The sequence below is a fragment of the Stigmatopora argus genome, chromosome 16 (assembly GCF_051989625.1).
Source record: "Stigmatopora argus isolate UIUO_Sarg chromosome 16, RoL_Sarg_1.0, whole genome shotgun sequence".
NCBI classification, from domain to species: domain Eukaryota; kingdom Metazoa; phylum Chordata; class Actinopteri; order Syngnathiformes; family Syngnathidae; genus Stigmatopora; species Stigmatopora argus.
In genome coordinates this window covers 3,055,001-3,109,160 of record NC_135402.1, presented here as the reverse complement: position 1 = coordinate 3,109,160, position 54,160 = coordinate 3,055,001, and the positions used below count along the sequence as shown (strand labels likewise).

General features: G+C 45.5%; 6 protein-coding genes across 22 annotated transcripts; 4 read left to right on the top strand and 2 right to left on the bottom strand.

Moving 5' to 3' along the window:
• Nucleotides 1–1,171: 1,171 nt before the first annotated feature.
• On the top strand, nucleotides 1,172–5,167 carry dck (deoxycytidine kinase). Its single transcript, XM_077623086.1, has 7 exons — nucleotides 1,172–1,789; nucleotides 2,064–2,179; nucleotides 3,294–3,487; nucleotides 3,561–3,708; nucleotides 3,808–3,923; nucleotides 4,690–4,789; nucleotides 4,999–5,167. Exons 1-7 carry the CDS (start codon nucleotides 1,492–1,494, stop codon nucleotides 5,023–5,025), a joined length of 999 nt encoding a protein of 332 aa, XP_077479212.1. The 5' UTR covers nucleotides 1,172–1,491; the 3' UTR covers nucleotides 5,026–5,167.
• Nucleotides 5,168–5,324: 157 nt separating this feature from the next.
• On the top strand, nucleotides 5,325–24,593 carry LOC144091058 (electrogenic sodium bicarbonate cotransporter 1-like). 3 transcript variants are annotated; one of them, XM_077623077.1, is made up of 26 exons: nucleotides 5,325–5,947; nucleotides 7,939–8,012; nucleotides 8,198–8,374; nucleotides 10,787–10,919; nucleotides 11,781–11,941; nucleotides 12,025–12,204; nucleotides 13,381–13,457; nucleotides 13,865–14,022; nucleotides 14,340–14,427; nucleotides 14,964–15,118; nucleotides 15,206–15,322; nucleotides 15,391–15,565; nucleotides 17,169–17,302; nucleotides 17,712–17,974; nucleotides 18,617–18,669; nucleotides 18,753–18,938; nucleotides 19,470–19,583; nucleotides 19,669–19,830; nucleotides 19,892–20,070; nucleotides 20,177–20,249; nucleotides 20,987–21,055; nucleotides 21,153–21,326; nucleotides 21,786–21,950; nucleotides 22,074–22,167; nucleotides 23,207–23,280; nucleotides 23,351–24,593. In XM_077623077.1, the coding sequence occupies exons 1-25, from the start codon at nucleotides 5,931–5,933 to the stop codon at nucleotides 23,248–23,250; spliced, it is 3,222 nt and encodes a 1,073-aa protein (XP_077479203.1). In that variant the 5' UTR covers nucleotides 5,325–5,930; the 3' UTR covers nucleotides 23,251–23,280; nucleotides 23,351–24,593. The 3 variants fall into 3 exon arrangements, with proteins under 3 accessions (XP_077479203.1, XP_077479200.1, XP_077479201.1); XM_077623074.1 differs by lacking the exon at nucleotides 22,074–22,167 and adding an exon at nucleotides 12,350–12,448 and having other exon boundaries at nucleotides 18,602–18,669; XM_077623075.1 differs by lacking the exon at nucleotides 22,074–22,167 and having other exon boundaries at nucleotides 18,602–18,669.
• Nucleotides 24,594–24,712: 119 nt separating this feature from the next.
• On the top strand, nucleotides 24,713–34,467 carry LOC144091059 (neuropeptide FF receptor 2-like). Of its 8 annotated transcripts, none has more exons than XM_077623082.1 (13): nucleotides 24,713–24,893; nucleotides 25,151–25,459; nucleotides 25,865–25,964; nucleotides 26,040–26,834; nucleotides 26,906–26,994; nucleotides 28,104–28,991; nucleotides 29,396–29,534; nucleotides 31,798–32,277; nucleotides 32,604–32,699; nucleotides 32,888–33,142; nucleotides 33,447–33,629; nucleotides 33,735–33,815; nucleotides 34,381–34,467. In XM_077623082.1, exons 2-4 carry the CDS (start codon nucleotides 25,162–25,164, stop codon nucleotides 26,815–26,817), a joined length of 1,176 nt encoding a protein of 391 aa, XP_077479208.1. In that variant the 5' UTR covers nucleotides 24,713–24,893; nucleotides 25,151–25,161; the 3' UTR covers nucleotides 26,818–26,834; nucleotides 26,906–26,994; nucleotides 28,104–28,991; nucleotides 29,396–29,534; nucleotides 31,798–32,277; nucleotides 32,604–32,699; nucleotides 32,888–33,142; nucleotides 33,447–33,629; nucleotides 33,735–33,815; nucleotides 34,381–34,467. The 8 variants fall into 8 exon arrangements, with proteins under 8 accessions (XP_077479208.1, XP_077479209.1, XP_077479210.1 ...); XM_077623083.1 differs by having other exon boundaries at nucleotides 26,906–26,998; XM_077623084.1 differs by having other exon boundaries at nucleotides 26,906–28,991; nucleotides 31,798–32,046; nucleotides 32,102–32,277.
• LOC144091062 (protein polybromo-1) lies at nucleotides 27,477–30,276 on the bottom strand. Of its 7 annotated transcripts, XM_077623091.1 has the most exons (6): nucleotides 29,734–30,082; nucleotides 28,748–28,986; nucleotides 28,578–28,683; nucleotides 28,416–28,517; nucleotides 28,174–28,306; nucleotides 27,477–28,105 (listed from the first exon to the last, which is right to left on the bottom strand). In XM_077623091.1, exons 1-6 carry the CDS (start codon nucleotides 29,830–29,832, stop codon nucleotides 28,008–28,010), a joined length of 777 nt encoding a protein of 258 aa, XP_077479217.1. In that variant the 5' UTR covers nucleotides 29,833–30,082; the 3' UTR covers nucleotides 27,477–28,007. The 7 variants fall into 7 exon arrangements, 6 of the variants coding, with proteins under 6 accessions (XP_077479217.1, XP_077479214.1, XP_077479216.1 ...); XR_013305601.1 differs by having other exon boundaries at nucleotides 28,366–28,683; nucleotides 29,734–30,268; XM_077623088.1 differs by having other exon boundaries at nucleotides 28,174–28,517; nucleotides 29,734–30,092.
• LOC144091288 (KN motif and ankyrin repeat domain-containing protein 1-like) lies at nucleotides 31,384–37,606 on the bottom strand. Its single transcript, XM_077623507.1, has 10 exons — nucleotides 37,593–37,606; nucleotides 34,477–36,572; nucleotides 34,112–34,231; nucleotides 33,687–33,795; nucleotides 33,402–33,569; nucleotides 33,209–33,296; nucleotides 32,916–33,135; nucleotides 32,107–32,249; nucleotides 31,824–32,024; nucleotides 31,384–31,470 (listed from the first exon to the last, which is right to left on the bottom strand). Exons 1-10 carry the CDS (start codon nucleotides 37,604–37,606, stop codon nucleotides 31,384–31,386), a joined length of 3,246 nt encoding a protein of 1,081 aa, XP_077479633.1.
• On the top strand, nucleotides 37,382–39,982 carry mzt2b (mitotic spindle organizing protein 2B). 2 transcript variants are annotated; one of them, XM_077623692.1, is made up of 5 exons: nucleotides 37,382–37,514; nucleotides 37,697–37,896; nucleotides 38,149–38,300; nucleotides 38,486–38,608; nucleotides 39,462–39,982. In XM_077623692.1, exons 2-5 carry the CDS (start codon nucleotides 37,730–37,732, stop codon nucleotides 39,611–39,613), a joined length of 594 nt encoding a protein of 197 aa, XP_077479818.1. In that variant the 5' UTR covers nucleotides 37,382–37,514; nucleotides 37,697–37,729; the 3' UTR covers nucleotides 39,614–39,982. The 2 variants fall into 2 exon arrangements, with proteins under 2 accessions (XP_077479818.1, XP_077479819.1); XM_077623693.1 differs by having other exon boundaries at nucleotides 37,458–37,544.
• The last annotated feature ends 14,178 nt before the right edge of the window (nucleotides 39,983–54,160 follow it).

Sequence of the window (54,160 nt, the reverse complement as noted above, 5' to 3'; positions counted from 1 at the left end):
AGTGTACGTATTATTGAGTCATTTTTATTACCTTTAATGGATTTTGATCATTTATAATAGCTTCCAAAATTTCATCTTTCATCTCATTTTCCGCTTATCCGAAGTCGGGTCACGTTGGGCAGCAACCCAAACTTCCCTCTCCCCAGCCACTTCATCCAGCTCTTCCGGGAGGACCACAAGGCGGTCCTGGGCGTGTCGGAGGTCAGCCCCGCAGCCTCTTCCCTAGGGAGGCGTCCAGGGGGCATCCTGATCAGATCCCTGAGCCAACTCATCTGGCTCCTCTCGATCCGGAGGAGGTGAGGGTGGAAAACGTAGATCAACCGGTAAATTGAGAGTCTTGTCTTTTGGGTGAGCTCCTTCTTCACCACGACAGAACGATGCACAGTCCGCATCACTGCAGACGCCGCACCGATCCGCCTGTCGATCTACCGCTCCATTCCTCCCTCATTCGTTAACAAGACCCCAAGATACTTCAACTCCTCCACCTGGGGAAGGACCTGGTCTCCGACCCAGAGAAGGCACGCCACCTTTCTCCTACTGAGGACCATGGTCTCAGATTTAGAGGTGCTGATTCTCACCAGCTGGAGATCACGGTCTGATGACGCCAACAAAACCACATCATCTGCAAAAAGCAGGGATCCTGAGCCCACCAAACCGGACCCCCTCAGCGCCACGGCTGCGCCTAGATATTCTGTTCATAAAAGTTATGAACAGAATCGGTGACATAAGGCAGCCCTGGCGGAGTCCTACCCCCCACTGGACGGATCAGACTAACTGCTGGCTACATGGACTACGTGGGCTGCAAGACACCGGTCATATAGAGACCGGACCCCGGGTATCAGGGGTTCTGGAACCCCATACTCCCAGAGTACCCCCCCACAAGACTCCCCGGGGGACATGGTCTATTCCAAGTCCACAAAGCACATGTAGACTGCTTGGTCGAACCCCCATGCCAAGTAACCCAGCCAAATTGGATTGGACGTTTATCACCGTCCATGGCAGTGATATTGAACATTCTGTCAACGGCAGTGAATGAATCAAGGGTTACAAGCAACAAAATAATCCAGATGTATGTGGATATTTCAAAAATAAAAAATAGAATTATTGAGAAGAAGCTGTTGATAAAATTTTATTTTTCAACATCCATCCCCTCGCCGGAAGTGATGACAATCAGTGGTTGCTGGAAGAAACATGTGCTACTTTTTGTGTCGTGTCTGACTGAGAATGACAACAATTTTCGGCATAGGAAAGTGTATATTTCTATTATGTACCATTTTATGATTTGAAATGTTGCCGTTTAGTGAATTTAGTCTCTGTTACAGTATTTTGCTATTGTTGGACAATAGCAGCATAGAAAATCAGTCTTTTCCGGCTCTAAGAAAAGTTGCGCTGCGTTTTTCCGTAAATTCATGACAATTCCAACTTTATATATGTGAATATTTACTAGTTGCGGCACAACGGTCGTCAAATATTACATTGCTATAAACTACAATGTTCTCATTAAAAACAACTTCCGCTCTTTTTACTTTATGTTCAAATTCTACCCGGAAGTTGTCTATGTTGTGCCGCCATTTCCGGCTTTGTGGTAATGTCAATTGTGCCCGCCAAGCTTTGACAGACGACCGCTGCTCGGTCTTTTCGTTCCCCTCTTTGCGGTTACCACGAAGGACTTTGGGGTCACCAAACAATAAAAAAATCATGTCTTCAACCCCGAAGAGGCCGCGCTCTGACCCTATCAACGACTCCACCGAGACGAGAATTAAGAGAATTTCCATTGAAGGGAACATTGGTGAGTAGGGTTAAATTCTGTGCTGTGTGAACATTTTAACAAACGGCCGCGGTATAAATGATATTCTCCTTAATACGTACTTATAGTTAGCTATATTGACAAATTGTTTGTGTCTGTAAATATAAACTGCGCCATTCTTGGCTATGCTAAGATAGAGAAAAAGACACCGTTAACGTGTTTATTTATATGAATGGCGCATTGTCCTCGTTAAATTGTGCGGCATGTCTTTGAAGTTTTTTTTTTTAATTTGGTGGCGGGGTCGGGCTCTTTACAGCGGCGGGAAAATCAACGTTCGTCCGCCTGCTGGAGCAGGAGTCTTCTGACTGGGAGGTAGTACCCGAACCCATCGCCAGGTGGTGCAACGTGAAAACCAACGGCGGCGACTTTGAGGTGAAATCAGTGTCCAAATGCCTATTCGCTGTTTTCCTGATTTATTGACGTTTATTTGACTCCACCATTCCTCATTTACACACTTATTATCCCTCATGGCATCTATGTTGAGTTCAGAACCTTCCGAGTTTCAAGTGCTAATGTAAGAAGCATAAACTCTGCAATGCACGGTGACTAACGTTGCAGTGTTCACTGATTAAATAAAAGAAAAACTTGCCTGTCATTAATGTGTTACTGGAAAAGCACAGCGATTCCACATTGTAACTAAAATAACATTTATTTTTAGCATCAATGATTTTACGTACAACAGGAAAATCTTGCTTCAAGTTAGTCATTAGTTGTGTGTAAACTAGATAATATTTGTGACGGTTAAAGACAAATGGTGCGTTTTACGCTTACTTTTAGCAAAATTGGACCAAATATACTTTCTCAAAAGAAGTTGTTCCGTAGTTACGTGGACAGAAAAATTCTTTGGGGGATTAGATGACGTGGACAAGGATACATCATGAGTGGGAGCATCTTTCTCTGAATTTAGAATGCAGCTGCTGTAGACTGTCCATATGTCTACTGTACATCAATGCTCGCTCTTTAATGACTCCGTTCAAATGCGCCATTCAACATTCCAACAGAGAAATGAGCCCCACTTACAGCAGGACACATTTGTGCATGGAATCATACAATGTAATTTTTTTTATTTAAGCATAGGCTACGTGGTCTAAAAATAAAATCACCCAAATTTCAATCGAATCTAATGCAAAAGATCAAGAAAGAGTTCTTTTTAAATGCTGAAGAAATGTAACTACCATTTCTATCATAGAATTAAAGTGCTTAACTTCTGTCGTGTATCAAATTATTTATATCACCCTCTTTGGCCAAAATGCAAAGGAAGAAATGGTAATTAATTTTTGGAGTGATTCATTCCTATTTTCTCCTGTGCATTCAAGAAAGTCCTATTTTGTCTCTTGTTTTCTACTTTTAAATTAATGTAAAAAAATTAAACTATCTCAAAAATGGTTCCTAGATCAACAATTTCTTTAAATATGTTCATTAAAATACTTCTTAATTACTGGTGCGACTTGTACGGCCATATTAACATTGTTTTTCCGCCCATCAGGAGCTGACGACGTCACAGCACAGCGGTGGAAACGTGCTGAAAATGATGTACGACAAGCCCGACCGTTGGGCGTACACCTTCCAGAGTTACGCTTGCATCAGTCGCGTACGCGCCCAGATACGCTCGGCCAACGGGAAGTTGCGAGAGGCCGAGAACCCTGTTCAGTTCTTCGAGCGGTCCATCTACAGCGACCGGTACCACGGGATAATGATCGCACGCAGATATATAAAAGCAGGGCTAATTTGAACTCTAAATAACGTCCCTTAGGTACATCTTCGCCGCCAACCTCTACGAGAACGAGTGCATGAACGACACCGAGTGGGCCCTCTACCAGGACTGGCACAGCTGGCTGCACGGTCAGTTCGGCCGCCACATCGAGCTGGATGGGATCATCTATTTAAGGGTCCCGCCGGAGGTAGGTAGATATCGTGTTGAATCTAGGGATGTCCGATCACGTTTTTTTTTGCATGTCAGTTTTATGATGGGGAGCTATTTTTTGTTTCTATTTATGTAGAAGTGCATGGAGAGGCTGCACGTGCGAGGCCGAGCGGAAGAGCAGGAAATCCCTTTGGAGTATCTGGAGAAGCTCCATGTCAAACATGAGAGCTGGTTGCAACACAAGTCCTTGACGTGAGAACACCCTCCTAATGGCCTAATATTGTAAATGGTAATATTGTAACAATAACAATTCATATAAATCAGGTGCTGAGAAAAAAATATATACAAAGCGATAAACCCTGGGTGTCATAAACATTTTTACATGTTCTATAGAGACAAACATTTAAAAAAAGAGAAGAAAAAACAGCCCATTAAGGCTCAGGGCCTAGAGCACGTGTCAAAGTGGTGGCCCGGGGGCCAAACCTGGCCCACCGCATCATTTTGTGTGGCCCGGGAAAGTAAATCATGAGTGCTGACTTTCTGTTTTAGGATCAAATTAAAATGAAGAGTATAGATGTAAATTAAATTTTCTGATTTTCCCCCTTTAAATCAATAATTGTAATTTTTTAATCATTTTTTTCTGTTTTTAGTTCAAAAATCATTTTGTAGAATCTAAACATATATTTAAAAAAAAAAAGCTAAAATAAACATTGTCTTAGATCTATAAAAAACTGAATATTCAGGGCTTTTGATCCAGTTCTTTTAATCCATTTACAAAAAAAATATCTAAATATTATATCTAAAATGGTCCGGCCCACGTGAAATCAAGTTGACGTTAAAGCGGCCCGCGAACCAACCCGAGTCTGACACCCTTGGCCTAGAGGGTTAACGTTTACCGTATATTTTACATCATAAAACAAAAAGTATATTAGAAAGTAAGTAGGAATACAATCAGTGTTTGTATATTTCTCTTGGCGAACATGTTTTCAAGTTGACTTAAAGCTCTATGATGCCACAGTACAGAATTTGAGTACCTGGCAGACGTGCCGGTGCTGACGTTGGACGCCACAGAAGACTTTAAAAGTAGCCAGGACAAGTGCGGCGACATGATGGAGAAGGTGAGGAAGGCGCCGAAAGGCCTCACAAAGCATCCATTTACAAGTCATGTTGCTCAGTGTCCACACTTTTGATACATTTTCCTGCTTCACTCGTAGAGAATGCATTGAAACTTCAAAATTGTTGTCGCCCGCTATGCGTACACGTGCAAATTTTGCCAAAAAGTATCCAACTTGGTGCTTGAACCCAAAGTGTAATCTGTGTATTCCAGGTGAAAGAATTCCTGAGTGCTTTATGAGGGATCGCAGATAAGGCAAGGTTGCAACAAGCTTTTATTTTTGTTACTTTTTTGTTGTTTGTTTGTTTTTAACAATGAGATTCATGTATTTATTTTTTTAATGTGTGGCTTGCAGACTGTAATAAACTTGTGTGGACTAAAATCTTCCATTGTTTTTCAACACGAGGCTCCTCACAATAATTCTTGCTGAGGAGTGGGATTTATTTTGATATTATTTATGTAGGTAGAAGTTCATCTTTTTAAGCTGGTAAGTAAAAAAAAAAAATCTTCAAAAATGTATAAAAATAAAAGCACACTGGTTATGTCTTGTTTAGCACACTAAAGTTTATTTTTTCTCTAAAGTATTTAAGTCATTGCCTAACAATAGATGTCCAATTCATTCAAACTGGCAGCACTCGCTGCATGCTCATCTTCGAATGCCATTGACGTCACAAGACGTCCAATTTATTTGGACTGATTTTTGTCTCTTCGTCCGCCTCCTCACAGTCAAAACGAATTGGACATCTATCGCCGTCTCGGCAACCATTTTTTTGTTAAAAGAAAGCACCATCTGGAGTACCTATGTTTAGTTGACAGAGGTGTGTTTGTGTGCGTGTCTAGGTGGGGGAGTGACTTGGGCGCCGCCCACTTCTCGTGACGTCACCCAGGAGGGAGGGATGACACTTGAATGCGCAAAGGAGACACCAGCAGCGCCTAGAACACGCGGACGAAACTTTTCCGTCCCACATTGTCCTCCGCCGAGCGCGATGACAGCCGGACGCCACCTGTGAGACCCCGATCCAGCACCCCCGCCAAGCAAACCGGCTCGGACGCGCTCCTCCAGCCGCCCCGCAGGCAGTCACTGCCGCTCGGCTACACATCTGCTTGTCGTCCGCCCCCCACCGAAACCCGAGCAAGACGCGAGCATGAGTTCAGAGAAGAAGTAAGTCAAACTTGAGAAAAGTTTCATTAACTACAACTTTTTTTCCCCGCATTGTTTTTCCAAAGCGATATACTTGTTCATATTGTTGACATGGATTTAAAGGAGCCGCTAATCGGGTTTGCGATGAGCTGTCCGCGTCCATTAAGTCGCGCGCGCGCGTATGCGCGTGTGTGTGTTGGGGTTTGCGTACACGATGTCCGGGGCGTCCCCCCTTTCCCGGAAGAAAATCGGGGTCGTTTCGGGAGGGGCTTTTGTCACTTTCAACCACGTGTCGCTCTTGACAAACTGATTCCTGAGTGTTGTATTAAAAACAAAACACTAATATTACTACTACTACTACAGTACTACTAGTGATAAATGTCGATTTTTTTACTAGTACACGTTAAACCCATCAGTAGTTAGAATTGGGTAATAACATTTATGTAGTTACTTTCTGAAGAAAAATGTAGTCCCAAAAGTAATCTATTACCACACTACTCGCGTACTTTGCTGCGCTTCATTTAAAAAAAATGTATTAGTACTTTTCCTCTCTATTCTACATTAGATTGATTTTAGATCCAATCAGCTACAAAAGTAATCTATTACCACACTACTCGCGTACTTTGCTACGCTTCATTTAAAAAAAATGTATTAGTACTTACGTTTCCTCTCTCTTCTACATTAGATTGATTTTAGATCCAATCAGCTATATGTGTCAAGTGAAATGAAAATAGAGGTTAAGCCTGAATTCGAAAAAAAGCCCCAACATTAAAGGCACGTACACTAAGACGCTAAATGCTGACACCACGTTGGAGGAGAAAGGTTGGACAAGGGTGTGAAGGGACACTTCCATACTCCCGAGGAATCAAACACAAAGATGTGAATCATACGTGTACGCTACGTTTATTTTATTTTTTTCCCACAGATGGCCAGTGGCTCTACCAGTTTAACCAACACAACTTGGTAACAATAATTGAACGACAGCTTTTTGCCAATCAGCTGCCAAACCATAGACTATTTGAATTGGACATCTTTCACAGTCAATGAGACATTTTCCAAACCCAAACTGTTTTCCCCTTTTGACTCTTTCAGATCCAAGCAACTTTTCTACTTGTTACCACTGGTCGCTACAAAAAATGCTACTATGCGTGCGACTAGTTGCGCCGGTTGTCTGTGTTATGCCATCTCTCATCCATGAGACGATGATGATGATTTGACGAGGAAGAAGAGGTCACCCAGAATTAAGATAAGATCAAAGGGAGATTTGCGCACTCTCGTTGGATCTTATCAGTGTTGTGCTTGTCAAATGCAAGAGTTGCTTTGTGAGAGAAGTCTCTTTGCGTACGTTCCTTTCTGTTTCCTTGTGTGTGTATTTTTCCGTTTGCGGGTTCTTCCACGTGTGCATGTTTGCAGGTCCCACAGCGGAACTTTGCGCTTTCCTTAAAGTCTGCAACCTGAGCCTCACACGGGCCCCGATGGTCCTGTAGTTTTCGCAAGAACCGATGGAGGCCGTATGGGTGGCACTAAGTGTCTCCTTCCTGAGTTTGTTTATAAGCCTTTAAAAGTCTTAACAGGCCCACTTGACGACTGTGAAGCTCATCACAGTCATGGACTTGGTCATCATTTTAATATTATTATTTTAACAGTATTTGTAGGCGATGAGGGTGAAACCAAAATCTGATTATCAAGTTCCTGCTTGCCTGTCATTTTCTATTTTGATACATTCCTTTAATATTATATTATTTATGTATATCCACTTGTATTTTGTATCAGTTCATTTTTTAATATTAAAACAAAAAACGTTAAATTGTGAAAATATTTGTATTTTTCTAAGGATTCAATGTTCATTATTGTTATGATCTACAATGTATACTGCTTAAAACCCTTTAAATGTTTTAAACTTCATTTACAATGTTTTTTAGAAAATTAGGAGAATATTAGTTTTTTAGCCTGGAAAGCACACGGGTTTGATTTTGCAACACCATGTTTTATTTCATTGTTTTTGTTTTCAGAGTGGAGGACGAGGCCGTTCTCGACCGAGGGGCGTCTTCCGTCAAGCACGTGTGCGACGAAGAGGAAGTGGAAGGTGAGCGCTTCCCGTAAAAAAACCAAACCAAAAAAAAAACAAGCTTCAAATCCACTAGACCAGTCCAAATCTCTCCTTTAAGCTTCTTGCGCGGGCCATTTTCATCATTTTCCGCGAGCCAATAAAAACTGGGCAGCGGGTCATTGTTTATTTATTGTTCTTTAACTGGCCGTCCGATTTGGCAGGTCACCACACGGTATACATCGGCGTCCACGTCCCCAAAAGCTTCCACCGGCGTAGACGCCACCGCCGCAAGTCCAGCCACAAAGAGAGACGAGAACGCCCCGAGCACGGCGCCGAGGGTTACAAGTCGGATGGCGAAAATGTGGACGACACCAACAGCGGTCTCCTCAAACCACTCAGTGAGTCCTTTACAATTCTCTCTCCGGCCTTCCATATTACAGATTGCGATTCAGAGCAAATCCACTCTTAACACACCTCAGACAGGAAGATAATCTTCCGGTGTAATCTTGTAAGACATAAAATGATGTAGCGTTTGACGTCCACTGTGTGGAAAGGGAATAATCGAGGAGGGGGGGGGGGGGGGGGAGAACCGTATTGGCTTTATGTAACCATTGGCAAAAGACAAGTCCGTCTAAAAATGTTTCAATTTGCCTCTATCTGCTCCACCTTGGAAAAACTGACCAATAATATCACAATAAGAAGTGCGTCAGAGCGTGCCAGATGGGGTCCGTCTTTGTAAAGATTAGTGCAATGACACTGGTGTTAATCTGAGATTGACAAAATACTCGTTTTTTTTTTCTTGTGTACTTTTTAAAGCACCTTTTTAAATGCAAAATGACGTAGTGAGGGTTTGGGGATGAGAAATAATCTGCTTGTTGATGTCATGTCTTGATAGCATCACCTAAAGCAGGAAATTAGAAAAAAAATATACAGGAAGTGTTTTAAAAAAAATATTGTATGTCAATATTCGGGAGTTTTTACAACACTGTAATTTCAGATTATGACTTCGGAATGTCTGCTATCTCTTTTTGCACCACTTAGTTTCCTGGGGTCACGTCCTTAATGATTGCACCTATTTATTTGAGGACGTGACCTCGTTTTTTTCTGGTCTCGGCTGTTGGACCGGCTACAAGAGATTGGGATATGCTCAACAAGAAAACTCTGTGGTGAATGTTTGTTTTACCTTCATCTAAAACCTTTAGATAGTATCTTGTTTCCATCTTGGGCCTTTCAAAGATTTTATTTTTTGGTTCCTGTATCTCATAGGGACCTACATGTGACCATTTATTGTTATTCGTTGGGAGCTCATACCGAGACGGACACATTTTGAAGGGCTTGTTTCTGTCAGAATTTCCATAAACTTTGTGGTGACCTGCAAATGTATTGCATTTATTGGGATATCCTTTACGGTCAGCGAGTCCCTATTTTGGCGAGTCAGGTCTCAATCGTGAGCGCTACACTGTACTTCGAGTCACATAAAAGACTCCCTGTACCTTTTTATTTGGGACTTCAGTTCTACCTTGTAGTCTCACGCTGCTAAATTAAACCCAGGTATCCTGAGTTGGGATTAAAAGATCAGTTTGGAGCCTCTTGCGACTTCGCTGTTGCGCAACTTTCCAGGAAGACTTGCTCCTCGGGCTAATACTCGTGGTGCTGCGTCAGTGAACAAGTTTGCGGATGACGGCTAATCAATCGCGAGGACAAAAAAAACGGCACGTGACGGAGGCTGTTAGTCAACCGTCACTTTGACAGGCGACATGCCCTCGTTTGCGTCAGAACATTATTTCTTCTTAGATCAAAGTAAACATCGGAAGTTCCCCAGCATTATGTTTGACACTGACTGTCTCTGTCAATAAAGCTTTTGGAATGATTTAAATGGGATCTGACTCAACGATTTACATAGTCAGCACATGTCAACCGTTTGGATTGGCTGAAAATAGTCTCTGTACGTGTGAAATAAAGTTGGGGGCAATCTTTTTTTTCTTTTCTCGTTGTACTGTGTCAAAATAAATGACCGTATTTGGGAATTCTACTCTTCTCAAGCAAACCCGAATGACAGTATATTTGGATTCAATCCGGAGGAAATGAAACCAGGAAATATGGCAGAATGTGATGGGCTATTGCAGGGGTAGGGAACCTATGGCTCGGGAGCCATATGTGGCTCTTTCCATGGGTGCATATGGCTTTCCATTAACCTGTGAGGTAAAATATGGAAATCAGTGGTGAGAGAGCTGAGTCCCGAACATACTAATAAGAGAATCACTGTGGCGTTGACACTACCTCTACCACCACTTTAATCATAATTTAGTTTTTTCTCTTTTGGATGCATAGTATCATTGATACTGGTTTATTAGAAACAGCATAACAATGTTGTCAAAATAATTCATTGACTTTTGGTACTTTAAAAGTGGTAAAATTACAAAAAAAAAATCACACTTTCATGTGTTTTTACTTTTCAATTCTGAGAATGGCTCTCAAGAAATAACTTTAGAAAATATGAATTGTTTATGGCTCGCTCTGTCAAAAAGGTTCCCGACCCCTGGGCTATTGGAACGGGGGAAAAAAATGATCGACCAAATCCTGCATAGTGTTGTCTGTCTTTACCCCCAGGTCCTACCTTATCGGTTACTTGTCCTTCTCAAGACACCCCTGACAAAAAATCTCATGACCATAAATATGAATCACAGTGACTGTGTAACTGTACAGCTGCTTGGAAATCTCGTGCGGAACCCCTGCACATTCCCCCGACGCTCCATCTCATGATGGCGCCGTAGATAGAAAATCTCAATGTGTTTTCCCCTTGTCTCCAGTTTCCCCGGCGGAGAGGATCCGCTTCATCCTGGGCGAGGAGGACGACGGACCCCCTCCCCCTCAGCTCTTCACCGAGCTGGACGAGCTGCTGGCGGTGGACGGGCAGGAGATGGAGTGGAAGGAGACGGCCAGGTATCGCGTATCCCGGATGCCCTCGCCGCTGAAGCGTGAGGTTTCGGTTCGCGTTTTGGCATAAAGCGCCGCCGCCGGGGCGGTTTCGCCAGCCTTAATAAATTATAATTGCAGGAGGGTGGACTACCGCTCTGTTCTTATCAGATCAATCCCAATGGAACCTGCTCCGTGGGAGCAGGAAGGGACAGAAACTCCCAGCAGTGCTGAAAGTCCTCACACTGTAAAAAAAAGCTGTTAAAAGTGGACCTGCTCATTCATTTGACTAAGAACATTGTTACTTTAAATCACCATGACTTGACCAAGTCAAAGGAAATGTAGTTACCCAAAAACCTCAATCAAGTACTAGTCATAAAGTATCTACTGTGAAAACTACTCAAGTAGCTGCTTATCATTTCTGATTTATTTTCTAAACAGTGCTGTTTTTTTTCCTCAACTCCAAATGAGCGGTTTTTATGCTACTATAACCTATTACATGGCCATATTAGGTCAAGGGAAAAAATGGAAAAACCCTCGAATTCCCACTGGAAAAATACATTGTCAAGAATCAAGCAAGATAGAGCAAAAGTTTCACGCCACAACCCACGTTCCTCATAAGACGGCACGCGGTGGCCAGCGAAATCCGACGCCCTCTGGGAAATCCCATCCCACTCGGAGTCTGGGGAGAATGGCGCTATTGTGGCGTTGATATCTGAGGCAGGACTATCATAGACAATCTTTGTTGTCCGTGTGAGCAAAAACATGAAGGCGTCTTTCACGTTTAATTATTTTTTTCCCAACAATTACGTTTTTTTTTAAACTACGCTGTCATTTATATCAAGGACGACAAGTGCTATGCTAACATCACCATGTACACCCCCACAGGTGGATCAAATTTGAGGAGAAGGTGGAAAAGGGCGGTGAGCGCTGGAGCAAACCCCACGTCGCCACGCTGTCGCTACACAGCTTGATGGAGCTGAAGACGTGCATCGAGAAGGGCACCATCATGTTGGATCTGGAGGCTTCCACGCTGCCGCAAGTCGTCGGTAATCCGCGTGACACCGAGCGGTCCCCGTCGGCGCGAGCCGAGCTCGTTTAAACCGCCTCGCTTTGGTTTGTCTTCCCGCAGAAATGGTGACCGACAGCCAGATCGAAAGCGGGCAGTTGAAGGCAGACCTGAAAGAGAAGGTCATGTACACGCTGCTGCGCAAGCATCGCCACCAGACCAAGAAGTCCAACTTGCGCTCGCTCGCCGACATCGGCAAGAGCGTCTCCAGCGCCAGCCGGCTGTTTTCCAGCCAGGAAAATGGTACGACTCAAGCGAGATGCTTTTTGGCACGCCTTATCAATCTAAACTTTCCATTCTCTACTTGTACTTTCCGTTCTATTTGAACTACTTTTCCCTTCTCTTTGGATTCTCTGGCTTCTCTCTGGCTTCCTGCGCTCTGTTAAAGCACGCAACCTGACTGAACCCCCGGTGCCTTGTTTATCCCCTCACGAGCCAGAAGACCCCTGTGAGGTGCTAAGGAGCACCAGCATGGGATACCTCTTGAGTAAGTGAGGTGGTGGAGTTATAGCACTGCATCCCGTTTTTAGGTTTTTAGTCAATCAATGCGCAACTTCATCGCTTTGTGTGCATCTAGCAGCCTCGTAATGGCCGCTCAAGTTCATTAGACAAAGATAACCCGAGCCATTAACCAGGTCAATCCTGTTGCCCAACGCCCAACTCTCGAACCATTCCCTTGATATGACCCCCAAATTCATAAACCTTATTTAATTGTCATTATTCGATCTCCCTGTATCATGCCGTTGAGCCAAACATAGTGACGCATCTGTTACCATTGTTTGGTACTCCATCTTAATATGGTTTATAGTCCCTGAGAGGCCCGTTTAGTATAAAACTCTTCACTCTACAACCAACTCCTAACCCCAAATAGTACTGACAAACCACAGACCTTTTGATCCTCATGATAACTCTTTGTAGAAGACAGAACCTTATTACGAACAAAGTCTTTGTTCACTTACTCTCCCCTAAAGCTGACACCTTTCTCCATGACATCCACATTTTGGAGGGATTAGGGAGTCATGAGATTTTTTTATCCAGCTTTGACTGGCTCTAGTCTTCTGGGAAGACAAGATTTTGGCGATCTTTGTCCGCTCGTCCAGAATTGACGCACCTGTCGAGCACCTCGTCTTATCCCGATCGTTTGCAGAAATTTCACAACATTCCGAGGCTCGTTGAATGCATTACTTAGAATCTTGGACTTGTACGATGAATAACCACGCCATGAATGAGTGAGTGCCTGGCGTCCGTCCCAGGAGGCTTTAATCCTCGCTGTATTTAGCCCAGGTTTCTGTCTGGCTCATCCACTTTGCTACCGCTATATTCTCCATTCTTTCCTTGTATTTCGTTTCTCTTAATGACATCTTACGTTTTTGGTTTGCCTTCGGTATCATAACAGCCATTTTCCTGGCCTTTCTGCAGGCAGTCCCACCACAACGCATCGCACCCTTACCTCCAACAGCCTGAGTGACTTCTCAGACAAACCAGAGAAGGATCAGGTACAATGTCACATGGACTTGTGTTTTCCAAAAGCGTCTTTTTTTTGTTTCAATGTCATCTTAAAAGTTTGCGACTGGTTCCAAGACCAACAAGCTGTCGTGAAAGCCTCTTGTACATTTTTGAAAATAAATCTTCAGGCCAGCCAGGTCTGCTCGACCCAAAAATAAACAGATTCTGTCCCCCAGAATTTCCATTTACAGAAAACGAGCAGCAAATTCATCGTGTCAAGGCCGGGCTACTTTGCCCACGCGCTTATCTTTACTTTGGATGGCGATAAAAGTGTTGTCATCACATTTCTCGAGTGGCTTTTTAGTGAGCGCAATTCCCCCAAAGTGTGCTTTTAACGTAATACACCTTCTTCCGACTCAACTCGATCCAATTTTTTTTCACGCACTGGTCTGCTCAGCTGAAAAACAAGTTCATGAAGAAGCTTCCTCGCGATGCCGAGGCGTCCAACGTGCTGGTGGGAGAGGTGGACTTCCTGGAGACCCCGTTTGTGGCGTTTGTCCGCCTGCAGCACGCCGTCATGCTAGGAGCCCTCACAGAGGTCCCTGTTCCTACCAGGTACAAAAAAAATTAACACCCGAATACAATCCTTGGCTAAAATGATGTGGATGTTCTTTTTGTGCCATGGTTCTAAAAGTGAAAACACAGAGCTATGATGGGATTTGAAAAAATGCTCGTTTCAACTTTCTGGTTTTAACAAACGCAAAATGAAAAGGACTCAGATGACTAGTTTTTTGTTATGTGTATTTTTCTTCCTTTCTGTATAATAACCAACAGATTGGTCTTTCACCAAAGCTGATGATATTATAGTTTTTGCCAGGGGTTGAGGTGCCAAAATGCTAACGCTAATTGCTAATGGCAATGTTCTTTGGTAGGTTCCTCTTTGTGCTCCTGGGTCCCAGAGGGAAAGCCAAGTCTTATCATGAGATTGGAAGAGCCATCGCGACCCTGATGTCGGACGAGGTTAGTACATGTTGCTAATTGATCATATTAATTATACAGTAATCCCCCCGATTATTGCGATTTTTTTAAAAGTTGTTTTATGATTCCTTGGGGTTCTGTTTTAAAAGCATAAATTGTAGTGTTTTGGAATACTAGAATGAAGTTTTTATATATTTTTAAAAAAATATAAAAAGTGAAAACAAAAAGCAATGCTACAACCATTAATGCCCCTAAAAATGTCATTGGGAATAAGCGTAAAAAGTTTACTTGATTTTGCACCCTTTCAGTTCTTACGTTCTCGTCTACAGTACGTAGGACTTTTGCTCTTCCCAGAATGCAACCTGTGTCAACATGGCAGCGCAGGAAATGCTTTTCCAGGATTTCCTCAAGTTAAACTTTACCCCAGAGACACGTCAGGGCTCGATTACATGCGCTCGCTGGACCACAACCCTCCCTCATGCACACACTGTACTACTGTGCCACACTGAGTGACAAGTTAACAGCTTGGTTTCTCCACGTAATGGGACTTTGTACATTTGTTTGTCTTTGTTTGCCAGGTGTTCCACGACATCGCCTACAAGGCCAAGGACCGACAGGACCTCCTGGCCGGCATCGAGGAGTTCCTGGATGAAGTCATCGTGCTACCCCCTGGCGAATGGGACCCCGACATCAGGATAGAACCGCCCAAGTCGCTGCCATCCTCCGACAAAAGGTCGCCGCTGGTTCACAATTCGCAATGACATTTCACTTATCGTGCTATTCCTCTTTTGTTTTAAACCAAATTATATCTGCTCTGCAGAAAGAACCATTATGCCGGCTTGGAGCCCCCGCCCATGAACGGCGATGCCCCCCACGACGCGGGTCAAGGCGGGGGAGGAGGTCACCAGGTCGGCGAGGAGCTCCAGTGCACCAGAAAGTAAAGAATCAATATTTTCTAGCTCAGAAAAGTCGCGCAATGGGTTGTTGACCAAAGCCTTTGGCCAGGTTCTGCGGCGGCTTGGTGCTGGATGTCAAACGGAAGCTGCCCTTCTACGCCAGCGATTTCTATGACGCTTTGCACATCCAGTCCTTGTCCACCATCTTGTTCATCTACCTGGGCACCGTCACAAATGCCATCACCTTTGGGGGGCTGCTGGGGGACGCCACTAACAACATGCAGGTAACATATCGTGGTCAACAAAAATTCTGACATTATTTAGTGGGTACTGCAGACTTTTGAGGTATTTTAATGGTTATTAATTTATTAGATTTGCTCTCACAACAAGGAAACATGCTCAGAAACGGCATGTATTAGTATTATCTATGTGCAGTATTTGAAGGGTGGGGCTTAAAATGTCCAGGATAAGCACAGTTAGTACCCAAAACAAACACAAACCTTAACGGACAGAAAAATAAACAGGCACAGTAAAAACAACAAAAATGACTCCACAGACAGAGACAAACAATAATAAAAAGAATTGAACTACTAAACTGAAATAACCCCCCCCCCCCACACACACACACCAGCAGACCAATAAAACAGTGACTCACACAGATAGAGGCATGCAAAAAGTACACCGACACCCAGAAAAATGCACAACAATACACAAAGAAGTACACACGAGAGCCTTGGCACCGTCTTGTTGACCTTGGGGGGTGGATTTTTTTTCTTGCTATCTGCGCGAAAGCGGCACAAAGATCAACTTTGCCGCACAAAGTCTCTTCCGGTGGACATTAACTGTAACTGCATCACTTCATTCAGTATTGAATGAGACTTGTAGGTTAGTTTCTAAAGTAGGCGTGTCATAGTGGTCTTGGAAATATTTTCAGTTTGACACCTGCGTTTTGAAAGGAATTCAATGGAAATAGTCATTTGAAAATTGCAAAATGCTAGATTTTATTAGAATTTCTACTTGACTAACGTCAAACGAAGCCTGCGAGAAACGCAGAGTCATGCGTGGCATCCTAGCGGCTTCTGACGAGATGCACGTTGGGGGGATTTGAGCTGCCCGTAAATAACCGCAGATCCAGATTACCCGTCACGGCCGCGCGTTTTCGTTGACCTCTACACGCACCAGCGCATTTTAAGTGAGCGGAGGGAATCCTCGAGCCGACTTGTTCTTTTTCTTTATCTTCACTCAGGCAAAAAAAAAAGGTCTGCTTTTGGCTCCTTCTCGGGAAACATTGATACACATTAGTGTGTAGGGAGAGCGGACACAAGTTTAACACAAACAAGCCTGTCCTGATTGGCCGGCTTTGCAGCCTCAACTGTGTGGGAATATGCAACTTTTTGTTGAGCTAGCAAAGTTTACAGTTTTTTTTTTACCAGCCCCATTTGTGAAGATTTTCCTTTTTCTTTTTAACACTGCAATTTATAAAAAATAAACAAAAATTCAAATGTATATTTTTTACAATGTAAGGGTTTATTTTTAACCCCACAAAAAATATAGAATTATTTTGTTTCGTCTTTCTATAACACTTTGAGTCATGTAGGCCACAATATTAACATTTTTTGCAATTATATATATTTTAAATAAAACATTATTTTTGCATGTATATTTTTATTTATTAACATTATTTAAGTATTAACAAAATAAAATTTAAATTAATACAAATAAATACACTGGTTGGAGTCCCCAATAATACACTAAAGTTGATTTATTTTGATTTTTTTCCCCCTCATCCTGCCATTAGCAAGGGGAAATATAAAAGGGCTATTTCTTTGAATTTGCAATTAACTATAATGATATGTTTATCTCTTTTTTTTTGGTTGTGGTTATCAGGGTGTGTTGGAGAGTTTCTTGGGCACGGCTCTGACGGGCTCGGTGTTCTGCCTGCTGGCAGGTCAGCCGCTCACCATCCTCAGCAGCACCGGCCCCGTTCTGGTTTTCGAGAGGCTCCTCTTCAACTTCAGCAAGTCAGTTTTCACATTTTACTTTCTTCGTACAATGACACTTTGTGGCTGCATTAAAATGGCACTCTGCTGCACTCATAGCATATAAAGTCGACGATTGTTTCCATAGCAACACAGCCTCGATTAATACGTGCCGCCCTTCTAATGTTACATGTTCCGTTTGCCCGTCTGTCTTCTTCCATGATGAATAATTGAAGCCTGGGAAATTTGGCATTGTGGATGAAAAAAAAAATGGCACTCATTTAAATAGATAAAAAAACTGGAATAATAATGACCCTTGAAAAAATGGTTTCCTATTGCCAACGAGTTAAAACAGAAAATAAATCCATCCATTTAAAAAAAAGACCTTTCAAATCTTTCCCAACCACTTCCGAATGGATCCGTTGACGTAATTTCTCTGCGCGACGGGTAGGGACAACAGCTTGGACTACCTGGAGTTCCGTCTGTGGATCGGCTTGTGGTCGGGGGTGTTCTGCCTGATGCTGGTGGCCACCGATGCCAGCTTCCTGGTGCAGTACTTCACGCGCTTCACCGAGGAAGGCTTCTCGGCCCTCATCAGCTTCATCTTCATCTACGACGCCTTCAAGAAGATGAGCAAGCTGGCGCACCACAACCCCATCAACGCGGACTACAACTACGACCTGGCCACGCAGTACGACTGCAGCTGCGAGCCCGGTGAGTGTCATTCGCACCCGCAAAGGTGATGATGTGGTTCGATGCAATTTACTTGAACTGCAATTGAATTCAATCTATTGAAGATGGCACATAACCATGACATTCTGATTCCATTTCACTCACAGTGATATATCTATATGATTGAATCTGGCCTGCACAAGAAGCTTAAATCCAGCCTGCAGTTCTCACTTTCAACACTAGATGAAGCATACTTTTGCTCAAGGCTCAAAACCTGACTTTTTGATATCAATGTAGGAAATTGTGTGGAAAACTGCGATCTTATTTCCTATTTCTTTCTATTCACCTCTAAATCATAGCAATGCCTAACAAACGCTTCACTCCAAGTCGTCATTCCCAAAACGATTGTATCATTTAATCGGCAGACAGAGCACGTTTTTTCAATCCACAACAAATTATTGACTCACAAACCCCCGACGCTTGCCACCCGCGCACTCGCAACGGGAGCGCCAACCCCTTTCAATGTTATCAGCCGGAGCCGGCATCCCGCTCGCTCTTTGTACGACTTGGAGAGAAGATAAGAAGCGATAGAGCCGGCGTTAGCTTGCCGATATGCCAGCTTCTTGTCTTATCGTTGTCGACCTGATTTTTATGCTTGCTTTTGTTTTGTTTCCTCCCTCCAAGGCAACAACAGCGACCTCCACGACGTCGCCGCCTGGACGAACCGTTCCGACCTGGTACGCCACGCGACCTTTGACGTCTGCGAGACTTTCGACGCTCCCCGTTTTTAGCTTCCGTTTTTTTTTCTTCCCCCCGACAGTCGGAGAACGCCACTTGGGCGTCCCTGAGCCGTAGCCAGTGCGTCACGTACGGCGGGCACCTGGTTGGCGACGCCTGCCGCTACGTGCCTGACATTACCCTCATGTCCTTCATCTTGTTCTTTGGGACCTACACTTGCTCCATGGCGCTCAAGAAGTTCAAGACCAGTCGCTTCTTTCCCACCAAAGTGAGTGTTGTACTGCAGACTTTTTTTTTTGCCTTTCCGTTGCCCCCCCAAAAAATGAAGGGGGAGCAGATGAAAGGTCTAGGTCACGTGTGTCAAAGTGGCGGCCCGGGGGCCAAATCTGGCCCGCCGCATCATTTTGTGTGGCCCGGGAAAGTAAATCATGAGTGCCGACTTTCTGTTTTAGGATCAAAATGAAATGAAGAGTATAGATGTATATTACATTTCCAGATTTTCCCCCTTTTGAATCAATAATTGTAATTTTTTAATCCATTTTTTCTGTGTTTTTAGTTAAAAAATCATTTTGTAAAATCTAAAAATCTATAAAGCTAAAATAAACATTGTTTTAGATCCATAAAAAACTGAATATTCAGGGCTTTTAATCCATTTATTAAAAAAAATCTAAATATTATATCTAAAATGGTCCGGCCCACATGAAATCGAGTTGACGTTAATGCGGCCCGCGAACCAACCCGAGTGTGACACGCCTGGTCTAGGTGGACTCGATTCAAATGTTCTCGGTCCATTTTCCAGGTGAGGAAGTTGATCAGCGACTTTGCCATCATCCTGGCCATCCTTCTCTTCTGCGGCGTGGATGCTTTGGTGGGCGTGGCCACTCCCAAGCTCATAGTGCCAAGCGAATTCAAGGTAGGATAATTTGGACACCCCGGGGTCAAAGTTTGGTCCCGTCGTTTGCTCTCACCGTGGATTGTTTTTTTTTCTCTCCCCGTAGCCCACTAGTCCAGAACGAGGTTGGTTCATCCCCCCGTTGGGGGGAAACCCCTGGTGGGTGTACCTGGCCTCCGCGCTCCCTGCCCTGCTGGTCACCATCCTGATCTTCATGGACCAGCAGATCACAGCCGTCATCGTCAACAGGAAGGAGCACAAGCTCAAGGCGAGAGCGTCCAACTGTCGCCTCCCCTCCGGTCTGGGTCCGAGCGCTTCTGCTCTTTCAGAAAGGGGCGGGCTACCACTTGGACCTGTTCTGGGTGGCGGTGCTGATGATAGTCTGCTCCTTCATGGGCCTCCCCTGGTACGTGGCCGCCACCGTCATCTCCATCGCGCACATCGACTCGCTCAAGATGGAGACTGAGACGTCGGCGCCCGGGGAGATGCCCAAGTTCCTCGGCGTCAGGTGGGGTGTCCTTGCGAGGGTGGTCCTTGCATGCCATTCGTGGGCTCGTCTGTTGTTGTTTTTGTTCAGGGAGCAAACATTCATTGCTTGTCTGGTTTTTGTTCAGGGAGCAGAGGGTCACCGGCATCATCGTTTTCATCCTGACTGGACTTTCCGTCTTAATGGCTCCCGTCCTCAAGGTAGGCTCAGGAAGTTGTCCATGATTCCATTCGAAATGTTCAACTCGGGACGAATCCGTCATCATTTCCAATCCATAGTCATTATGAGAATTTCAAGGTTGTGCTATTTTGCCCTCTAGCGGACAGTGTGGCGAAACGTAACACTGGCGCATGCGCATTTATGGGGAAACTTATTGTTATTACTCAACCATTCTAGTTGTTTTTTTTATTTCATCGGCCCTCTATTTAATTCGGGTGACAATTAGTAAATGAATAATCCAAATATAATGGATAAATACTTCCCATAGCGCGTCGGCCTCACAGTGGGAGACTTGGGTTCAAATCCAGGTCAGTCCACCTGTGTAGTGTTTGCATGTTCTCCCCATGCCTGCGTGGGTTTTCTCCGAGTACTCCGGTGTCCTCCCACATTCCAAAGACATGTTTGGTAGGCTGATTGGACACTCAAAATTGCCCTTAGGCATGAGTGAGCATGATTTTAATTACCACAACACGTTAGCTGAATCTACCACTGTGCCTGAAAGGCTCGGATTAAATGTCAACCAATAAAACGGATCCAAGAATACCCGCCTTTTCAAGAGTTTCCTAAGCCCCAGGGTGTAATTCCAGAACGTTCGGAGAAAAGCTGCTTGACGACTATTTTTAAATGGAGCCGTGTTGCTAAAAAAAGCTTTTTTTAAAATGAAGCCATCTGTTTTGATAATCTTGAGCATGAAATTGGATTTGTATGTTTTTCGCAGTTCATTCCCATGCCCGTGCTGTACGGCGTCTTCCTTTACATGGGCGTGGCCTCCCTCAATGGCGTCCAGGTGAGTCGGAAGCAGTACTAATTAACTAACATTAGCGGTTGTGTATTTTTTATGGGTGTATTTATTAAAAGCTCATTAACGACACGTTTGTGGTCAGTTCATGGATCGTCTGCAGCTGCTGCTGATGCCGGCCAAGCACCAGCCGGACCTCATCTACCTTCGCCACGTGCCTCAGCGGCGTATCCACCTCTTCACCTTCATCCAAGCCGTGTGCCTGGCCCTCCTCTGGGTGCTCAAGTCCACCGTGGCCGCCATCATCTTCCCCGTCATGGTGGGTCCTTGTCTGGGTGAACGTGACGGTACTCGGCCGTTTGGTCGCCCGGAAGGTTATTTATAATTACCATTTAAAATTGTTGCTCAAATTCCCTAAATACAAACTGCGAATTATTATTTAGTCATACTTAATGCCCTATTAATTATTAGGCTAAAGAAAAGCTCCAAATTTCCCGGACTTTTATTGTGTTTTGTTGGAGAACTTGTTAAGACCCTGACTGACGTACCTTCCTAAGGGGACAACGGATGTACATACAAACTCTTCTACACTCACACGTCCGCTCAGTGAAACTGCTCAGGGCCATTGTTGGCTTTTATTCATGCGTAGAGCGGGTTGTTTTGGTCGCCGGACTTTTGGTCGCCGGACTTTTGGTCGCCGGACTTTTGGTCGCCGGACTTTTGGTCGCCGGACGTTTGGTCGCCGGTTGTTTGGCTCATGTCCCCCTCCCTCCTTCAGATCTTAGCCCTGGTGGCCGTGCGCAAGGCCATGGACTACCTGTTCTCCCAGCACGACCTGAGCTACCTGGACGACGTCATCCCCGAGAAGGACAAAAAGAAGAAGGAGGACGAAAAGAAGAAGAAGCACAAGAAGAAAGGCAGTATCGACTCGGAAAACGACTTTGTACGTGGCACTTTTTTTTTCTTCGCCCAGTCCGACCTCTCTAGTCTGTGGCGTGGTTAATGTTCTCCCTCCCTTGTCCTCCTCGTACTCCTCCTCCTCCTCCTCCTCTTCCTTCTCCGGCAGTCCGACTATCCCTACCATGACAATATTCCCAGTATAAAAATCTCCATGGATATGATGGAGCAGGAGCCCATGTTAGGGCAGAAGTCTTTGGCCAGTGAGTACTCGCCTCTTGCTTCTTGCTGCTTCATGCTCCGTTTTCAAACTCGTTCTCCCACCAAAAGTAGAATTTTCAACCCTTCTCGTGTAGAACCTCCAGTTTTAGCAATGATTAACCAATATTGATACATATTTAAGGAGCACTGCCGGCTTTTGAGTCATTTAGTTGTGCCCTATAATGCCGAAAATACATGTACATGTACAGTGGTACCTCGACATACAATCTTAATCTGTTCTGGGACTGAGATCGTATGTCGAGCTTTTCGTAACTCGAGCGGACGTTTCCCATTGAAATGAACTAAAAACAAATTAATTGGTTCCAACCCTCTGTAAAAACACCAAAAACAGGATATTGAATTGGAAAAAAATGTTTTATTTCTTCTAATTTGCCATCTATTAACAAAGTAACACATAACTAGTGGTTTAATAGTAATAAAATGTGTTTAATAGAAGTAAAATTAGACGCATTTTGCGGAGGGTAGAGACAGCGACATACACACAAATGTCCTCACAATAGGATAACGCACCACCACTTGCCAACGAGGCAAAGCTAACAGGCTAAGGAAGGAATAACTACCCTACCCACGTATTGATTGTGGGTAATGAAGTTTTATTCTGAGAAAGGGTGCCATTGGCTATCGGTGTTGTGTGCACGAGTATACTTCATTACCCAGAAAGCCCTCTTTTTTTCCCGCGCATGCGCGTTGTGCGTTTTCTGGTCCATGTGTAGCGGAAACTCGTCTGAATAAATCGTTCGGTGCTCGTAGATATCTGTTATACACGAAAGAGATGCGGCAAAAAAAGACAGTGCGCTACAATGATAAACAGCCTTTCATGTCATGGCCACCTGGCTTGGTCGCAACTTGAAATTTTGATTGTATCTCGGGCGAATTATTCGATCAAATTTTTCACCGTACCTCGAGCATGTCGTAGGTAGAAGCTGATCGTAGGTCGAGGTACCACTGTATATATATATATATATCTATCTATATATAAACTATGGTATTGAGTTGCATTATTTTCTTGCGCCTTTGTAGGAGATGCATCGCAGACTTTCCTTAATCCCCATTCGCCGTGCTGAACACCGCCTGCAGTCGTCCACGGTGGCCGAGTACGTGAGTTCCCGCCCCGTTCGCCCTGAAATGTAAACATTTTTTAAATTTTGTTTTTTTCTTCACCAGTCTGGAGAGAGGCGCCTACTCCAAAGCGTCGCCGACGGACGGCAACGTGGAGGAGCACCATGTTTTGTGGAGAAAATCCTCTGAAACGGACCTGTGAAAAGATTTTTTATTTTATTTTTTAAATTTTTACTCTCCTTAGAACTGGTTTGAAATATTCCTTTACAATCAGAAATGGCTGGATTTATTTTGTATTCTTATGACAAAGCCTTGTGCAATTTTCTTCAGTTTTAATATTCCTAATAGCATACAATTTGACAAAAATGATCATTTATTCATAGTCATCATGAGCCTGAATTTTTCCTTCTTAATTTTCTAATCAATTGATATATTTTTATAGCATTAAAGATGAAATTAAAAATCATGTTTTAGTTGCATAGACTGCGATGGACATCCAATAGATGACTGACCTCTATCGCTGTCAATGGCAACTAAAAAATAGAACAAAAATATGACTTTTTTACTGGCTAGTTTTTGAAAAAAAAATATACATATATATATAAATATATATATAATTATAATGACAAGATTTTGAATCATGAGTGCATTTCATCTAACATCTACCTGACTATTTTTAATCTATAATTTAATTATCATATCATTTAACCTGCAAAACCAATTTAACACCCTTTTTTATCCTCCAATAATATTTTCACAGTTCAATCAAATCTTCCTCCCTCGTATTTATTTCTCCACTTAAATACATTTTCTCTCTCCGACGTATGATTTATTTTTGTCTTATTAATAACGTAGTTCTACCTCTAATTACTCTGTAGGTGCCAGACATTTGTCATCATGTGCAATTATGTTTGTGATCAAAACACCGACACGGCATCCATCTCAAAATCATTTTTTTTTCTTCCGAAGTTATTTTTTTACTTCATTTTGTTTTCTCTTTGAAATGTGATCCTTTGAATTCATCTTTTATTCTTTGTAAATCCGAAACCAACATGGCGGTGACAATCTATGCAACAAATTTGATGCGCACGACGATTGTTGTTTAGATGTTTTTAGCGCAAATCAAAAATCAACATATTATTTCACGTGTTTTAATGTCCGCATCAACATCTTTTTACATAATGTCTTTTGTGCGAGTGTATTTTATTATTTTTCACAAGTTTAGACAATTTTATACATGCACCTTATGGGTTGAATATTATCGGAATAATCCAAACAGAAGAAACCTTTTTTATGGTGGTGTGTTTTTGAATGAGCAAATTAAAAACTAAATTATTTGTAAATAAGGGCCTAATGTTTCTGTCTTTTCCTCAATTTTGAGTTGAGTTTCTAAATACGACAAGTCCAAATGGATTGGACACCCCTGAGGTAAAAGCATTTTAAATGTTTTGTCATTGTCACCATGCAGTCTGAATTCCAGCTTCTTGTGCGGGCCCAATTCAATGATCTTTTCATCATTTGCCACAGCCAATAAGCACGGGGCTGCAGCTGGCCCGCGGACTGTAGTTTGGACACCACAGTTAACCTTCTCGCGTGAAGCTCCGCCTCACCAGTCGCCTAGTGGAGGGACGCCGGAACGGACTGACAGGTAATCTGCATTCATCATCAATATACATTACCTGTATGTCATTTGTATTTATTGACATGTTTTCACAATATTGACTTTTATTTTTGAAAATTCTATATACTGCTCTAAAAATGTCCACGTGTTGGCCCCCAAAAATGTTTTCATGCTTCGACCGACGTGAGGTCAATCTATGAAAATGTTTGTAAATGATGTTTACAGAAGAACAGAAATCGAAGGATGAAATTTAAGATTTTTTATTTATTTTTGTTCATTTTCAGGTCTGTTAAAGATGAAGCAAAACGTCAGCCGGAACTCGTCGTGGTCAGTCGGGCCGCGGTCTCACCGGGAGAACGTGACCTACGTGGACTTTTACCTCCACCGGCCGTCGGTGGCGGCGGTTTTCGCCGCCTCCTACCTGCTCGTCTTCCTGACGTGCATGCTGGGTAATGGTGTGGTTTGCTTGACGGTGCTCCGGCGCAGGGCCATGCGAACCGTCACCAACTTGTTCATCCTCAACCTGGCTGTCAGCGACTTGCTGGTGGGCGTCTTCTGCGTGCCCACCACCCTGGTGGACAACATCATCACGGGTAGGGAAAGCTTTCCTCGCCCTAAACCATCTCGGAGTTCAGGTCGATGGGAAAGGAAAGGATGGCGAGACTTCTGATTTGACAGAACGGTAACGTCACTAAGGCCGTTGGCTCGAACCTCCCGCTGAAAATGGATGGGACGTCTAACTAGGGATTGAACACTTGTTCTCAGAACTGCGAGGCGGACCTGCTAACCACTCAATCATGGTGCCACCCTATGTATAGTAGATAATTTGTCTGTTAATTGGCTCTTGAGAGAATTCCCCTGACCTGAACCCCATTGGAAATTGATGGGAGATTCCAAAGCAAACAACGAATGGAGTTTGTTTTCCACCCATGCTTTGAAAAATGCACTGAATGGAAATGATTGACACCAAATATTGATTATTTTTTGTTTGTTTGCAGGATGGCCTTTTGGGAACGTGATGTGCAAATTAAGCGGCACGGTTCAGGGAATCTCCGTGTCGGCGTCCATCTTCACGCTGGTGGCCGTCGCCGTGGACAGGTGTGGCGATCGTCGGGAAATATTTGAACGCCGCGTTTTGATCGTCGACCGATTCCGTGTCGTCGCCGCGTCCAGGTTCCGTTGCATCGTGTATCCCTTCAAGCGCAAGTTGAGCGTTGCCACGTCCAAGCTGGTGATCGCAGTCATCTGGGTCCTGGCGGCGTCCATCTCCTGCCCGTCGGGCGTCACCCTGCGCGTGGTGCGGGAGCCCGGCGTGCACTTGCTCCTGCCGGGCGGCCGGGGAAGCCTTCCCCTCTACTGGTGCCGTGAGAACTGGCCCCGCCCGGACATGCGTAAGGCGTACACCGCGGTGCTCTTGGTCAACATCTACCTGGCCCCTCTCGCCCTCATCGTGGCCGCCTACGCCCGGGTGGGTTGGGCGCTGTTCCGAAGCGCCAAGTTGTCGCCGCGGGGCGCCGGGCCCGAGACGCCGGCCCGGCGGGCCGTCTGCGGCAAGAAGAAGCGCGTTATCGCCATGCTCCTGGTGGTGGCGCTGCTCTTCGTGGTTTCCTGGCTGCCGCTGTGGACGCTGATGATGTTGAGCGACTACGGGCGTCTGAGTCCGGCCCAGCACCGCGTGGTCAACATCTACCTGTACCCGCTGGCCCACTGGCTGGCCTTCTTCAACAGCAGCGTCAACCCCGTCGTCTACGGCTTCTTTAACGAGAACTTCCGCCGGGCTTTCCGGGCCGCCTTCGAGCTAAGGCTCTGCGCCGACGTCGCCGAGCACCCGAGGAGCTTCACCCTTCGCGCGCCGACCTCTCGGCCCGCCGACGGAGGGGGGTCCGTCTCGGGTGGGAAGCCGGCGTCGGGAGACCGAGGTGGCCCGGATCCCATTGCAGAAGACCCGTAAAAGGGTCCAGATTCTTGGTAAGCCTCTCTTCTGTGTCTAATGTCATTTTGACTGAACGGTATTTTCACAACACTGTGTTTCTTGACAGGTAGTCCGTCCGGGTCAAGAACCTCGGCGACTCGTCGTCAGCCAACGAGTCACCGCTTAGACATTCGTGGATTTTCCATCCGTCAGTTTGTAGGTACAATTTTGTCATTCCGAATGGGTTGTCCGTCACGCTCAAGTAAATCTCGATTGGTCACGTAACCTCCGTACTGCGAGTGTTTTCATCAAGTTGTCACTTCTTTCTCTTGCTGGACTTTTTTTTGCCAAGTCTGTCAAACAGCAACTTAGTCTATGCCATGATATCGATAATGATAGGATACTATTGTTTGAATGTTCTTCTACGTGTACCGGACGTGTACTTTGAGCCATCAAGTCCAGGCCTAATCTAGACGGGAGTGCCAGTTTTTGTCTTTGGGGACAGTCCCTGCCATTTATTTATTGTCATCCCCTGCAATTACAGGAACGGAAAACCTTCTATTAAAGTCCTTGGAGTCAAGATTAAAAGCGTCCTTGTGGATTTGCTAATCTGCCATTAGAGCGTCCGCCAACGGCTCTTGAGTAGGCGTCTCGCGACTGGTCGTTCCCAATAGCCAATCATGTGAAGTCCGATCGGGAAAGGTTTTTGACAAAATGTATTAAGAGTAGAGTTGAATAGATACAGTACATTTTCGTTTTTTTCCCGGGGATTGTCGTCGCCGACAACCAACGCGTTTCGCATACCATATGTACAAAATGCATCTCCTCAGATTTTACATTCAGAGTCCAAAGAGGAAAATCTCCTTTTGAAAAAAAAAAATCCAGTTCCGCATTGTGGAAAGGTGGTCAAAGTCCACAAAAATATGGAGCGGTTCCATTGAGATTTCCCAGTAGGTGGCACGAGTCCCAGTAACTTCACCAGCCCATTAAATACACCGTAGAAACAGTCCATAAAGCATATTTTTGTTAGTTTTCCATCATATCTGGAGCAGATGAATGCTAAACAACAAGAGAATGACTGAGTCGTAGCCTATTTTTGAAGACCTGCAAATGGACGCTTAGCAAATTGCTATATGAAACCTTTTAAAAAGAAAAAAAAAACAATCTGTGTAGTAAGTTTTTGGTCATCCCACCGATAATCATCTAAAAAATACTTCCCAAACAACAGTTCAAACTTGATCCTCGGAAACCTTTTGCTCGGCATCCCGGTCTCGGTATACGAAAGGCCGCTTTGCTGTGAAATTTGGGTTCTTCTCGTTCTCCAGGGCTACAGAGAGACAGAGACCATCATGGAAATTTGAAGGTTTTTGGCCCGGCCCGGCGGTCCCCTTTTACCTCCCAGGGCGTCTTCGGCCACGGCGCCGTTGTCGCCCTGGGCGGCCGCTGTCTGCTCGGGCTCCGCGACAGTCACGATCCGAAGCCGGGCGCTCTCGAAGACCGACTTGATGACGATGGAGTCCTCGTAGATCTGCGGCGGCACACAACCCGCCATTCCCGGTCAATCCTCCCTCCAAAGGGACATCGTACCTTTGAGCGTCTTCCGTCAGGGACCAAAACCGGCCCTTCTGGGGGTTCACCTGCGATCCTTCCAAGTTGTACGTTTGTGCGTTGTGACACAGCAGGAAAAGGTCCTTCTGGAGGTCCCCCACGCTTCTGTACTTGTGGTTTCGTACCCGCTCCTGAAAAGAGAGGACGTCAACGCCGGGTGGGGGGTTTTGCGACGGGCGACGGAGGCCGACCCTGATTCGTCGGAAGTCCACGGGCTTTCGGATCAGCTCGTAATACTCGGGGGCTTCCTTCCTGGAGGGAAGCTGGGCAAAACCTTTGCTGATCTGACGGCCCAAACTGAAAATACGTAAAAAATTAACCTCACTTTCCTGTTTTTTTGTAGAAACGCCGACCTCCTCACCCGTCCTTGTAGTTGACCACCATGTCCACCAGCGTGGTCAGTTGCCGAGTGAGCTCGGGCGGATTCGGGGGCAGCTTTTCGGCGGGCGGTCGCCCTCGTTTCCGTTTGACTTTTTCACCCGTCGTCCCGTGCGGCGCTTCAATGGGCGACGGCGGAGGCGGATCTTTGTCGCGCGCTTCGTCGCGTTTGGGCTTCTTCACACCGCCGCCGTCTTTCTCCATCTTCCCGCCGACTTCCGGCTACGGTGGGGAAGAATTTCGGCGTACTTGTGTTTTAATACCCTTACGATATTTTCCGACATCCCTACTGTTAGAAAGCTTTTTGTTCTGGGGCTGCTTCCCTGCATCTGCTACTGGGGTTTTCATACGATATTTACCAAAAAACACATTCAAATTTTGTTAGTAAAACTGCATACTGCTTTTGAGCAATTTTGGTTTCAAGTAGGCTAGTCTTGACCCAATACCAACTTCAAAAAAATGGTGGTTCGCCAGTCCACCATCTTTTTTTGTAGCACCTTATTTTTTCATTTTTTTCAAAATTTCCCTGACTAATCCCTTATCTGTTTTCTTCACGACTGCATTGCCGCTCGCCTTCCATCTCTCGCTACCGTCATGGCGTTTTTATTAATTAATTTATTTTTTGTTTCAGGCCGACGATCCAATTAAAGATGTTTGCGGGGGGGCCCCCCTCCCCTGTGCACGCCAGCCGCATGAGACCGAATTCTGACCGAGTGCTGCATGGGACGAGCTCACCGCGGATCATCAAGGACACAGCTGGCGACACGCTGGTATGTTGGTAAACAAACTAAACACGCACAAGAAGCCCATTAGGTGGCGGGGTGGTGTGGGGGGTGAGGGTGAAAGGGTTGGGGGTCGTCTGCAGCATCCCCCTGGAGGAATGAAAGCGTAATCCCCCTAGCACCGACGCCTTGACTAATCTGCTCGAGATGACACACGCACACACCGTGGGGAAACGTGGCTGTTTACCTGAGGGCGGTCCGCAGGATCCAGCGCGGCGGCGGCGGCGGTGGCGGCGGGGGAGAGAATTAGCAAGCCCGCATAGCAGCGAGCTGCTAGTCTCTTCATCAGCTGATCACTCGACGCGAAGCAGAAAGGGGGAGCATAGAGGAAAGGGGGGAGGGGGGTGAAGCACTATGTTTTCATAAAACAAATGGCTGAGGGGTGGGGGGGGGGCAATGCGGACGCTCCCGTCTGCATGGCTTCCCGACGTCTGCGCCGGGCCGCCAGCGCCTTTCCCTCTCCCTTCGCGTGCTTTCGACATCCGGAGTCCTTTTCTTGTCTTGGCTCTTTCCCTCCCTACCTCACCCCCCCCCCCCCCCCCAAAGGTCCGCTTTGGACTTTGCATTCCAGACAGTTTAGCGGGGAAGCGCCTCGACGCGCTCCACGCCGCGTAAACACAAAGACTGGTATTTCCAGCGAGGGAAAAGTCCAAGTCGACTCCGGGCGACATCTGGTTGCCGTTAAGCCGTTTGTGGGATTTTTTTTTTTTCCACCGGGACGTGCCAAAGGGAGGTGAAAAAAAAGTGGCGTTCCGTCCGTTTGGACGCGGAAGGCAATCTGGCTGCACGTGGGTTTTGCGGCGGGGAAAATTAGCATCTGAACAAAGGACAAGTTCTGCATGGAAACAATTGGGCGTGGCACTTTTGGCCCAATTTCTACCTTCAGCGAGAACAAAAACAAAATCTAGTACTTGTGACGAGCAATCTTGCTCACAAAAACAAACAATCACAAGATTATGGTGGATCAGGAATGATTATCTCCAAGGACTCCTAGGCTGGGATTTTTTGGGAGTAACGTTGGCCTTAAGATCACTCCAGGAAAACAAAAATCCCTGAGATCAAATCCAGTTGAAGACTTTTAGGAATCTAGACTGAGACCAGGTCCAGGCTCAAGACCAGAACTGACCCCATTTGTGTCTCATTTGGAATTCAAGCCTAGGATCTCAAAGCTACAACAACAGAAGGTCGAAATATCCCAAGATCTGCGTTTTGATGATGAACCGATTTTTTAAATTAGGGAAAAAAAACACTAGAATTTACAGTTCAAACCATTTTTTTAACGTAATAACTTGCAGATAGTCTTTGCAATAAGGATCCGAGCCAGATCTCAGCCCCCAATCGGAACCTAAGAGACCAATCGATTACCCAAAATATTTTTCAGGTCGACTCGACATCTGAAAACATTGTAATGGGGTCCCAGCGTCGTCCCCTTCGAAAAGAAGTGGCGTGTCAATGGCGTGTTTTCCCGCGAAGCGCTCAAAACCACTGCCTGTTGCCGTGGCAACAGCAAATTGGTGCTTGCCGCTGCTTGCGTATGATTTGATTTGATTGCACTTGAAGCAAAAGCAACCCCCCCTTCCCCCCACCCACCACACACACACACACACACACACACACACATACACAAGACAGAAAACGAAGCAGTTGTTTGTACTTGTATTTATTTATGTTGTAGAAGATGGCGCTCAAACTGGAAAACGAGCTTTTGCAATCCTGGAAATGGAGAAGCAAATCAGGGTCTTCCAAAGCGTCTGTCACAGAAAAAAAAGGAGGATCTTTGTATTTTTCTGTCAAAAGGATTCATTTTTAATCGATAAATGGGATCACGTCAGGGTTTTTAAGACAAGTTAGCGTGCGCGTAGAGAAGCACGGCAATGTCGTTGTGTCCCGCCTCCAAAGCGATCGATAAGGCTGTGCTGTTATCCTGGAAACAAAAAGGCATTTTTTTTTTAGATCATTTGGGCACAAAAAGAATGAAAGCAGGAAGTAACACAAATAAAGCTTAATCTAATCTCATCAAAGACAAAATAAATGGGGCATTAGTTAGAAATTGTATGCAATTAGCATTTGTGTGTCATTAGCACTATGTAAATCTGACCTCATGGAATCTATAATATTTGAAATAGATGCTAAATATTAAAGTTTGCTGGGATAGGCTCCAGCACCCCTGCAAACATCGCGGCTCGGAAAAGGAAATAATGAAAAAAACATATTGATACGTTCTTTGTGCTCTTTTCATTGGTCAATATAGGCAAAGAAGGAGAAGAAGAAACTCACGCCGTCCGTCAAATCGGCGTCGCACTCCGGCCGATCCAGCAGTAGCTGGACCATGGCGGCGTGACCGTGCTCGCTGGCGCACATCAGCGCCGTGGAGCCCTCGTCGTCCTGCGCGTTGACCGCCGCGCCGCGGGCCAGCAGCGCCCGGACCATCTCCAGCCTGCCGTGGCTCACGGCGAGCATGAGCGCCGTCTGTCCGGCCTGCCGGCGGCCCACAAATTCAGTGCGTGTCACAAAATGGCGGCAACCGCCGTGTATTCTACATCGTAAAATTTCAGGTGACCTGGCTGGCTTTGCTGTTGACGTCCCCCCTGTCAAAGAGCCGCTCCACCACGTCCATGTCCTCCGTCCGGTCCACGGCGGCGAGCGCCGCCAGCATGATGGGCGTGTAACCCGCTTTGTTTTGCTTGCTGGCATCGCACACACCTACAGATCACAATTGATTTCAACTAAGGTCAGTTTCACTCAGCATTATACAAACACTTCATCATTAAAAATGACATCTCAAACTCAGTTTGGTTGGCAGGCTACATTCACGCCAATCAGATCTCATGTGAGTTTGTGGCCCAAAAAGTGATCTAATTCGCCGCCATTGATGGCTCTAGAAGTCAATGGCACTGAGAGATGAGTTTAGGTGAATTGGGCATTTATCATTGGCGATGATTTATCTTTCACTTCCATTTTAGGGTACTTGTAGATCACTTTTGGTCAATTTTGGATCATTTCCTATTGATTGATTGATGCTTCTTGTTTGTTTGTTTATTTTTTGGACATTTCTAGGTCACTTGGGCATTTTAAGGTTCCTTATTAACTCCTTGGCTGCCATTGAAGGCCCCATTTTGAAGACAGAGGGCCCATTGAAAATATGGAGACCTAGTAAGTTCCACTTTCCCTCATATACAGTTATAGTACTGTAACTGCACACGCAACACACAGTATATTACTTAAAACAGTGTACTGTAAGTGCACATAAATTACTTCAATGAAGTCTCACTTATGGTTTCTTAGTCTTGTCTTAGTCCTTGATCTCCATTCAACACTATAAACAATGTCCCATACAAAAGGGAGAGTGAGATGGTGCTGAAAATGTACCGGCATCCAGCAACTTCTGGACCACGCCAAAGTTGGAGTGCGACACGCTGTAGTGCAACGCCGTGTTGCCGTTGCCGTCGGCCATGTTGGCCACGTGTCGCAGCAGCGAGGGGGAGATGACGCGGAAGCCCGACAAGTAGTCCTCCACCGACTCCACGGAGGCCGACTTTGGACTGGACACGGAGAACCACTCCTGCTGGACCGTCTGCAAGCAGTCGCGCTAAAAGGTAAAGAAAAAACGCCAACTGGTTAAGCGCTGATGTGGTCGAGCTAATTAGGGTTGGCGACCTCACCAGTTCTCGACTCGGTAGACGCTTGCCTTCGCTCAAGTGCGTCTTCAAGGCCTGGCAAGCCGACATCATCTTTTCGCTGAATTTGCACCTGGAAAGCGCACAATCCCATATTTGATGCATTCCCAAGCGTATTATTTCTTCATTCAGAGTTGGAAATCCATATTTTTGGATGGAAACCGAAGTTGAGCGCTACCTCTTAGTGACTTGCGATTTTGTTGACCCTTTTGACCCCTTGCAGGCCACGACGGCGCCCTTGAGCCGTCTCGCCGGCGTCGGCTCCGCCTCCCTGGACTTTCTGTTGGAGCTCCGATCCGCCTCCTCCGGGTTGTCGGCGACGGAGAGCTTGTGAGAGGGGTTCAACCTTCGTGATGGAATGACATCCATTCATAAATGGCTACGCTAGGAAAGGTGAAGATTGGAGGTACTTTCCACCACCGCAATTTGTAAAAAATAATAATACTTAAATCAATATATCTACCCGCTGGCGGCTCTCATGAATCTCATGTTTTTCCTGGTGTTGCTGCAGCCTTGTTCAGTATTTTCCTTCCTGATTGGCTTGTGCGGGACCGCCACAAGATTTGAGCCCTCTGGACACAAAGGGTCAAAGGTGAACTTATATTTTTTTAAATTAAGCTTTCACTCATATAAGACTTGTTTTCCTCATTCAGACATGCGTATAGCGAAAGAAAACATTTCCACTCCCGACCGAGGCGTTCAATTTTTAGACCCTGGACCACAAATTGCTGTGTAGCGAGACCAGTTCCAAAACCAGATAACATTCTTCACATTGCTAAAATGCTAAGTTTAGCTCCGTCGTGAGAACAGACAGAAGCGGAGATAGAATTTTTAACCACCACGTTCATTTGCGGCGGTACTCTCGGGGGATTTACGGTAGTACGCTACCTCTTACGGCCGATGAAGTCTGTCGCTCTAACAGCTGTATCATTCGTTTCACCTCCGAGTCGTATCCACCCGGCTGACCAGAGTCGGAGACGTCAGCTGGCGTGCAAAGTTCTCTGTTGGCTGCGGTGAAGAAAATCAACCAAAATGTTTTTTAACATAGTGGCAGCAAATCACCGATCAGGAAGTCATAGCTAACTTTTCACCTTCCAATTTTTAGCAAGGACCAAGTCCTACATTTCAAATCATTTGACTCTATTCCCCCACTTTAGCCCCATGATGTCACAGCCCAAGACGTTTGGAGGTGAAAGTGGCTAAGCTAAACCAAAAACACGCCGTACATGGATGAATTAAGATAAAGGTCTGACCTGGGACTAACGGACCTCCTTGAGTCCCAGCTTTGTTACTGATGGATGGCACCGTGTCACTTTTCTGCTCAGAGAACCCCTCCATTTGAGGACCACGACGCCGCTCAGGGACCACGGGTATCTTCTCCACGCGATGGTCCACCGCAGAATTGCAATGAGACGACGGAATCTGCTGACCGACTACGCCGTTGGACACCGACAGATCTCGTATCTTTCCTTCCCCGACGCCGATGCTCCTGGTCTTCTCCGGGTCGGGTAGATGCGACGGTCCAGACGCCATGTTTTGGGTTTTAAGGCCAACCAGGTAGTTGTCGTGAATGCTTGTCAATCCCACGCCGATGTCTCGGGTATTTGGTTTCGGAGCATTTCCTTCTAAGGGGATGGTCTCGACCCCAACGGTGCGTGTCTTGGCGATGCCCTTGACGTCTTTGACCCGGTTGCCAACGGATACCGTCCTCGCCGCGACGGCTTTGGCGGTGTTTGTTAGCTTGTGTTGGCTTCTGAGGACGGTATTTGCGCTGGACTCTGCGCCGATGGCGTGTCTTGTATTTGCCAGACGAGACGCTGAGCTAAAAGTGGCGTTGGTACGCTGGGACGTGACCTGAGAGGACGCCGCGGGTCCGAGACCGACTCCTTTGAGCGACTCTGTCACCGTGCCACGAGAAACGGTATCCTTTGCCGGCCGGACGATTACGTTGACGGAACAGTCGCCGCACGCCACTGACCGAAGTTCCTTCTTCTTCTCCAGATCTGGCCACGGAACGTCCGTGTTGCTCTCTGCGTGACATAGCTGGAACTCGACTCCGACACCTTGCGAGTTTGTAGAAACGTGGACCCCCTCGCCCTTCTCCCTGGTTTCCACTCGCTCTCTGACCTCCCAGCGACTCATGGCGAGATCAGGGCCGACGCGGGCGTTTTTGGACTCAGGTGAGCCACACCACACGGCCACGTCCTTCACTTCGACGTGATCCCCCGTGCTGGCATCTTTCAGCTCAGTGTGGTTGCCCACCCCTTGGCACGTGGTGGTGGGCCTGGCCTGGATGCTGCAGCTGGCAGTGACCGGTTTGGCGCTGGAGGCTTTGTCCACTCGGTTTCTGGCTTCTGCAGCTTGAAGCTCCAGTTTCAGCCGGCTCATCTCCGCCTGGAGAGAGGATTCTTTCAACTCTGCCTCCAGGTGAAGGGTTTTCTGCTTCAAGGAGGCGATAACTTGTTGTTGGGTTTGAATATCTTCTTCTAATGTCGTACTACGTCTGCGTCCTTTCGCAGTTTCTTCCGCGCCGGTCCCCTCCGAGTCCTTCTTCTGGATCTGGAGTTGTGAGGCCAATTGCTCTTTTTCTTCCTGAAGGACTGAGATCTTCACCTTGAGCAAAGGGATGATCTTCACCTGCTCCTCCAGCTCTCTCAGCTTCTGCAGGGCCACCACCATTTGTTCGCGGACATTCAGCAACTGCGTGGAGCCGAAACCCGAAACCGGGGTGCTTCTTCCGGATCCCCGAGGACTCGACTGTAGGCAGCCCGTGCTACCAGCGCTCCCCAGTGAGGAAGCAAGAAGTCCATCCATCTCGTTGCGGACGCCAGCTCCTTGGACGCCGTTCTCGTTGTCGTAGGAGTGAAAGGCGGTGTAGCGAGAAGGAGAACCGGGGGAGCTCACCCCGCCGAAGCTGGCCAGTCGTCGCCGGACGCCGAGCGAGTGGATCGCGGACTCCTGTTCCGAGTTGAGGTGTCGCTCTGCGGTGGTCTGCTCCAACGGTGGGGTTTGTTTTTGCAAAGGAGGAGATCTCGTTGGAGGCGAAGACTTGAACTGATCGCGGCGATCTGGTCCTTCAGGCTTGGAAAAGTGTTTATCTGCAGTGGATCCGTGTGGTGGAGGAAGAGGAGGTCGACCCAGGAGTCTTGTCTCGTCGCTGCTCGAGGAAGATAGGGATTCCACAGAATGCCACTGGCTTTGCGTCTTTTCCGCATGGTCCAGGCCCGAGCGAGGCCTCCTCTTGAGGCTTAGTCGCTTAATATTGATGCCCTTGGAGAAGTCCACTTCACGACCGGGGTCGGTCTCCAAGTATGGAAGATCACCGGAAGAGGAGAAGTTATTTGTCAATCTGAATGCCACATTATGCAGCTTCGAGCCTTACCTCAGGTCTCCTCACGCTCTCTGTTTTAAATGCTTTGGACTTAGACCGTCCCACTCCAAGAGGAGGGACAGCAAGCCGAGGTTTGCACAAACAATCTTCAGCAAGAACTATCCCCAAAATTTCATGTCTTGCTACACCAACTGGAATTACACTATAATTAGGGCTTAAGTTTCCCTTTAAATACCAGATTCCATTCTTGGCTCTTGTCTTTTTACCGCAGACTTCTTTTACAAGGCTTGGAAGAGATATTTGTGAACTGTTGACTTCATTTCATTACAAAATAAAATAGAATTAAAAAAAGACGCTCACTTCGATTGGAGATGAACGCCACTCTTTTATTTGTAGGTTCGTGCCTATACAAGCCGGAACACATAAAAGCCGGTCAAAGAAAATGAATCATTGTTAAAGTTGAAGCAGCTTTGCGTCATGAGCGGCGATCCTCTTGCCAGCCGCAAAAAGGAGAGCGATGCAATATAGCTACGTGCTCATCTTGATTGATTACCATTGTGCGATACAAAGCGTCTCACTTTCAACCTTTTGTGTCTTTCTGTCAATCCACACACGCAGCACATTCTGCAATGAAATGGAGCTAAGTGAAGGAAATCTTATGCTATCAAGGCTATATATATATTTGTGTGTGTGTATATATATGCATATATAAATATATAATATATATTATTATTTCTATATTTTTTATTATATATATATATATATATATATATATATATATATATATATAACTGTCCGTTATTAATGTGTTTTTATGTAGAACAGAAAATTAAACAGAGCGGACTTCACATCCCATGCTGCTTTGCGTTATGTCGCATGATGATGACATTGCTAATGCGTCCAGCTGCGTCCTGATTGCCTCTTGTGGATGCGAGCGACGCTAGAAAAATTGAATTGACGGTGTGTATTGTTTGCTAACGTCATTTTAAAGTACGTAGGCTTCTTTATTTGTCAAAAATCAACACATTGCTAACTTACGATACGGGCCACATTTTTACTCAGTACAATGTAGTTAACAAGTAGTAGTTGAACGCTAAAATAACGTTTCCTGGTTGTTCTCCCCCAATTAACTCGTCTTGCAGTTCACGTGCTCTGAAGTGGACCTTCCCGGTGCAATGTCTCAGCCAGCGGGACCCCCATCTGCGGACTCCCCGACGGTGGTGGTCACCGCCAACGTTCAGAAATACGCCATGAAGAAAAAGAAGATTTTGAACCCCGAGGAAAGTGATTTGTACGAGCTGACCCAGGCTGCTGGACTCACCGTGGATCAGGAGGTCTTCAAGTGAGCACAATCTCTTGACTCCAATGTTGTCTCAATCTTCTAATGTACTTAAAAGCCATTTATTGACGTATGAAGTTGGATAGGTTTTTTTTTAATTGGAAAAAAATGCCTTTAAAGGTGATTTTTTTTCGCTCTTTTACTCGCATGCAAAGTAGTGATTGGGCCATTCCTAGTCTTAATGATTAAAACCTCATCAACATTGTATCTGTCGACTGGATTGCATGTGGTCATAACACACATTTGCCATTTTAGGATCATAGTGGATTTGCTGAAAATGGACGTGGCTCCCGAAGTCCTCCTGCAGACTTTGAAGGCCATGTGTGCCGGGCAAAGGCTCCCTGAGAGTTCTGGTGGGGACGCCCCCCATGGCGCCACCATCTCATCCATCAAAGCTGATGCCAGAGGTTGGTGTTTTTGTAGCTGTTATGAGAAATATTTGCTTATATTTCCTTAAATATCCTACATCTTCAGTTTAACAACAAATTGACACTGATCAACGGTAAACAATATTTGCCCAAAGCGTAATGGAGCATACAATTTACTCAAATGTCTGTACTTATACTAATTTTTTGTTCCATTTTTCAACCAGATGACAATTTGAGCTCTGGGAAGAGTGTAAAGCCTACGGGGCTCGGAACCCGGGCTACCAGGGTCAATGCCAAAATGGCGGCCTACGTCACCCAAGATGTGGGCAGCGCTCCTCACGGACAAGGTCTGGTTCCATTATTTCTATTGTTCTATTTTCCTATAGGTTTCATTACACTGCATTTTAGGTCACATTTTGTAATAGACCCCGCCCCCAAAGCCCCTGACTAACCACCCCAAACCCCCAGAATGCCCCCTGCCCACCATGCCCCGCCCCCAAACCCCCCAGAAAGCCCCTGCCCACCAAACGCCTGGCCCCGTGAACACCCACCCACCCACTATGTGGCAAGGTAGGTCTGATGCAAAAGAGAATGTTTACCCTGATCCATCCCCAAGTCCAGCCCAAACCCAACCCTAGTTTTGAGTGAAAACATGGCCCTAGTTTAAGTGAAATAGTGAGTCAGTGATGTTTTGCATGTGTGTGTTAGTCTTAGTGTTCATAAATTGTATTGCTGTGACATTAATAGTAGTAATGTGTATTAACCGGTAAGTGTGTAGCCTTATTTTTGGTAACAGTGTTTACTGAGTAGTTGCATGTCCATGTTGACTCCAAAATTTCATCATTTAAAAGCATGTGCATCACGTTCGTAAAAATCAATATTAGTATGTACTCTTCAAATACTAATACTACTAATAAGCATGTTAGTAATGTTAATATTATGCCCTAAAACGGCTAACAAAGCTGTCAAATGACTGCAAAAACTCCAATATACCACATTTGAAGCTCGATATGAAAATGTTGGTGTGTTAAAAGATATAGGAGAGATAAACACACTGCATTGCATCAATGCTATTTTAATTCCTCGATTGCCTTTCGTAACGTTCCGCGCGGAAGCATTTTTTTTCCCCTCAATCCGGAATGTTTGCGTCTCTCCTCCTGGCATCCTCGCTTCACTTTGTCGTATTTTCTTACGGTTCAGCGGCTGTGCGAAGCAAAGCGACATCATCATCGACCAGCACCGCCGAAAAAATGCGTGAGGCCTCTGGCCAGCGGGTGCAGCGGCAACCAAGCGCCAGCAGGGGGCAGAAGACAAAAAGCTCAGGAAGCAGCAGCTCCTCCTCGCAGATGTAGTCATAGAAAACAGTAGTATACTATATTTTCGGGAAATATTACACGCTTTTTTCCAATTTACGCAAACAACTTCAAAGCTATTCAACGTGAGCAAAACGTTACAGTTCAGGATGTAATAATTGTTGAGATTTAATTGCCTATTCAAGAATGATTTTGCTGAATAGAATCTATTTAGTAACTGTAGTAACACCCCCTAAATTCCCTGTGAGCAAAAATCAATTTTTGTCAGAAAATGTAAAGGTTTTCCTGATGTTCTTCGGGAGATAGCGCTGTATATTATTTTTAGGATTTCAGATCCAATTTTACGGGCCCTTATTTCTGTGCGCGTTCTTTACTTTTGTGCAACATATCTTAGAATAAACTCAATATCATTTTCCTGTCTTCTTTCATTTCATTTCAACTTGTTTTTTTTTCTGCGCCTTGTCTAAATATTGTAGTCCGTGAAAAAAAATATCCAGAGTGTAATTTCAACGTTTCCACGCACTGATAACTGAAATTAACTTAATTTAATGGCTTTTACTGACAAATGTGGACATCCAATGAATTTGTCTTAAATCTTTTGTCATTAGCGGCCCTGTGGGATAAAGTTTGGACACCCCTAATATTCCAAAACCACAGATTTACCTGCATTTCGAATGGGCATTCTCGCACAAACTGAGTAGCTTATTCAAGCCACAAGGGGGCAGTAAAACGATTCTTACAATAGCCCCCCCCATCACCACCTTTACATGTCCAAATTGTTGCATGGTTTCATGTTGACTGTAGTCCACGTGAACCCAAAGTGCACATTTTGTCCGCATATCTGCATGCGCTAGCATGCGCGAGCGTAAACGGAGAGGCGGTCCGGCGCTTCAGGGGTCATTTTAAAGGCCACGGGCCGCTCGCCTTTTATGTGGCCGTCCATCCTATTTATACGGCCCTGCCTGCGCGCATTGATAGCGGCGCGCCCGTAATTGATGGCGCCATATTGCCGCGCCGTAGCCGGTTTAATGGGCCTTGACCGAGCGAAAGGGGACGGCGGCACGGGGCTAGCTTAACTCTTCCCGCGCCTGGGCGGCACGCGGGGCGATTAGCGTGCCGCCGCTCACCGTAATGGCCGCTTGCTTCCTGATCAAGGAAGCGCAGACGCCCCTCTGACTCCACTTCCAAGAATAAACAGTCGCCAGCTGTCGCCGCTCGCCTCTGTTGTTGCTCGCGGGCGGCCTAAACGTGTTTGACAAAGCCGGTAAACGGCGGGGAATTTATTCCCGGCTTACGCGTGTCACCTCCAGGGGGCAGTGTGGCCCTTGGGTGTCGGCGGGACGGGGCCCCTCCCCCCCTCGCCCTCGCCGCATCCACCCACCACGCCTGGCCTTTTTGGATGTGTTTATTTTCTTATGAGGGAATTTCACTCTTCCATTAAATGGAGAGCGCTATCCCTCTCTCACATTCACGCCAACCGGAGTGAGTGCGTGCGCGTGCTGGCGTGCGTGCGTGCGTCCGCACGCTATATGCGCCATTAATCAATAGATACGACCAAACTGCGCGTCTCGGCCGTATTGTGCGGAGCAAGCGAGGCGGCGCGTTAAAGAAGCCAGGCGTTCAAATCGTTAACGTCAGCGCTTTGACCGGGTACGGAGAAGCCTCCGTTTTTTGTCTGTCGTGACGCCACCGATACCCCGAAGTCGACTAACGTTGGTACGCCCTTTTGACTGGTGATCGCCGCCAGCTTTCCCAGTCGTTTTCGCCTTTCCGTCGGGGTCAATGTAGGAAAATGGGCTTTTTTTTTTAACTCCAATGGAGCTCAGCTTGGGTCTTGGGGAATCCAAATTTTTGAGCCTCTTATCACTAAGCGTCCTGTTTTTTTTTGTAGTCCTCGATTAAAGCAGACCGACTGGACGTGGAAACCATTTTTGTGAGATTTGTATGCTAATTAAAGCTGAAACTGGGACTGGACTGATTAAAAATATTTTCCCCCTGCAGCCTTACCAGTTTCCCTAAATCATAATTAGTCGATAATTTTTTTTGCATTGCAGTTGTGACCATTCCTGTCATATTCCTTTGTCTATCACTACTTGAATTTTATTCAGCGCATATGATTCGTACCCTTTTTAGTCATATTTTGAAGAAGAAAAAAATGGGTTTCCCCACTAAAGCATACAAACAGCTCATCAAGATATTTGCCAAAACATTGATATTTTGAGCATTTTGCTGCGAAGCAATAGTAACCGGGCCGCGGGGCGCAGTTTGGACAGCGGCCCCCCCTTCCCCCCGCCATACGCGTACCGCGCAACATCAATCAATGCCATTGGGCAGGTGTCCTTAATATTATGGCTGATGGGTTGGTGTATAGTATTCCCTGTGTGCAGCCAAGTGCATCGGAATCCTGTTTTCTTGCTCAGTGCTTCTTCCTCCCTCGCTCCCTCCCTCCGTCTTTCTTTCTCCCCCTCCTTTTCTCTCCTTCTCTCCTTCCATCCTTCCTTCCTTCCTTCCTTCCTCCTCAGCGGCAGATTGGCTATTTCCCGCGCCCGGCCGGCCGAGCTCTTATCAGCCGGCCGAGTGCTGATTGTTGCTGTGTCTCTCAGGCTGACTGACAGTTGGCGCGTTGGCTGCTGAAATGGCTGATTTGGTCAGTGTTTGTCTGCACCGCCTTATCTGCGCCGCTTATATTAACTGCCTTGACAGTGTGCGCCGGCAGTCTCGCTCCATCTTGCGGAGGGACGATTGCTGGGGGACCCTGCGCTGCCCCGCCCGCTCTCCATATACCGTCTTTATCCGCTCCTGTCTGCCTCTCACTCGCTTTTATATATATAGAAATAGATATATTCGTATAGGTATATAAGGCTGGTCGTGGAGAGCATCTTTCAGTGCCGTTGACGGTGATAGACGTCCAATCCAGACTGGAAATGGACCCAGTCCACATGGATTGGGTGGCTAGCCCGCCGATGGATCGGTGAAATGGGTTCAGTCATGTTTAAAGAAAATTGAAGAAATTGTGTAGGAAGGATTTTTGTGATGGTAGTGATTTTTTTTCTTCAAATAAGGTGGTTTAAATCGGTCAAATAATTTTTGGGGGGGTTCTTACATAAATGTGAAGGCTAAATTGTTGGAATGTTGTAAATGTTTCAACAACCAAATTGTTGAAATTGCTTTTTTTTTTAATAATTGCTTTCTGTAAAGTGCAATAGATTGCTTTAAATGTGTACATATCATATTAACACGATCAAAGTAACTGCGACCGATTCATATTGTGGCAGAATAGAAAATCGTTAAATATCATGTTGTTGTCCAAATAATGGATGGAAACTATGCTATAAAGTCGTCGGAAAATTATGGAAAAAACGTTAAAAGGCACAAAAAAATCTAGCGGAAAAAAAGCAAAAGCAGATAAAAAAATATTTCAAAATTGTCAAAAACTTGAGATAATATCCCAATATTTAGTTTTAGTCTTTGTCGGTAATTGGCATCATCTCAAATGGGATTAGACGTCTATCTTTGTCAATGGCAAGCAATCATTTAATGTGCGTCCGTCCCAGTCGCCGTCCCGAACGATACAGAAGAGCGGCGAGCCGACGTGACTCACCAAATTTTCTGGACGCGAATCACGCTAAGAGAGGCCAGCCAGACGTTGGTTATTTCATGGCGAGCGAGCCCCATTCACTAAGCTGCCTTTTTCCATTTAGCCCGCTCGCTTTTTTGCTGTAAAATGTACACACGCGGCAATTTTCTGGCTCGGGATGTCCTAACAGATGCCCCAATAAGTCGTGCAATGCGGCAATTTTCCAGCGAAAAGCAGTTTAACGCCGGCCACGTCGTATACGTGGAAGGGGGGGGTCCGCGTTCCGCTGTCCACACCCACACACACACACGTACGTACACACATTGGGCCGGACCTCCCCCCGCTGGCATTGTAAGCAGCTCAAATAGACAGAACCCAAGCAGGTAAACACGGCCTCCTTAAGCTTTATTTATTTATCCGCTTTATTAACGAGAGGCTGTTGGCTCCGTCTGTTAGCGGCAGATGTGGAGACCAATGGAGTTCACATTCATTGGCAAAAAAAACCCCTCTGGCAACATACAGGCGTTCGCATACACACCTACATACACACGCGCACACATGTCGGAATCCAATAGATTAGGGATGTCCAAACTAGGGCTTGTGGGCCTACTGCCCACTTTTTGCCCGCAGCGAATGATGAAAATATCGTTGAATGGGGCTTGCAGAAGAAGCTTAAATCGAGCCTTAATTTTCTGGCAGTTCTCATTTTTTACACTAGTTGGTGCAAGTCCCATGGAAATGAATGTAGAATTTAGTGTATTGTTTTATGAAAATGCATTTGTTGAAAAAAAATGGAATAAAAATGTGATGATTGGTTTTTTTCCAGTCGTGTAAATATGCATTTTTCATTTTGCTGCTTGTAGCCCATTTCAACTATTTTTTTGTGAGTAAAAAAATGATAGTTTTAGATACAAAACAAGTTGAGTCGTTACTTGGGATGAACAAATTGGAAGAAAAAATCAGACAATCGTACTTATTTTTTTAATTTTTTTTGGGGGGGGGGGTCTTATTTTTCAAGCAGTTTATGCACTCATTGCCTGCCATTGACTGTGATAGATGTCCAATCTATGTGGAATGATGGCACTTGTTCAAATGACTTTAACGTTTGCAAAGCAATCCCCGTATTCGCTCATTTGACTCTTTTTCCCAAACGAAGGCACGACCGAAATGAAGCGACGTTAACCTTTGACCGCCCATCGCTTCGTTAAGTTGTAAAGTTAATGTAGTTCAACTATCTTTGTGGCTTTTACGCTGACGAATGATCTTAATTGTTGTTTGTCTTTCTTATCTCGGGGTTGTGAACCTTACCGAAAGGTCTCATTTTCAGCTTGATCAAATTCCGTATTTCCCCTTCTTGGTCACGGCAATTTGTAAAGTTAGTCAAAAAAAATTCTTTGTCCTTTGCCGTGGACATTGTTTGGATTGAGTATTAAAAATATTTTTCCACGCAGCGGCGGTTCATTGTCACTCCGGCGTGAATGCGAGCTTGTGAAGACGAGAGCGGCGAATGATTAGCTGCTAATTGGCAACTAAATAATCGTAGAATCGTCATCATTTCTATCTGTTCTTGTTGTCTGTAGAAGTGTGCGCGCGCCTGTGTCAGGGGGGTACGTGTGACACGTTTCCTAATTCCTATTAATTAAGCCAAAGGCAGTTTGCTCGCCGTCTTTGTCTTGGTAATTTGCACACTTTCTTTTGTGTTTGTGTTTTTTTTTCTTTTTTTTTTTCTCTACTGTAACGCTTTTCATTGCTTCTAATTGGCTACGTTTAACTCTCCTAAATGAGAACACATCCAGTTTAGTCATCAGACGCAGGTTGTCGAATGCATGTAGGATGCGGATTGATGGCGAAGACTGAAGAAACGTAATTAAAACTTTTTATTTTTTCAATTTTTTTTTGTTGTCGAGCTTTTCAGTCTTTTTTTTTTTTTTTTTTAAACGAATGCACTGCCGTCCAGAGTGAGGGAAGTCCAATTTACTTCAACATGGAGGGTAGGCACTCGGTAATGTCGATGGACGTCCAATTCATCTGAACTAGGAACATGACTTGTTAATTATAAAGTAAAAAAAGTGTTTTAAATAAACACAAATACTGTTAAAAAATGCATCTCCTGTCCAAAAAAACATTAATAATTCTAACACATTTTATTTCAAGGCAACTTTCAGGACACTCTACATCTCATAAAATAATAACAACAAAATAAAACATGAAAATTTAGTCTTTATAGGGCACTTATTGCCTGTCATTGACAAATTGCAACAAATTGCCCTTATCCTTTTTTTCTTTTTTCCCTTTTGGACAAAAGTTTGCACACCCCCGTTTTAGCAGCACAACCACTTATTTTCTTCCAAATATTATATTAAATGCCTTTATTGTCATTCTACAAGTACAATGAGATTTAAAGCTTCATCCAAAAAGAATACAACTCTGTTTGTAAGGAAAAATATTGACGTCGGCATGTTGGAAGGAGAGGGGGGGGGGGGGGGGGGGGTGTACGCGAAAAACGGTAGCAGCGCAACCTAAAGTCGGGTGACGGACAGGTGAAGGCGCCCGCCGGCACCTCGCCGACAATGGGGGTCGCGGGCTTAGACAATAGCGGCAGACGACACAATAGCGCGCGCTCATGCATGCATAAACGGCGCCGAGCGCGAGCGTGTGGCAGAAAAATGGAGATAATCTGTCTTTACACATGCAGCCCAGTCGGGGCACTGACATGACATAACACGACAACGCTGATATTTGGCTCATTCCTCAAAAGGGGAGGCGGCGTGCCGGGAAGTGGACGCCAGTCGCGCCGCTTCTCCCATTGGTTGGCTCGGACGCCATTTATTTTTTTTTGGGGGGGGGAGATGAAGCTTTTCCAACGTGTCTTTCTACTCTATTAATGCGGAGGCCGACATAGGATAGTCTTGTTGGTTTTTATAGACATGTAGTCCATCAAAATCCATTGTGACTGGGATTTAACGATCATGTTTCAGTCTATCGTCGTCTCTGGAAGTCAATAAATAAAATTGGACAGTAAATGGTAGGAAGATTGTTCATGTCGTTCCCCCCTTTTTTAAACTGTTGTGAGTCGTAATATGCCGAAATGATAGGGGTGCACTGAAAAGACAATTCTTGTCACCGTAAATCGCAGATGACAAATTAAAAAAAATAATTCTATTTATTCAAGCAAAACTACACTTTAGGTACTCCTAATTTTAGCTTGCCAACGGATGGTGTCGTGGTTCTTTCGCCTGACTTGCGCGCAGTCGGCACCTGTTCGAGTCCCTTTTTTTCTGCAATTTGTTGCAATTTGGATGTAGTCTGCCTTTTACCCAAAGTCAACCGGGATACGCTCTAGCACCCCATGACCCAGGCAAGGATAAGCACTGATGCAAATGAACAAATGCTATTTATTTAATAATAATAATATTAATCGGACATAGGCCTTGTCGTCATCATCAACAACAAAAAGCCTATTTGTCATCACACCCAGAAACTGCGTATGACGGAATTGTTAAACGCCAAACTGGAGAGCATAGAGCCGCTGCGTCAGTGCGCGCCGCCATCTTGGATCCCAAATTAAAACAAAATTAGAATTCAGTTTTGTGTAAACTTACATTAAACGTATGTTTGAGTGTCTGTATATGTTAATCCAAGTTCATTTAAATTTGTTTGTTTGGTTAAGAGTGCGCTGTCGTGGAAAAACCTGTTTTTTCAAAGGGTTGGAACAAATTAATTTGTTTTTAATTCATTTCAATGGGAAACGTTTGCTCGAGTTACAAAAAGCTCGACATACGATCTCAGTCCCGGAACCCGATTAAGATCGTATGCCAACATTCATTGGTCTCAACCTGTCCAAATTTCTGCTGAAAGAGCCTACCTGTTAACCCCCAAACTCCAAAGAATCCGTTACTTTTCTTTTCCCCGATTCGCCGGTCCTATTTTCGTCTCCCCCCTCGGCCCCCCTCGTCATATTGGCGCGCGCGCTCTTGACAGTAATCACCCAGCAGTGATTTTTGTCTTCTTTCATCCATCTTTTTCCATTTCACTCTGGTGACTTTCCATTTCCTCCCCATCTTCAGCCTCATATTCCGCCTCTATTTCCAGACGCCACAACACCCCCACCGCCCCTCATCCCATCCCATCCCATCCCGCTTCCCCCTCCCTCCCCCTCCCCTTTCCCTTTTTCCCCCCGGCAGGCTGGTGATTGACACTTACAAATTACCCGGCGGCAGTGGCATTGTGTGTGACCCCTCTCTCTCATCTCCAGCCTGCCGCCGTTTTGTCATCTAATTACTGTGAATCCCCGGCCTGCTCCCCACTGCTGCATTTTTAATATGCACCCCCCAGCCCCCCCGTTTCAGCATCTATCCCCCCCCCCCCCCCTCCATCCACACATGTACATACACACGCCGGCTCACCTGCTTCACCTGCATCTCATCCCTCCGACACTTGGGAGTGCGAGCTCATCGTCTCCGTATCCTCAAGCGCGCCCTCCCCGGAGTGTTTTTCTCTCCATTATCACACCATCACCTGCCCCCCCCCACCCTCCTCCTCCTCCTCCTCTTCCTCTTCTTCGGCACCGGAGCGTCACTCCGTCCCACCTCCGCGTCAATCCGGCTGTTTGCTTTGTCGTCTCCATTCGGACTGTTTGGTAAACACGTCGTTGGCTTCGGTGATCAATGCGCGCTAATGAGGGCTGGCAAGCCAGCCACCGCCGGGGTCCCGTCAAGCGCCTCGTCGCGCGTCTTTGCCATTTTTGGGGTGGTGGGGCAGGGGGGGGGGTCACGATTGCGCCAGGAAAAGAGAGGAAATAAAATATGGTGAAAAGTAGTGGCGGAGGTTTTTTTAATTGTGGCTATTGTTAGTAAATGGGACAAAAGCACTTTAGTGGCTTGTGCTGATTGGGTGACCCCGCTACAGCAAAAGGAATCACGGTGACCTCATTTTCAAAATGGAGGTTTGGGGATAATCAAACGGAGATTAATCTCAGCTTTGCCATGACGCATTTGGTTGCGACGTTTCGGCTCGGGGGAAATTGCCACTTGAACTTGGGTGGGTGGTCCGCCCGCCTATGTTGGATTTTTTATTTCATTTTTTTAAATAATGAGAAAAGGGAAAATGTTGACTAAACTGTCCTAGACCGCAAAAAAAGCACAGAAACTCAGGACGTAACGGGGAACAGTTTGACATAATCTCGTTGACAACTATTGGGTCTTAATATGGAAAAAAAACGGAAGCTTCCCATTGATTTGATCATTTTCAAGTCATTCTGATTTCTGCCAATGCTTATTTTAGCATCCATTATTATCACCAGCCAACTGCTAATTCTTCCTTCAACAAGCCATGTCATGTTCCTAATCAGATTTGTTAGCTTGTGAAAAGCCAGAGTGACAAAGCTTGTTTTCTGACCCTCGGCGCAGCATCTCAAAAAGAAATATCAAATCTTGACACTTTTCCTGCCTAATTGTACCTCCTAATAATGTAAAATTATTCAAATGAGTAAAAAAAAAATGCTATTGGGAGATTTCGCGTGTGAAAATTTACTTAAACGTTAAGCTTTTTTTTTTTTTAGATGAGTTCGGATGGTTTTTATGATACGTTTCTGCAACACTTGGCAATATTTGTTTATTATAATGACACTCGTTAAATGAGGAAATGACAGTTATGCAAATTTTGACCTAGTGAAACATATTTTGCCTTTTATCTCCGAATCTAATTGTACGACTTCTCATTCCTTTTTTGCTATGCGAGGTCAACCTACTGGTGGGGCAAAGGTCACGTTTCAGTCGCATTGGCGTCCAATCCATTTGAATTGGGAGGATGGCAGTGATCATTCATGCCATTCTGTGTCATATAAAAAAAATAATCTTGCAGCTGTGTCATTTTAGTTGAGTGGCTTTTTTTTCTTGAAGTTTTTTGTGTGCTCGCGAGACCCATCCACAGCCAGACAGCGCTCCCCCGTCGATCCAGGATTTTCAGCTACAACTCAGCCAGGCGTAGATGAGATAGAGAGAAAGACAGAAAGAGAGAGAGAGAGAAAATAATACAACCATAAAGACAGAACACAATTGGAGGGAGATTGTCCGTGTAGGACTCGGCTTTTTTAAAATACGGAATTCAAATCTGGTTACGTTTTTGAAGTATAGGATCCCAGTTTTCTTGACAAATATGAAAAATGCTATACTGAACATGGTTGTTTCTTTTATATTTACAAGTGACTGTCATCATAATTGTGTACCCGTAGTAACGAAGTCGCCGCTAAGTCATTCATTGTGGGGGCCACGTTGTCGTTTGGGGGGCCGTTATATCTTGAAACTAAGCTGCCAAAATTAAGCGATGAATGAATTGACAGCTTTTCCAATCGTGCTGATTGATAGATCATTTTTGGACATTCAAATGAGTACAAATCTTCTGCAAATATTGATTTAAAAAGGGGAAACGCTGGAAATATTCCCTATACATCTATAATCTTTATTTGAATTTGATCATAAGACAGAAAGTCGCCACTCATCATTTACTTTCTCCGGCTGCCCAAAATGAGGGGGGGGGGCGTTTTTTTTGGCCACTTTGGCACCTGTGAGCTAAGCGATGAAAAATAACATGATGTTTTAAGAAAAAAAAATGGACTACCATTTTGGAATGGCAAAAAGTCAACCCAATCTGTGTCCGATTCCTCTTTTTCATTGGACGCCGGACATGGGACAATCTCTCTTCCGACTTTGGGCCCTGGCGGAGGCCCGGCTAAGAGGACCCAAGCGGGCAGACCCCGCCGCCGCCCCCCGTTTTGGACCTAGCTCCGGGGTACGCCGGGATTTAGCCCGGCCTCATTAGCCTGTCACGGGCCGGGAGAAATATGGGACTCCCGAGAGGGCGTCTCAGGGCCGCCGACTGATCAAATGAGAACCGCGAAAGGCCACTTGACAGCAGATGCATGGACAAGGCGGGGAAATGGGCGTGGAGTGGAGGGAGAAAATAAAATAAAAAAAAAGAGAGGTAAAAAGAAGAGAGGGGGGCTTTAGGCAGGAGTGTGGCGAAACTAATGGTCCTGCCTGGAGATGCACGAGTCCATCAATCATCTTTAAACAAAAGCAGTGGCCCCGGGAGAATATTTAAGAAGTGCTTATTTAATTAATAGTCCCCGTGCTCATATTTATGGGCCATCCTTCCTTCAAATATTAACCTTCCGGGTCCTCCCAGGCCTCCAGACGGCTGAGACCGACTCGGACGGACCAGCTGGAGAATGTCGGTCCGCCTCAACTATGTGGATGTCTGAAAAGACAAAGTTTGAAGCAAAATGAAACTTGGCAAAAAGTTATTCCTTCGAGGACTTTGGAACCAAGGCACACTTGTGTTTTTGATATAGGAAAAACCAAATCTAGTAGTCACCGTTTTCTCAAGTGTAAGTCGGCCATTTTGCTTTGAAGTGGCCATTTTGAGCGTCTTTGTCTGATTGCCGCCAGCCTTGAACTCGGTCTACTCGACCAGCAGATTGTCAAAAAAAAAAGTCTGATTTGCTCCATTTTCTGTACTTTTTGCGTCAAGTTTCGTCAATTGTGAGCCGCGAAACACGGCTTGCTATTTAGCAGTTGCTCCTTGCAGTTGTTACATCTGCGACGTTTGCGCTCTTTGCCGGTATTCACAGTTTTGGGCGCTTGTCGAGATCTGTGCCACGCGCCGCCACTTGAAATGAGATCACAGGTAATGCTCACTTCAGACCCTCCCGACGCTCTCCACTCGACATCGCCACCGCCACCGCCACCGCCGGCGTGCTCATTTTGCAGAAACACCTCGCTCGTCTTCAAACAGCTGTCACTTATTAACCGACTTTTTGCGGTCCCGTCTTTTGACATTTCCTGGCACCAAACCACTCATTTGTGTGGCGAGTGGGCCGCCAAATGGACTCGTCCTCCATTTTGAAAGGACGTCTTGCAACGCAGCATCCGAAGACTCATTTCAAGTCAAATTTTTAATCAAATGGAAGTTTTGTTACACCAAGTTAAACCATTAAGTAGAAAAAGATTGTTTTCCTTTTGGCATTTACTCAAACTTTATTGTTGTCATTTTTATTTAAGTGGTCAAATGTATGTTTTTTTTGACAATAAAAGCATTCAATTCAATTTTCTGCTCCTGTAAATTATTGGCAAATTTGTATTTTTCACAGTCAAGCACAATCTCTCTCTATTCCGACAATAATTGTGATTCGCTTTTAGCCAGAAAACGCTTAACAAATGCTTGTTTTTATTCCATTAAAAGCTAAAGTTGATTTTATTTTGGTGTGGATAATTAAGCAAAGAACTAATCAGCCACTTAAAATTCCACATTTTCTCTTGTCAATTTAAAAGGTAAAGACCAACCGCTGCGCAGATTAGTTTGAACGCAACTCGTTTCCGCCCGTAAACTCGCAAACTCCCAAACTACCCATTTGCTTTCCCCCATTTTTCATCTTTCTGGTCTCTCCCCGCCGTCCAAAATGGGAGGCGAGGCGAGGCGAGTCGGGGTCTTTTGATACCTTTCCCAGTGGGAAAGCTCCGCTATTCCACAACAATCCTTTGCATATTGAGCGCTCGCCCGCTGTTTGCTCTGCATTATGCATGTCTGAACGGGAAAATTGCGTGGCACTCCACGACGAGGAGAGACAATGACGCCGTATATATAGATACAGATATATTTGTATATAGATAGAGCTATAGAGAGGAGATGTATTTGCGCCCAAGCGAGAAAAAGAGAGAGAACCAAAGAGAGAGAGAGCGAGGTAGAGCAAGAGCTTGTTGCTGGAAAGCGTGAAGACAATAATGCAATGTGACACTTCAGAAATGAGAAGCCGGTCGTCTTGGCAACAGGCCCCGGGCGAGGGGCGAGTGGGGCGAGCGGGGTGCAGGGGGCGAAGGAGAGCCAGATAGCGAGTAAATGATGTTTGATCAGAAGCGCCGTTGTCGGACCAGAGGAGCCTTCGGGACGGGATTGCGGTCCCGACGGATTGCCGGACCGACTCTCTGGAGGGGAGGGGAGGTGGGGGGGTTCTTTGCGCCTGATGTTTTCAGGGGGGGGGGTCTTCTTAGCCTGCGGCAAAACAAATTTGTCCTTTAATTGTGTTTCCGTTCCTATACGCAGCGCTATTTGTTCACGGCTCCTGCAAAAATTGTCATACTGTGAAGGCATTGACACGGGCCGCTGTCATTGACTAACAATGAATACATTGATTCCCGTACTCTGAAAATGATAGCATCCAATCAGGGGTGTCCTTACCCTAATTCAAACCAATAGTAATACATAGAAATAATAAAGAATCTAATGCAGGGGTGTGCAAACTTTTTTTTCCAAGAGAGCTACTTTTCAATGACTCCATCTAACTTCGTTTTTTTTCCCGGGACCCCGATAAAACTCAACAATTCTGTATGTTGATATTCGTCACGTCGCTGCATGAGCCGATAGAGCCATCACAAGATATGTGGGTACGATATTGAAGTGCGAGAGAATGTTTGACAGTTTGACTCGGGCACTCACAGTAAGGCACGTGATTGGTTCCCGACACGAGATGAGCCACTGAGCGTCCTTACGATCAACTAACGAGACCGTCGATAAGAGTGGCTTTTATCCCTGATGCTGATTGGCTGTAGACATGCCAAATCGTCATTGCCAAGCTATGGAAACCAGCACGAAAGATCAAATCTTATTGTAGCGCGATCTACCAATTGTAATAATCGCGATTGACGTATGGAGCAACCCTAATTAATCTCTCCAAAATTGCCAAAGTCAAATTCATGTTTTAACCGCGCAACAAAATTGAAAGCAAAAACACCCTCAATTTTCGATGAGGGATCTATGACCAATCAATTTGAATTTAAATTTTATAAAAGGGCTGTTATAATTTAAAAAAAAAGTAAAAATTATTCCACGATTTTCCGAATTTTGAGGAAAACGAAATAATGCCAATCACGTGGCCATGAATGAATTCTAATTACAACTTTTTGGAAGTAAAAAAAAAAAACATCCTAAACGCGCTTTAAAATTAAGTCATCCTTTTACTTACCACTAGAGGGAGCCTCGGTGCCACCAACGGTCCTCGTAGCACACTTTGCTATATAACTAGCACCAAAAACAGTGAAACACCAAACTGTAAAAGCAAATTTTGACAGTAATTTTTAGACGCTTGCGAGCGCCTTTTTAAAAAAAAAGGGAAAAATCTCGTCTAGAACAACCTCAGCGGAACACCAAAAATCCCCCCCACCCCTCCCAACGCCGCCGATCGTGCTTTGCATAAATTGTCAAGTAAACACAGTCATGTGTACAAAGTTTATAAAGAATTGCCTCCACCGGCGCGGCACACATTCTACTACGACACACGTGCGCACACACTGAGGCGGCGGCGGTGGCGGCGGCGGCAGCATTGAATGCGATAGGGAAGTGAAAAATGATTAACCCGAGGTCAGCTCTCAGCCTCAATCTCAGCGGCGCTCAAAGAACATCCTCGCCTGATTTACACTCGTCATGTTCCACAGCACACATTTGCATATATTTATTAAATTCGCCGCGCGGCGGAGAATAAAATATAAGGCTAGGGGGGGGCGCGGGAGGAAGGGGGGGGGGGGGGGGTATTTAAGGGAGGCGTGTTTGGGATAGATTTGCCTTTCATTCATGTTCAACCGCCATCGCAATCCCCCCCCATACGCCACCCCCCCCCCTCCCGACTTTCCTCTGTCTCTGTGTTTTGTTCATTAGCGCAGAGGTCAGCGCTTACAGCGAGCCGTCACGTGGCTGCGGGCGAGGAAAAACATGGCCGCCGCCCGCTCGGTCCCGTTGACCTTGTTATCGCAGCCACGCACGCGCCGGTTTATCGGTTAGTCGTCGATAAATGAAGCCACTGTAGGTTTTCCGATACAATGGCGGCTATTGTTTCGCGTGCTAAACACGGGAAAAGAATGGAGCTATTTATGCTAGTTAATGCTAAACGCAAAGGTTCGCTTTATAATGGAAATGTGCTGGTTAATGTTGTAATACAGATTTTTTGGGGGGATAAAAAT

Coding starts and splice junctions, on each gene's coding strand:
- dck (XM_077623086.1), top strand. CDS start 1,492: ATGTTCTCATTAAAAACAACTTCCGCTCTTTTTACTTTATGTTCAAAT. Junction 3,924..4,689: donor TTGCAACACAAGTCCTTGAC/GTGAGAACACCC, acceptor ATGATGCCACAG/TACAGAATTTGAGTACCTGG. Junction 4,790..4,998: donor GCGGCGACATGATGGAGAAG/GTGAGGAAGGCG, acceptor TGTGTATTCCAG/GTGAAAGAATTCCTGAGTGC.
- LOC144091058 (XM_077623074.1), top strand. Junction 15,566..17,168: donor ACGCCACTAACAACATGCAG/GTAACATATCGT, acceptor TGTGGTTATCAG/GGTGTGTTGGAGAGTTTCTT. Junction 23,281..23,350: donor CAGTCGTCCACGGTGGCCGA/GTACGTGAGTTC, acceptor TTTCTTCACCAG/TCTGGAGAGAGGCGCCTACT.
- LOC144091059 (XM_077623081.1), top strand. CDS start 25,162: ATGAAGCAAAACGTCAGCCGGAACTCGTCGTGGTCAGTCGGGCCGCGG. Junction 25,460..25,864: donor GGTGGACAACATCATCACGG/GTAGGGAAAGCT, acceptor GTTTGTTTGCAG/GATGGCCTTTTGGGAACGTG. Junction 25,965..26,039: donor GTGGCCGTCGCCGTGGACAG/GTGTGGCGATCG, acceptor CGCCGCGTCCAG/GTTCCGTTGCATCGTGTATC.
- LOC144091062 (XM_077623087.1), bottom strand. CDS start 29,832: ATGAAGAGACTAGCAGCTCGCTGCTATGCGGGCTTGCTAATTCTCTCC. Junction 28,684..28,747: donor GTGGTCAACTACAAGGACGG/GTGAGGAGGTCG, acceptor ACGTATTTTCAG/TTTGGGCCGTCAGATCAGCA. Junction 28,106..28,173: donor GGCCGAAGACGCCCTGGGAG/GTAAAAGGGGAC, acceptor GTCTCTCTGTAG/CCCTGGAGAACGAGAAGAAC.
- LOC144091288 (XM_077623507.1), bottom strand. Junction 34,232..34,476: donor AGGAGGTCCGTTAGTCCCAG/GTCAGACCTTTA, acceptor TCTTCACCGCAG/CCAACAGAGAACTTTGCACG. Junction 33,136..33,208: donor GTCTACCGAGTCGAGAACTG/GTGAGGTCGCCA, acceptor TTTACCTTTTAG/CGCGACTGCTTGCAGACGGT.
- mzt2b (XM_077623692.1), top strand. CDS start 37,730: ATGTCTCAGCCAGCGGGACCCCCATCTGCGGACTCCCCGACGGTGGTG. Junction 37,897..38,148: donor GTGGATCAGGAGGTCTTCAA/GTGAGCACAATC, acceptor TTGCCATTTTAG/GATCATAGTGGATTTGCTGA. Junction 38,301..38,485: donor CATCAAAGCTGATGCCAGAG/GTTGGTGTTTTT, acceptor TTTTTCAACCAG/ATGACAATTTGAGCTCTGGG.